Raw genomic sequence first — 72,089 nt, forward strand, 5'->3', positions numbered from 1 at the left:
AAGCAATGCACCGGCTTTTTCCAAAAGTACATGAATAACATCTTTTGAGATTTGTTATACAAGTACATAGTGGTGTATCTGGATGACATCCTGATCTTCTCTATGGGCATTGTGAGTCATCATTGGCACGTATGAAAAGTTCTGTCAAGACTTTGGGAGCACAAGCTTTTTTGGAAGTTAGAGTGATGTTTTTTTCGAACAAAAGGAGCTACCATTCCTGGGGTACATCTTCACAAGTTCTAATCTCCAAATGGATCTTTAGAAGCTTTCTGCCATTGTCAACTGGCCCTGTCCAGTGGGGTTAAAGGAGATACATCATTTTTTGGGACTCGCAGTTCATCAGGAATTATTGTAGTTCCCATCACTGCTCTCACCAAAAATGGTCAAGACACTTGTGTATGGCCTTCTGAGGCAGAGGAGGCATTTGACCATTTGAAGCAGTGTTTCTTCTTGGCTCACATTCTGAGGCAACCTGATTGTGACCAACCTTTCTTACTGGAGGTAGATGTTTCTTTGGTCAGGGAAGGAAAGTGGTACTGTTGTGGTTTCTATTCCTGCAATTTTTCAGCTCTGGAGAAAAACTACACCATCATGGATAAACAATTACTGGCCATCAAGCTAGCTCTGTAGAAATGGCAACATCTGCTGGAGTGTGTAAAATTTCTTGTGACGATTTATACAGACCACAAGAGTCTTACTTATCTCCAGACCACTCACTGCCTAAATTATCATTAATCCAGATGGTCACTGTTCTTTGACTGCTTCAATATAGTGATCACTTACTGGCCAGGCAGCAAACTCATCAAATGCGTTATCCTGAGCATTCAGTTCTGTGGAGGAGGATGATGTTTGAGATGATAAGTCCATTCTGAACCCAGTTTGCCTTGTATCAGTTACCACCATGGTCAAAATTTATCAAGGGAAGACATTTGTAGCACCTGAACTTAATGTGAAACTGCTGGGCACATGGTTCACACTTCACCAGTTATGCATGTGTGAAAAGAACCTAGGAGCTAATTATTATTGGGTATTGGTGGCCAACGGTCCGTCATGATCTTAAGGACTTTGTAGCAGCCTGTTCTACCTGCGCTCAACACAAGGTTCCACCTCACTTGCCCTAAGGTCCCTTGCATCCATTGCCAGTGCCTGACCATCCTTGGACCCATATTTCCATGGACTTTGTAACCAATTTGCCATCCTGTCAAGGTTTCAATACCATCTTGGTAGTGGTGGACAGAATTCCAAAGCTGCTAACTTCCTCCCATTAAAAGGCCTGCCTTTGGCTCCAAAGTTTGAAGAGGAATTCATAAGCGAGATCTTCAGGTTGTATGGGTTCCCTAAGGACATAATTTCAGACCAAGTGGTGCAATTTACCTCCAAGTTTTCAAAGGAAATATGTAAGTGTTTTGGGGTTAACCTGAGCTTTTCATCAGCCTATCACCCCCAGAGTAATGGTCAGATGAAGCAAGTGAATCAAGGTTTGAAGAAAATTATCCAAATGTATGTGTCGGCCAATCAAGATATTAAGTTTCCTTGCTGCCCTGGCCTGAATTTGCGCTTAACAATCTGTTCCATGAGACATCGGGTCACTCTCACTTCTTCATCCAGTATGGTTTCCAACCTGCGTTACCAGAATTACCAGCCATTCGGTCAATATCACTTCTAGCCATCCGTGGCTAGAGGTGAAAAAAAACCTGTGTAAGGCCCATCATGTTAAGTTGGTTCCCGAAAAAGAGGAAGAAGATTACTTTGCTGAACCTGGATAATAAAGTCAGGTTATCAAACAAACATCTACAATTAAAGGTCCACACAATGAAGTTTGCTCCCAGATGTATCGGTCCCTATCAGATTCTCCAGGTGATTAAATCCAGTGGTATTCCATCTGAAACTTATTGGTACACTGAAGATACCCAATGTATTTCATGTCTCCCTCCTAAAACCTCTGGTGCTTAGTCGATTCTCAGCACCTTGCAACCCTCCCTCTGCAATTCCTGTAGACCATCAGGAAGAATATGAAGTGAAGCAGATCTTGGACTTCAGGATTTCTAGAAGATCTGTTCAGTTCTTGGGGATTCAAAGGGGTATTGCTCTGAGGAATGCTGCTGGGTTAAGGCATCAGATATTTTTGTGCATCAACTTCTTCTGCTTATGTCTCTGCTCCCGGCACCTCTCTGACGCGGCTGGAAGAGCAGGCAGCCACGTCTCCCCTATGGGTGCGCATGCCGACCTACAGGGAATTCAAAGTGACAGGCTCACAAAACGTGAAGTCACATTTGGCACGAGATTTGAACTCCTACCTATAAGACAGAGTCTCTGGCACTATACAGGTTCCAGAGTATTGGCTTCAAAACCTTACTCCAGTGTTAATAGTGATTTATGCCTGTTCATTTCTGACTCAACTTGTTCATGACCTGATTCTGTCTTATCCCTGGTACTGCACTTGTCTTCTGGTTTTGACCTTTGACCTCCGTGACCTGTTTTCGCCTGCTCCTTGGTACCATCTTGTTTGTTTGGTTCAGACCTCATTTGTCAACTACCTATATGCCTGAATTGCAGCTGCAAAGTACAGCAAACAAAAATACAACACTGCGCACTGGACTCTTAACTAGTTATTCATGGTGAGCTGCTGATAGTAAGAAAGGGGGAGTGTCTTAAAGTATGTCACAAAAAGGGAGGATACAATCAGCGCTCAACCAATGATTGGTTGAGCGCTGATTGTATCCTCCCTTTTTATCCAAAGTACACCAGCATCTGTACAAGGGAACCAAGTCTGAGTGCCACGACCTGCATGAATACAGCTGGCACATTAGACTCCATGCCTCGGTGCTGGGTCTTGTCAATCTCTAAATATGGGTTAGCATGCATTATCGGTCCATGAGTTGCAACAATTATAATCATCATCTTCCTCATTGTCAGATACACAAATATCTCCATCATCCTGATGCAGATTAACAACATCTAAATTTCCATCCTTTATTCCTAAATCTTCTTCAATATTACTCATATTTACATTTCCAGATGATTTAAAAATTGAGGAAAGATGCTGCTCAGAACTTATCACAGTTTCAAAATATGATCTGTCTGACACACTTGCCACTTATAGATACCCTTGGTCTCTCCTCTGGATTCTTCTGTAAAAACTATTTTTATTCTTTGCCCCAGTGTTTTTATTTTCAGGTGAAACCAGTCACACTACTACACTTAGAGGTATATTAACTAAAGTGAGAGTTTTTAGAAGTGGAGATGTTATCCATAGCAATCAATCAGATTCTACTTAGCACTTAACTAGCACCTTCTAGAAGATAATAACTAGAATCTGATTGGTTTCTATGGGCAACATCTCCACTTCTAAAAACTCTAACCTTAGTAAATATACCCTTTAGAGTGAGAAGCCAGTGCTTGGAAAGTTGCAGGAGATGCCACTCAGTTTTGACCTGGACTTGTTTCTACATGTTGAGCAAAAAGTGCTATGGCATGGGCCAATCTTTGTCACATTATCTCGAGCTGATGTTTTATTTGATATTGAGCTAAATTTATGTGATTTGGAACAACATTGTTTAAACGTTATTCTTCCCACATAAACTTTGTTTACCCTAGTAGATGTTGAATTTCCAGTAGAAATGAGTAGTTTGGTTCTGCTGAAAACTGTACACATACATTCTTTGGAGTTTTGAGATGAACTGAGTTCTAGCTTGTGTGACTTTGGTGGTTTTGTTTAGAACCGATTGCCAGCTTGGGTCTTCCTGCAAGTCAGATCTCGGATCTAAAAACTGTATCTTGCATGTTTGTGATTACATACAAGTCCCTCCCTTGTGATGTCAGGTCAAAATTGACTGGAAATAACTAGAAATGAATGATACTGATGTTATTAAAACTTTAGCAGTTTTTATATATTTTTTTAAAGAAATCCAAAACCAAAAAATGAACCAAAATACTTGAGGGTGGTTTTACTCAAACCAAAACCAAAACACAATGATTATTTAGAACCAAAACTAAAACTTGGGGGTTACACACATCTCTAATTTTTAGTAATAGTGCCAGTGTTGCTGCTAGTACTAACCGGATCATCCTGACCCATACTGTAGACTGAACATCACTAAATACATTACTGTTTGATGATTTTCCAATTAATTTACAACAGGTAAACAGTACTTTATTAATGATTATACAATGAGATAAAGAATGGGGGACTGACACCTTGCAATTTACAAAAACAAAATACCAGTATACAGTAGTAGCCCAAGTTTTTGTAAATTACTTGGTAAGCTGTGATATACAGTAACTCAGCACACAAATTATAAGACTAAATACAAGATAACATATATTTTTTGTGTATTATTTAACATAATTGAAAACATAAACTTTGGGGGTGGGCAGAGCAGTACACTGACAAATACCAGCATAGAGGCCTAAACTTTTGCAGATTCCTTGATAAACTGTGATATACCTCAGCATACAACATAAAAGACTAAGTACAAGACACCTTTTTTGTTTTTTTGCTTTAAAACTGTTGGAAATGGTCTTTTTTGGGGGGGGGTATAGACAGGCACAATGACAAATGACAAATACATGTGTAGTAACAGCCCAAACTTTTGTGAGTTCTTTATATAATTATTGAGAATATAGTAAGCTGTAACTTAATACAGTATGTAGTAAAAATTGGAGAGTCCCACTTGGTAAGTCTTATCGTAGAATAGGTTTAATGTGGAAAGACTATTACATTTTTACCTTCCCTAATAAAATAAGTTAGTAATGCAGAGCAGCCAGACTTCTGGTCAGTGATTCTGTAACGCTGACAGTAAGCAATCCTTTCTCCTTTGCCTCAGGGCCGAAGGGAGGGTGGTGCGGCCAGTGCCTCCGCACAGGGCGGAATCCTCCAGTGGCACCGACTACACACTTCCCTGCACCAGAGGTCTGCAGGAAGAGACCTCCTGCAGTGGTGCGCGGTGCATGAAGAATGATGGCGCAGAATCCCGCCCTCTCTCCACCCTCTGGATGGAACGGTAAGTGCTCAGGGGGAGGAGGGAGCAGAGAGGGAGCGAGACAGGTGGCTATGCTGCACAGGTCGCAGTGCCATCCAGATACGGCACTGCTTTGCCTACATGCACTCATGTCAAAATAGCAGATGAGCATCTTTGCAGTACCCTTATATATGATCAGAAAACCACAAGCACAGAGACTTACGGGAAAAGGACGTTTAACCTGCTTCACCTCGGGATTTGATTATGCAATAGAAAATATAGAAGATCAGAGATTTGTGGGAATAAAACATTTGGCCTCATGACAAGATTTTGGCGAACAAATTCTGGTCATGACACGGTAATTTTCAGTACTCCTAAATCAGTTCTGATGGATATTTCAGAGTTCAAACCACTCATCCCTACTGTAAAACTGGATTTGTAAGATATATTGACATCAATTTGCTTATCCCTTTTGCAAATGTTACAGATGCACGGATGTGTTTTACATGTTCACATAAATGGCCAGAATGTTAAAACAATCTATTTAAAGGGTGTGACATGATTTGCTAAGTTAATAAAACACTTAATTAAACTAAGACTTCTTACTTTATTAGGCAAATACAAATATAAATTTAATTGATTACTTGTAAATTTCTTAAATATAACACATGCCTTAGGTTTCATAGTGACCACCTAATATAGCAGTTAGTAAATTATGGAAATGTGTATAACTGGCAGGGTTGCCACATTACAGGGACCTCTGTAAAAGCATGTCAAAATTAGTTGTGTAAGAACAACTTTTGCCATCATCTTAATGGATTTTTTTTTCTAAAATTAGTGCCCCCGGAGGTCAGGCTGACATCATAAATAAGGATTTATCAGCATCCTGCTGCTACAGAAAAGCTTTTTCAGTAGAGTCTCAATTGAACTTAATAGTTCACATACCAAAGTTTGATTTCTTTAAGTATTCACTTCATACATATGTTAAGTAATGTACTGTGGGATTCATGAATATTCAAACAAGGTGCATTTCATTCTTTAGGTACATTTGCACAAAATGTTCCAATGACTAAGTGCCTTACCACACTTTTATATTTTAATTTCAGAAAGGAGGAAGAAAAAAAAAGAAACAGAAGAAAGAATGAAGTAAAAAGGATAAAATACCTTTTCTTTGCTACAGACAGTGCCATGAGCTTGAGTGTTTTCACCTGCCACCTCATGTCCATCTTGGATGTTTTGTAGATTTCACAGACTGACCTAGAACCAATCATTGTCATCAACACAATGATTCTGCCAGTGACTAAATTATTATCTGTGTTGCATTTCTGTGTATCTGGTTCATTCCAGACCACATAACAGGAATGTCCCATATTGCTTTCAGATGAGTATTGAAGCAGTTCCAGGAAGCATTCCTGTTAAATCCTAAAAAGTGTATTAGTTTGCCATTGGATAAAAATCCCTAATGCCAATAAATCAAAACCTATAAAAATTTGCTGACTTTACACACTTAAAACAGTACATGCAACTGATGATACCCTTCACCATTATTACCATCTGGAGTGGGGTGACTTAGAAAAAAGATGACATTTCTGTCCAGGAGGATGATAGTGTTAGGGGTGAGTCTGGGTAATTATGAGGACACATGTGCTACAACAATATTAACCTGCAGTGTGTTTTTCAAGAAATTAATCTTTTTGTCTGAAAAGAAAACATTTCCATTCCATAGATGTACAGGTAATATGTAAGGTATCCCTCCTAATCTAAAACCTGGATGTCAGGAGTTAGTCATTTGGCTGAAATTATTTCAGAGACAAATTATCTCCCATGGCTGTTAGGTAATAATGTTGTCTGTCAGCAAATGTAGGCACATGGCCTTGACCAACTCATTCTTTAAACTCAGACAACACTAGAGTTGACACAATGCGTAATGCCTATGTAAAATTAGACAGCTATTTTAGACCGTGCATTGGTGTAGTTTAAAATATACAGTATACAAACCACTTTTAATAAATAGTTACATTTCCTACAAATACTATGTCTCTCTATATTTCATGAGAGTGCATACCCTCTATTTCTTTTGGCTCTTCACTCCTATTTTACATCTTGACACAGACCAAGAATATGCATACAATGCCTCAGATGCCCTAACCAAGTCAATCATTGAGCACTATTTTGGAATTTTAGAATGTAGTTGATTTGACCAGTCTAGTGGAGCATTCATGTATGCACCAAATCTAGTTTGTAATATTATCATCTCTATTTTATCATTCATATTATCACCATGTGGAGTGACTTAGGAAAAAGAGGATGAAGCTGCTGTCCAGCTGTTAAGGTCACAGCTAGGCAGTCACTTTATTCCCACTACTTAGGGGTACATGTAATATTTTAACTCATATTTTGTAAATTATACTAATCATGCTTAGTCTTCCATTTCCTCTGAGGAAATTTCCACATGTATATGGCCAAGAAATGAATCAGTCTATAGCAGTAGCATGGCACTAATATCCTGATCACATTTGGCAGATTGTCGGGCTGACTAGTCACAGGGCGGCACACATCAATGGGGATCCCACTTGACTGAGCATGGATGACAGCACTGCTCCAGCTCAGCAAGAGCACACATGGATACCCGTACTCATTAGTTCTTCTCTCCGGTCCTACACCACCAATACTAAGCAGGATGCTATCTATTTGCAGCAGGGACCGACTGTCCACACAGTGGAGTGAGATAGTGCCGGTATTATCCCTTTATGATCTACACTGGATCTGTTGTGTACATGGCAATGTCAAGGAATTCATAATGGGCAGCCAATTATACACCACAGCACTGTGAGTAACTGGGCTCTGAGACCCCCTTTTTCAAATTCAACAAAACAGTTCACTTATGAGGGCTTTTTATTTTAAAGACTATGACTGCCTTAATCAGTGCACCTAAAGAGTTAGCACTTTTTAACATTTGCTTTTCCCTATACTAAGGGAGAGTGCTCAGAAAAATTAGATTTTATACTGATGTGTGGAAATACACTATGTAGACAAAAGTGATTTTACACTGAATGCACCTAGATCAACAATATTTTATTATATATCAGTACTTTGTAGGTCCATGTGCTGCGATTACTGAGACACCCTTCTTGGCAAACTGTCCACAAGTTCCTGGATAACAGCAGGCGGTATGTTTTGCAATTCCACCTTAAGTACAGTGACCAAATTTGACACTGAAGAAGGTTGAGTTGGCCTAGAATAAACCCATTGCTCCAATTCGTCCCAGAGGTTCTCAATGGGGTTAAGATCTGGACTCTGAGCTGGCCAGTCCATCTGGTTTACTGAATTTTCTGTATACCAGTCCAGTGTCACCCTAGAAACATGACAGGTGGCATTGTCATCCTGATACAAACATTTGTTGTTTCCATAGAACTGCCACAATGTAGGGAGCACAGAGTCATTGAGAACATCTCTATACTTCTCAGAGTCACCATGCATTACAACTAGTAGACCTATGCCAAACCAGCTTAAACACAGGGGTGTACAAACTCTTTTGTCTACATAGTGTATCTATCAGCCTTTTTTTTATATAGATTTGTATATATACATTATGTTTTTTATTCTTTGTATGCAAAATTTGCTGATTATTTGTTCAGGGATACTAAAAATGGTCTATTTACCATTCATTTGTGCTCAACTCTTCTCAATGGTTCTTTTCTATTGTGCATTGTTTGGGTCTTAGCCACCAATATTTTGAGAGAATTGTACTTGGAGTAAATTAATCCTTGCAGAGGCCCCTGTATTTGTTGTTTTTGTGTTTTACAGTAAAAAACATGTTATGTGATAACTTTACAAAACGTAAAAAAAAAATCTGCTTAGAGCAAATAACAAAAATATAAATAAATATATAAATAGTTACAAGTCAAAATTATTACAGGCTTAAATACATTGGTGTCTGCTTTTTTTGTCATAAAAACAAGGAAGCTCCTCATTTAAAATAAAAAAAATGAATGTAAGGAAATATGCATACAAGTAGAAAGTAATGACAATAATAATGAATAAATGAATGCCAACTGTTTTATGATGGCTTTTGTACTTGAATAATAAGCATCAGTGGTAATCTCACATAAATATAACATTTGTGCCCACAAAGATATTTACAAAAATTAAACTGAAAACTTAATGCTCCAAAGCTTGCATGTTAAAATTACACTCAATAGCAAAACAACAATGAATAATCCCTAACAAACAATATGGCTGCTGTCCAAACCTTTTGTCAAAGAAAGTGAGTCATCAGTGGCAGCACTTCATACCAGTGATATGAAGCACAATGTCATGCCTGGGCAAAGACCAAAAAGCCACCTCTTACATGTGAAAACATTTGTACCCAAATCCTGAAAACATTTTTCAAGGCATCTGAACCATTTGGAGTGACAAAGTAAGTAGAGGTAGGCATGTTAACTATCTAGGCACCTCTTCCATGTTATGTCATTTGCAGCGAGTTCATTCATGTTATTTATCAAAATCTTGAAAATCACATATAATAACAAGCAGTCCCGCATCTTTTACCAGCATCATGGACAAATACCAATACATGCAGTCTCCTCTGCCAACACCTTCATCATCAACTTCCTAATTAACAATCAGAGGCAGTCCTTTATCCAATTTGAAAAGGCAAACTGACTCTTCCTAATTCAGTCCACTATTCCTAAGAAGAATCCTTACACACAAGGGTTGCTGCTGTTGGGAGGTGAATCTTCATTACAAGAGGTGTCAAACAACAATTGACTGTGAAACAATCATTTGCAAGAAGAACCAAGTATGACAGACACAACCTGTTGCAATTAGAAGTAATGATGGTTATGTTATCATTAGATCTGCATCCAATGAATCTGGTTTTAGCTGATTAGTTGAGGTTATATATCCACACTACCAAGTTCCAGCTGGAAGCTATTTTACCAGAACAGCAATTGTTTATGTGTACTGGGGCATTAAACAAAGGTTTTTCTATGCCTAGAAAATACCATTGACTATCCATTTAAGTACAGAAATGTGGACAAGCAATACTTATCAAACTAGAGATTACATGACTATGACAGCCCACTGGGTGGGTGTATTGCTTAAAGCAGCAACAGTATCTAACACACAACACCAGCTCATTCACAGGCATGCTACTCTCTGTATCACTGACTTTGCTAAACAGCTTACCAATGTCAATCTGTTTCTAAAAACTCAATGATGTGTTAAAAAAATGGCTTAACTCGCTAAGACTCTCCTCAGGATTTGTCATTTACGATAATACAAGTAACATTATATGAGCATTACAACTGGGTGAATTTCAACATGTACTGTACCATGTTTTGTACATACAATAAATGTAATAGTTAAGAATTTATTTAAAAAAAAAGACAGTTCTGTGCAGAGATCCTGGCTTTGGCCTGTACAATTCCTGTGCATTTTTTGCATTCATTAACCTCATGTAGAATATTGCAGTAGCTGCAAGAAAAGTTCAATTTGCTATGCCACCAGCTGGAGCAAGGGGTAGTAACCAGATGGAATACCACTGTTTGCATCCTTCCACAACGGAAGGAACAGCAACAAGCCATCATGATGTTAATTCATGAGATAAGGAGAAGGGGGACACGTTTCCACTTTAATGCACCACACTGGAGAAAACTCTTGGTTTTATGCAAGCTAATGAAACCAGTTGAAATAGTAACCTGTTAAGTGAGTTCAGGTCATACCCTTAATTAAAGTACTAGAAAAGAAGCTAGAGAAGCTGAAGGAGAAAATTAAACTAAGCAATCATGTTAAGTATGTTAGACTTGCAGAGCAAGTTGTTTATTAGCTTCACCGGAATCATTAACTTTGAATTAAATAAGTGATACCATGAAAACAAACAGAATCTTTCAAACTATTTTCACACTTTTTACTAAATATAGCCCTCAATCTGCTGCAGTGACATCAATAGAATGGTGGAGGATAGTTTTAATTCTAATATATAGTACAAATTAGCATCTCACAAAGTCCATTTGAATACTGGGAAGAAAGAAATGCAATTTAGAGCCCCTTGTACAATCTAGCTATGGTTTACTTAAGCTGCTCAGCCTCTAGTGTGTACTCAGAAATGTGATGTACTCAGAAAGAGTGTTTAGCAAGCCAGGAACAATGTGAGCAATCATCCTGGAAAGCTACTTCTTTAAAAAAGTTGATAACATACAAATTAACATCTCAAAATACTGAAAATAAATAATGATAATGTTAATGATATTAAGCACTTGCCTGGCATGGTAATATCAGATACGAAACATACCAGACTGGGCTTTAACTGACATGGTTGTATCTGATATGACCAGTCAGAAATTCCCACTGTGCGGCTGTGGGAAACTAATCTTCCCACAGCCGCCTACACCTGCTGGTCCCTCTGCACCCATAGCTACCCCTCCAATGTGTCCCAATCACTGCTGACCACAGTGATCGGGCATCCGGCGGCAACCACCTCCCAGCACGGCTCCATTGTAACCTGATCACTGTGGCCAGCAGTGATCGGGCAGCCTGTGTGATCCTCCTCCCTCGGTTAATTGTAAGCAGGAGCAGCCGGCACCGCATCATCTGCTCGGCTGCCTGCTGCTGTGTCCCTGCCATCTCCCAGAACTGCGGCTGCTTCATCGTCTCTGGGCTGGCCACATACTCTCTCCTCTTCCTGCTAGCATGGGGGTGGTGGCTTCTGTGTCTACTGGCATGGACACCTCCTCCTCCATGTGGCGATGATGATGGCAGAAGCATCTGTGTCCCCTGGACAGACACCTCCTCCATCCTCCTCCGAGCGGCGATGATGATTGTGGTGGCATCTGTGTCCTCTGGACGGACACCTCCTCCTCTGAGTGTCTATGGCGGCAGCATCTGTGTCCCCTGGCCGGACACCTCCTCCAGTTCGGCAACGATGACTGCTACTGTATTCCCAGGCCAGACACCTCTACCAAGTGTGTCAGATTTTGTTTCCCCTGGCAGGCCACCTCCTCCTGGCTTGGCTGTGTGAATAATTTCATCATGTACAGTATGTACCAGATCCCCATGTTCAAGCTCCACCTCTATCCTTCTCACTGCCGGGCACAGTGATCGGGCAGTGGATTGTGTACAGATATATATCTATACACACATATATATATATATATATATATATATATAGAGAGAGAGAGAGAGAGAGAAGATAATGGTGAGGAGGCACTCAGCAGGCCTAATTCCAATAATAAAACAATGTCCTTTATCTCATTCCAAAGGCATTTCAGGGTAACCCCCCCATCTTCAGAGACATGCAATATACAATGTTTTCTTTAATGATCTCTGGATAAGACTCTTTTTGGTGGTACCTTTATCATAGGTTTAAAGTGTTACGTTTTATAAGGAATATTGTATCCATCATGTACTCATCTGTACATCATCCTTCAGTGTTTATCTGATAGTGTGCCCCTGCAGACAATGTTATGTCGGCAAAACCACAAGGACTGTATGGGAACGCATGGCTCTGCACCGTTCAGCTATTAAAGTGGCATTGACCAAGCATACCTCAGATCAGCCAGTTGCCAGACACTTTTTCCAACACAAACACCCTCTAGCATCCCTAAAACATATGATCATCTATCATGTGCCAACCTCATTGCGAGGGGGGACAGAGGAGGATGTTTATTATGGTTAGAGACTATGTGGATACACAGACTTAATACCATGCATCCCCGCGGTCTAAACAAAAGATTACCTTTAAATGTATTCCTGTAATATATGTTTCAGGGTCCAGTTTTAGTGACATTAATTAAGATTCTGTTACTATTATTATGCACAATATATATCTCTATTTTTTGATGGAGTATCCCAGTATTTCAGCTATATTGTTTATATTTAATGAGTGTTATGATTGTCCACCTTCATTATGAGGTTTATGTTACATATGTAGTTAGCTTCCGATGTGCACTGCACTACGATCACCACGCATCATATCTTTGTTACAATGTTTTTGCTCGTTGACAGCTGGTTGTGGGCCGGGGAGATGAAGCGCCCGTCTTTATTGCTGGTTGCCTTGTAACTAGTAGGCTCAGGAGTGATGTCATCAGAGGGGGACTCCAGCTCCATGTGCACGGATCTGCAGCATCCCCTGACTGACCCGGCCTGCTCCAGCATTAAGGAAGGACGTTATTTAAGGTAATAAATCACTCACTTCTTTTTTTGCTATGTGATTTTGTCATATTGCTGTGCTAGCCTTGAGAAAAGGGTCCTGTGACCCTGGAACGTTGGCAACATTGGGCATGCAATAAAGACTTCAACTTGATTCAATACAAAGTCAAGGAGTGCAGCTGTCTCTTTCTGCAAGTACTATATATATATATATATATATATATATATATATACATACACACACACAGTATACACATATATATATATATATATATATACACATATATATATACATACACACACAGTCTCAAATAATCAATGGTTTTTAGCCATCGATGGTACAGTTGTCAATGCCCATCACTACAGTATACCATAAAAATTGCTATTTTTATCGTAGACGGTGTTTAAACACAAAAATTTTTTCAGAAAATTGCATTGGAAAAGTTTTTAAAATATGGTCTTGACCTAATTCAATCATAAAAAACCCGACAATTTTGGAGCGTTTTTTGGAAAAAAAATTGTCAGTGAAGTGGTTAATAGCAGAGTTGAAGGTGATGAAGAGGATGATGACATCTTGAACTTTGAATTATATTAACAGTGTTAGCCATAGGCCCATTTATATCTTGGTTTAACCATACCACCAAAATGTTTTCTTTTGTGGAGGCCCAAACATACCAATCACTTAAGCCACAAAACTACTTGGTTTGCTAAATGTCCTTTTTCATATACAACATAATTGTGGGTGGAAGGGCACTAAAATAATTTCACCATACACCACTTTCATGGGCCTTGCCAAGATTGTGTGTGTTTGAGAGGAAACATATATAACTGTACTTTTACTCAGTGTTTTGACAATAACTAAAATTTATGTTAATTCAAAGCAAAACTCTGACCACATGAAGACAAGTTTACAAGTCTCTACACGATTATTACTAATATTCTCCTGTACAATGAATGTAATAAGTGATGGTGACAGTATGAATACATGTAAACTATTATGGAGAATAATGAAGTCTGTGGATTATCTCAGCAAAACCAAATTTTTGGAAATACTAATAATTGCCCTCTTTTATATTCTCCCTAAGTAACTATGACAAGTACAGATCACCCAAGTTGCTCATTTTAGCATTTCTTCCTTCAGTAAATATTGGAGTATTAGCTCTAGCTTGTTAGTTCTCTTCTGGTGGTCACAGAGGTAACATACATCTCATTCTGCACAGCCACTTGTCACATGTGTTGGTGTTCTGTATCTTGCAGTTTCTCCACAGGCAGATACAGAGTATGTAACATTGATTACAGACTAAACTGTGATAGACGCATCAGAACCCACTAATAGCATTTAATGTTTGTGTAGCTTCTGGCTACCATTGCTCAGTTTGCATTTGAAATCTCACATTTCGAAGCTTGTTTTAATTTATTTTAATGTTCCCTATTTTTTATAGTTTATTAACAATTTAATGCTTTTAATCAACTACATAGTACTCAATCTCCAATCACCTGTACTGACCTGAGGCCTGTGATTTGCTCATTGGAGAAGTTTGTTATTAACTTTCTACAACTTTCTTACTTTAGTGATTAGTAAGGCTGCAAAGACGTAGGCTGCATTAAATTCAAAGTGTTCGATTATAAGTGTAATTATAATTTAAAAACTAAGACGCAGTTATGCTGGAGATCTTATTAGCCATATGCACACCATGCAAAGACTGATCTGACTTCTCCCTTTCTCTGGAATTCAGGTAATCTGCTACTACAGTCCTCATCAGATGCTGTTACATTGATTGCTATTGCACAGCTTTAAAGATTTTACTCTAGGTAATCTGCTACTACAGTCCTCATCAGATGCTGTTACCTTGATTGCTATTGCACAGCTTTAGAGATTTTAATCTAGTTAATCTACTACTACAGTCCTCATCAGATTCTGTTACCTTGATTGCTATTGCACAGCTTTAAAGATTTTACTCTAGGTAAATTATCACTACTGCTATATTAGGAGCAATTCTATAGAGGAAGTTAGGAATATTTTGTGAATCTGTGATGGTCTACTCCCTTCTCACAAACTGTTTATCTTAGATTTTATTGCATCCCAATTTAGTGTGTTGAGCTCTGGGGGTGGGGTCCCAATCAGTGAGCACACAGACACATGTTTGAAACTTTAGTTATTAGTGATTAGTAAGGCTGCAAAGACGTAGGCTGTATTAAATTCAAAGTGTTAGATTATAAGTGTAATTACAATTTAATAACTAAGACGCAGTTACGCTGGAGATCTTATTAGCCATATGCACACCATGCAAAGACTGATCAGACTTCTCCCTTTCTCTGGAATTCAGGTAATCTGCTACTACAGTCCTCATCAGATGCTGTTACCTTGATTGCTATTGCACAGCTTTAGAGATTTTACTCTAAGTAATCTGCTACTACAGTCCTCATCAGATGCTGTTACCTTGATTGCTATTGCACAGCTTTAAAGATTTTACTCTAGGTAATCTGCTACTACAGTCCTCATCAGATGCTGTTACCTTGATTGCTATTGCACAGCATTAAAGATTTTACTCTAGGTAATCTGCTACTACAGTCCTCATCAGATGCTGTTACCTTGATTGCTATTGCACAGCTTTAGAGATTTTACTCTAGGTAATCTGCTACTACAGTCCTCATCAGATGCTGTTACCTTGATTGCTATTGCACAGCTTTAAAGATTTTACTCTAGGTAAATTATCACTACTGCTATATTAGGAGCAATTTCTATAGAGGAAGTTAGGAATATTTTGTGAATCTGTGATGGTCTACTCCCTTCTCACAAACTGTTTATCTTAGATTTTATTGCATCCCAATTTAGTGTGTTGAGCTCTGGGGGTGGGCTCCCAATCAGTGAGCACACAGACACATGTTTGAAACTTTAGTTATTAGTGATTAGTAAGGCTGCAAAGATGTAGGCTGTATTAAATTCAAAGTGTTAGATTATAAGTGTAATTACAATTTAATAACTAAGACGCAGTTACGCTGGAGTTAAGCTGGAGGAAAACTGAGGGAAAACATCCTCAAAGCCAGAACACCTTCTGACCGACATCAAGCAACATATTTATGTGAGTTTCCAAATTCACCATCTGCCGTTGTATGAATACCTAGGACTCTCCTTGCTGCACTCACTGCTTGGACATTGCAAGTACCCCCCTATCTGCGTGCTGCTCCTATTGATTGATCTTTGTTGTTCATAAAATTTCTGACTGGATGGTCTCTGTACATTGTAATTTTTCCCCTCATACTACAAAAAATCTTGTTTGTATTGCCTTTTTCCTTTGCGTCACATATGTTCACCTTAATCATTCTTTTAATAACTAATTCCTGCACCCACTACTCACACACCTCTCTTTATATATCACTTTTGTAGCTGCACTAATACATTAGCAGCACTGTTCTTTTACCTGTATTTCTGAACATTTAACTCCAGTTTTCATCTCACTTATGACCTCGTCCACAGCATGAACACCCTTACTTCAAACACCCCCAATATTCAGTGCCCACATAATCCTCTGCTTTATCCATCTCTATCTTCCCCCTCTTGTCTCCTCCACTTGTTGTTCCACCTTTTTTCTCTCATCACTCTGCCTTCCAACCATCTGCTCCTTTCCCCCACCTTTCCTGTTACTCGACTCTCAGCCACCTCCCTCCCTCCATGGTCTTGTTACCCCACCACTATGCCCTATGCCCTCCTGGTTATGCCTGTCACCTCCAGGGCTGCAAAGAGAAATTCTGGGCCCAGGCACAACAACAACCTGTGGGACCACAACATGTTGGGCATGGCTGCACCCATTTGTGGGTGGGTCTAGCTTGTGAGATGCACCCACTGATAGGAGCATGGCATAGCACCCAGCAGCTGGTATTAAAGTAGTCACTACTGTATAAGGATTGCTGGACAGTCCCATAATATATGCATTTTTATCTGGATGTACTGTATTTAGATGTTACAATGTAACACTCAATAATTAACGTGCTACAACTTTATTTTGTACATCTCTCATGTAAATAACACATAAAAAAAATCTATTTGTTGACATAGAGATAGATGAATGATGGACTTAATTTTGACATAACATCAGGTCATCTTATACACACACATTCCGCAGCACACACATCCTAACCCACTGCTCCATGCTCCTTCCTCACTATCTACCCCATCTGTGTCACCCCTGTCTGTCTGCCCCTCCCCTTAAGAATGTAAGCTCTCATGAGCAGGGCTCTCGTCCCTCATGTGCTTCTCCTCCCCCTAAGTATAGTATAATTTATTCCCAACTCCCCACAACAGCACCTAACACTTGGTTGCTTATGTCCTGCTGCTTGTGTTATGCAGCTATGTCTATAAACCATGTCCTTGTCCTGCCTTGTATTGTACGGCTAATAACTGTTTTTCTTGTGTGCTCATTTATGTACTGTTTAAGGTGCTGCGGAACCTTTGTGGCACCATATAAATAAAGGATAATAATAACAATAATAATAATAATACAATTACTGTATCAATTTCTATTAGCCTCAGGCTTGTGATTTGCTGTTTTGAGAAGTGTGTTGGTAATATATTATATATTTTTTTCTACTAGGTTTTTACTTTAAGGTATTAGTTATTGATTAATGAAAACATCCTATAGGGTCATATATTTTATTAAACTGTCATGCTGCCTGCAACTGCTGTGCCCAATGTTTCATTCATAGACGTGCTATATTCTTTTAAACTGCCATGTGTTTGTGCCACTGCACTGTTGCTTAGTTTAGCTAGGCAGCTCACTATAGCATTTGGCTAATATTGGGAAAAACAATATTGTTAGCTGTGATGTGCTCAAAATTAATTAGAAAAAAATGAAATTAATGTTGCTGATGTTATTAATACTATATAAGCAAAAACTGTTCCATATTACATGATTTTATCTGTATTTATCATTTTTAAAATAATACCAGATCCAAAAACAAAGCACTTGGGGGTGGGTTTTTCAAAACCAAAACACGACAATTATTTAGAACCAAAACACAGGAGTCTTCACCCATCTCTTATATATATATATAGGCAGCATCAAATAAACAGCATTTGACCATTATCATATTTTGAGATGGGGCATGGTGTTTCAGAGTCTACACATCAAAAGTTAGTGGACATACTGAGCTGAAGTTTAACATACATAAAGAATGGTGTCTTTGTACTTCATGTCAAATTTCAGGGCAAAAAAAATAAAAATTAGATCTTTGGAATAATCTAAAGTTTGTCACTGTTTGTCCTCCACTTCCAGTTTGACAAAAGGGTACAGGATGATATAAGAAAAGAGGTTTGTTTTGTTAGAAAGCTCTTGTTTCAGTTTACAGCCTTTTGGGGTTAAGATATTTGAGAAAGTTAAATTTTTTATAAATTTGATAAAATATGCTAGGGATTTCCATAACTTTGTGCATGTCAAGTAGATACCTGCAGGGGGTGTAGTGTAAATGGCTTCACTTGTAAGTAGCAATATGGCTGACTTCTCCACGCTAACATATTTATTCTGTGAGCTGGAGGAGAATTATTTATATTTATGTCATACAGGGGGGGTGGATGTGTTTTTGGATTAGGTTGCACACTGTGTGATTATGAACCCTGGCATCATTCTATTTAAAGAGTATAATATGGTCTGTTCAATGCAATAGACAGCAGTTAAGGAATTACTATAGCCATTCCAACTTGGTGACTTCATTCATTTATGCATTGAAGAAGGTTGGTAAGGCTGCAAATTTGAAATTTTAAAGGATCCCATCTCCCAAGACTTCATCCAGCATGCCTGGACACACATTTGACTGGTATTAAAGACCTACAATACACAAAAGCTCAGCAGCTGCAGACCATGTACAAACTGCAGACAAAATTAAATACAGATGGTAAGGGATATATCATTCAGGGAAAACACTACATAAAGGTATAAGCTATCAGCACACCTTTGTGCATTTCCAATTTGATCAATAACCCTGAAACACATCAAATTCCAGAGATGTAACCAACCAGCCAACACCTAACATCCATGGCTGTAGAGAGCTTTGTCAGGCCCTGGTGCTGTCGGTGGCATAGCATAATGTAAGGAAGCATGGCCACACCTCCTTAAAAAAATATTTGCTGTACCGTGAAGGGGGTGCTGTGTACCACTCAGCCAAGGGCAATTCCAGGTGTGGGAGGACTGATCAGTGTGGTCACCCCCCCTGCACAGTCAGAGGAGTCTGCTGCTGTTCCAACCACAGCACACCACATGTTCTGGGCTGGGGAGACAGGATGCTGCTGCATACAGGTAAAATAGGGGAGGCAGATGGCAGACCTGGGTCCCTGTTGTGCCCCTCCAAGCCCATGCCTGGGTAATTAGTACCTGCTCCCCCTATTTGACATCCCTGTTCACATAGCCAGCAGCAGTCCCACTATGGTAAAGGGCAACAGGCAGATCTACAGTATGTTACACCTGCTGCTCCCAGTACTGCTGCATACAGATCCATCCTCAACAAGAGGTCGAGTCACAACACAGACAAGTGGTATGCCCGGTCAACACTCAACACTTCCAATTGCAGCACCAATAAGCACAGTATTCCTACTGCAGCTTCTGAATCTGCAGCTTTTGAGCACATCTATTATCTGCCTGTCACTTCAGCTACATTTGAAGAACCCAGGCAAGAGTTCCACTGCAAAAATAATGCTTGCTCGGACCATGTGTTCCATCTCCAGGCTTTCCTTCAGCACTTTTTGTTATTAACTACATTCACCTTGTTGCCACATCTGTCCCTTATGCTCTGAATCCTGTCCTCTCTGTTTTACCTGCTGTACAGCAGCCTCTCTTTGTCCTGGTTACATACTGACTTGATGGACCTAGACCAGGGGTGGCCAATAAGCGGCCCTCCAGTTGATGTTAAACTAAATTCCAGCATGCATTGCAACAGTTTTAGCATGGTCAAATAGCAAAATGATGGCAGGGCATGCTGGGATGTGTAGTTCTACAACAGCTGGGGGGCACTTATTGCCCACCCCTAACCTAGACAGTCTATACCAGAGGTTCCCAAACACAGTCCTCAAGGCTCCCCAACAGTTCAGGTTTTACAGAAATCCATGGTTGAACACAAATGACTTAATTAGTAACTCAGTTAATTTGATTTAACCACTTGTGCTCAACCATGGATATTTCTAAAACCTGAACTGTTGGGGAGCCTTGAGGACTGCAGTTGGGAAACTCCAGTCTATACTATGAGTGAAAGGACAGGTCAATGTGCACAACATATTTACTGGATGTCAGGGACCCATACCCAGTATCCCTGATGTGGGGGGTGCACCTCTGCTATAGACACAGCGCCGTAATTCAAATACCTTACTTACCAATCTTCCACCACCTATGGAAATGATTTAAAGAGGCCACCGGTCTTCTATTAATCCAATAATTGCACTGACTCGGCCATGCTACCTGATTTCCACACAGTTAATCTGTTGCTTCTAGCAATTATCACAGTTTTTGCATAACCTCTCCACAAGTGCTCAGACTCAGCATCCCAGATGACCACACAGTTTGCTGAGACCAACCCTCTGCTTCCATACTTAACAATAGGGGTAGCATCACTCTAGCGGACTAATAATCTCTTCAAAGACTAGGTTTCAAGGCATATAAGAAATAAACTTATAAAGAACACTTTATTTACAGAAAAAGGAGTACAATGCTTAAAAAGGATGTTGCAGAGAAAATAATGGTTACAAAGTTACATACATGTATAGCAATTTTAAATAAAAATGGTAGAGGTAGAAACTTACAGAAAACATGCAGCGTTCTGCCCAGAAGGAATGGTATGAAATGCACAGAATGCAGGTTAAACTTCAATGTGAAATTGATCACCCAGTTTGAACATAGAACACAGGACTTCAATCCCTTTTATCAGAAGAGCATCACACGTAGGGTGATGTCATACCCGTCCGCTCTGATTGGTGGATTAGATAATTGGAGGACAGGAACCTCCCAGCTAAGTTTACATCCCTTTCAACGTTGAACAGTATAAGCCTAATAACTTCCCCTGTGGATGTACTACAATATGGGGTGTTCATCGTACAGGTCCTTATTTTATCTCTTATAAAAGTGTAGATATGATGTGGTTGTCATGGTGCATTCTTGAGATATCTCATATCTTCAAAACTGTATGTCTCAGTGATCTGGGAATTGCACACAACCTGGATATGGAGTCCTGTTAAATGTATATAATTTTCCAAGCTTCCAGCTATCACTGATGCATCAATTTTGTCACATAAACCATCCAAACATGATTTCTCTTTGATCTGCTATATCTCATCACACTTGAATGTCAGCCTGGTTACTCTTTGTTGTACACCCTATGGTGCTGACTGTCTATAGATGCAAACACAAAGGGCTGAGCAATACACATGCCCTGGTGACAATTTTACTATAATTGAGTGGACACACAGATGGGCTCTGAGCTAGACAAATCTGTTTAGTATTTCCTTACTTCAGTAACAGGCTAGTGGGAACTTGGCCAGTCCCTGTTAATTTCATTATCTGGGCAAGACTCTAACCAAAAGGCTTCCCTGTCTTGTACACTTCAAAGAATAATTATCATGTGACAGTTACATTTAACAATCCTTAAAATTAGGCTGTGGCTCCAAAATGTGAAATTAGGCCCTTTCAGGAACATCCAGAGCTAGGGTCAATTTGCATGTCAAATGGTTAGCTTTCCATCTTTCCTGCCTTTCCTTAACATGTAACCAGACTCAAAGGATACGTGACCTAATAAGGACAGTCCACTCTTCTGCCCTCACATTTAGAAAACCAGTTATTCTACGGCTTTCAATTACCAATCTGTTAAGACCTTTAAACTATAATTCACACTATGTGCCATATCGCTATATTCCTCACACTGGACAAGACAGCAAATGTTACTATGCAACATATAACCTTTGAATCAAAGGAATACCTTACATTCTATGAAATAATAGGGATGGTTGAAAATACTGAGTCAAATGGGTGTGCCACATACAGTATCTGCTCAGATCTTCAGTTACATAGACTTTACGTCTGTATACCAGTGAGCACACAAATCTGTGAATTAGCAACTCCACCATTTTGTGAGTGACAGCAATCTCACCCCATGAGAGTGGTCAATCTGCAGCTATCCACAGGGTATGATGGCATATTATATCTGTATTGTAACATGCCTATTAAGGTGTTAGCCTTAATGGTCAAAATTTCACAGCTTTTTTGAGTTTGAGTGGAAGAGTTACAGCTGATTTTTGAAATTTTAATATAATTTAATACAATAATATTAATTCTACAATGCTGAGCATATCGATGTTCTAAAAAACATGTATGCAGTGTCTTTAGCTAATAATGCTTCCATATAAATGATTAATAATGATTAGTGTTAAAATATTCATAATAAAGTTTTTATCAAATAAACAGATGTGAAGTATTGGAAAGGTAATTGATGCATCCATGATAGTGAATAAAGATCATTAATTTAATAAACAATGCTGTTAAAACCTTTACAATGGAGTTTGAAAAAAATAAACAGGTGTCAATTGATAGAAAATGTGATAATTTATTAAAAAAGATGTATTAGTAGAGCATACAGTAAATCCCCAGTGTATTAAAAAGTGTGGTTTATTCTTTATTTGGTATAAAAGTGCTATTTAGAGAGTAATGAGCCTAAATAAGGCTATGGGCATGATTCAGAGGTGGATGCAGTGTCGATGCCATATGCATTTGGCCTATGTTGTAAGTTTGCACATGCATCTGAGTCACATTGCACATGCAACCCAATTATTGCTGCTTAGAGACACTCTACAGAAATGGACTCAGAAAATCTGGAGTCATTGGATTATAGTAGGCATTCCAAAAATGCATAGCCACTCACACAGGTTGCCAAACTCAGATGGAGAAACTTCATCTGCCATAGGGCTGGTTCAAGGTTCGTTGGTGCAACCGATGGTGCACCAAAGGTGTGTCTAAATGCAGATAGAAAAGCACAGTCTCAAGACACTACAAGTGGGTGTCTAAGTTTAGAAGAAATTGGCAGCTGCACTGCCATTCAGTACAGACACGGCTGCAACAAAACATGCAGATGCAGCTGCAGTAAAAGATGCAGCTGCTTCTGGGTCTGACCCAGAATAAGGCTACTTGGCATGTTTTCATTTAGACCTGGATGAGGTGTAAATATGGGGTTGTCCTGCAAATATGTGAATTTTCAATGTTTTTGCAAATGGTGTAAATGTATGACCTAAGCTGCCCAGTCTAACTGTGCTTTATTTTAGGCGTGATCCCCTGTGCACATACAGTAAGAGAAAATATGCCACTTTTGCATCCTAATTTTTGGCTGCAAGTTGCATCAATTTTCCTACAAACACTGCATCCTAATATGTTCACTAAACAATAAGTAGTATGTTGCTAACAATATTACACACTTGATCAAATTCTGAAGAGCATTTTGCCACAATCATGTCTACATTTATTAGTGTAAAGCAAAGTAAACATCTACATTATATCTATTTTTTAGTGCATTGCAATGTGAAATATGGCAACTAAGTAAGCTTAAAATTGTATTAGCTGCATTATGATTTGAAACATATAACATCAAATGTTCCTACCGTAAGTCAACCATGGACTTTGCCATGATAGTTAAGTCAAAACCACTGGAGTGAACAAGCAAGAGTAGGGAAGACTCAGTTTTTAATTTAGATATCTCAAGGTGACTGCCACTTTTATAAGTACCTTTTTCTGTGCTCTGCCCAGTAGGATAACAAGATTTAAGAGCTTACAATGAGAGAAAATAATGTATGTCAATATACTTTAGGCAAAGAAGGTAAATAACAGTAAAAATTGTTTAGTATTTAGAAGCCAAGGATGGGTAAAATGAGAATGCCTGTACACTACTGTATATAACCAGAAGTTATGTATGTACAGTATGTATGAGTGGTGAAGGAAAGTTTTAGCCTTTAAAGTAGTTTAGTTAAAATAAGAACAAGAGTTGATGTTGAATGTTGGCTGGATGTCTTGTGTGTGTGGCTGCCTCTGGGTGGCAGAACTTTGTTATACTGATCCTGCAATCTACCATCTGATCAGTAGGTGGAGACAAGCTTATGGTCTTCTGTATTTGACTAGCACACGATATTGTGTTTGTATAGTATATCATCTTCATTCATCTCTGTTTTCCATTCTGGGGGAACAGTACCTACACTGGCTTCAGAATATTCAGATTGTCTGACTTCACTATATCTTGTGTATCACACCTCAAAGGTCTATCTTCCATGCTGATGTAAAATATGGGAGTGTATGGAAGAGGTTCTCAATAAGTAAAGTATACAGTGTGAAAATGGAATGAGAAGGTGTCTAAGGAAAAACACAGAGATACAGGGTGTTCAATAGGGTTTTGGGCCTTAAAAGAAAGCAAAGGAGTTGAGGTGGTGAGGAAGTGTTAAGGTTGTAAATATTTTTAAAACTCTGAGTGCGGTAAATGGCAGGATGACTGTATGGCACTTATTAATTAAGGTGTGAGCTTGTGCTGCTGAAGGAATTCATGCGAGTGTTCCCATATTTTTAAAGTACTGGTTAATAGGTTGATAATCCTGTGCACTGGATTTTTGTTGATGGTTCTGGGGGTGCTGCAGTGAGATTCAGGTCGCCCTGGCCTGGAGATGTAGCTTTTTGAAAAAAGAAATTACTAACTGCACTCTCCACTTCATGGATCTGCAATGTTGGTGGAACTATAGACTAAAGTGCACATAACACTGCAGCCGCGGGTGAGAGCCGCGAGCATATTACTCTATTAGAGAACCGGCATAGACGGGACCCACGAGGATTCGCATCATACATAGAGCAGGAGCCGCGGGCGAGGAGACGCGAGTATACCACCCTGCCTATTAGATTTACCAACAAGCCGGGGTGAGTGTATAGAGAAGCGGTTCAGTCTCGGGTGAGAGCCGAGCTTTACACAACATCCACCGCTTGAGAGGCAACATCATCCTGTGTATATCAGGTACTATAGGATTTTCTCTATATCTCTACACTCACCGACAGAGGCAAAGCAGATTACATCATATGCGATTGGGTCCCCACAGGTCCGGTAAGATACCCCTTCGTTTTCTGTGCATAAATTTTATACTATTGAAGTGGAAGAGACTGTTGTTTTAGAAGATTTGTGATTTAAAGGATACAGTGTTTTGTTTTTATTTTTTCATCTTGACATTTTGTTACATTAAAGAATTCTTCTTGTTTTTTTATGGAGAATTGTCTGTTTGGATCTTTCTTCAAAGAGGACTAGATTTAATCAGTTTTTTTTGGCCAGTTGGAAAATTTTATTGGGACAGTGCATTTTTGCCTGTATGGGGCAGGTGAAGTGATTTGGAACATTTTGAAGCCAACTATACACCATTTCTGACTTTGTCAAATTGTGAATAGAATACTTTTTTTACCTAAAGCCATATAGAAGTCATTTTTATCTTTATTTTTGAACAATATAAACACAGCGCTGATATATATATATATATATATATATATATATGACACAGGTGTGCATACACCATTTATATTTTTGATTTGGAACACCGGGCTGTAAGGTATAGGTGTCAGGTGCAGCAGCAGTGTGGAGCGCTCTACTAGAGACTTTATTTATAAAGTATTCATTATATCTTATATTTGGTCCATTCCACTGCCGCTTTCTTTTTTAATATAAGAATAGGAACTTATTTTTGTGTACTTATGTTTATCAATAAATAGCAATACTAATATAATTTCAACGTCTGCACTGGAATTTACAGTTAGCCTCTCCACCCAAATTTTTAAAGTACATACTGTACTTACAACATTGAGTTTTAAAAGGTGGACACTAGACCCCTTACTGTTTTTGGATTTGCAGGATACTGTATCATTTGAAATGTCTGTATAATAAATTGTCACCAAAACATCATAATGAGTGCATTGTATGCCTATTTGTTTTTATCCAAAGAAGTGCAGTATGCATTAGCAGTTTACTGGCAGAAAGTAATATATACAATACTGGGTTCTCTGTCACATGAAACAGTTATTGCTGTGTGCAGCTTTTCCATAGCATATAACTTTTGTAAAACATGAATACTGTACTTAACAATTTCTATAGGATGGTATAGCTTGGATATGTGCACTGACCCCCATGTTTTAGTTTTGGATCTGTATTAATATTTGTGTTTTGGTTCTGGTTTTGTAAAAACACCCTCATGTTTTTTTTTGTTTTGGATCTGTATTTTTTTTTTAATAAATATATCTAAAAATAGCTAAAATCATGCAATTTGGGCCTGTTTTTGTTCCTACAGTATTATTAATCTCAAAAACATTAATTTCCAGTCATATCTAGACAATTTTGACCACTTCACAATGCTGAAAGAAAAAAGGAGAAATAAGTGGGCGCTTCCACCTATACAATATGTGATTCTAAAAGCCACTCACCAAGAAAGGGGTGGCTAACCTCTATACAGCCTATGGAAATTGCAAAACTAACTGGGAGTGCTAAATATCACAAAAATGTTTAATAAACACTGTATCATAATGTTAAATAACAATATATAAAACGACACTGTGGCCACAGGAAAATAAATAAAACAAATGAAATATAGAACAAGCATAAAAATACAAAAATAAAAAAGGGGAGGTAGTCAGTAATAAATAATATGGTATAAAAATGCCTGTTTGGTTTATCCAAATGGTTAATAGAGCCTCAGAAAAACTACTTATTCACTCCATCTGTAAATAGCATAATGCAGGAGCAATGTCTATAATTAAGACAACTTTGAAGCTTTGTAGCAGATTGGAAAAACAGTTCAGTATTCTTAAAAAAGTATATACTCAAAATCACCAGTCCGCATTAGGACATAGACTCCATGCTGAAGGAATGGTAAGTACCGTGATGCTGATATCAGCGTGGACCTCCGGTGTGGCCTTCCTCCTGTGTCCTTGGGCAGAGGGATCCCTATGTCAGCCGTGAATCCAATCGGAGGGAGTCAAGTTGACGTGATGCGGCGTGGACAAACCGCCGGCTGTAGCAGCACAATGAGCATTTGTATAAGCAGATGGACAGTCCCATCCTGCTGCAAAATATCACCGGCTGTTTCCTCAGAGGTATACCCCCTCTCTCTCATCCAGGACTTAAATAGTAGATGTTAATTAGGTATTCAAAACAGTTGTAGCCCACTGGGTGCACACGTGGGACTCTGCTAATGAGGGATTTTGTAAATATAAATGTGCATTGGGGAATTGGACAAACCAAACTTAATATAACCATGATTGGTAAAATAGTTTAAAAAACGGACACACAATTACAGATTGTTATTGGCTTAATGATTAAAAATTCAGCCGTCAAAATCACATTATAAGGTAATTAATGAAGGGGGACATAGATAAGTGACATTCTAACCAATCACATCAGTGGCATTTAAGATTGCTGCAATATCAAGACCCACTTGGCAATATTTAGAAAATAACAATCCAATACACATAACAACCACTGTAATCCAATATACTAGACGTACTTCTATGAAATACAGTATTATACATTAACATCCAGTTGTTCCTATAGTTATTATCAAGTCAACATGCCCTCCATAGAGGAAGCCCTCCCACATGTCATCATGTAGGTTGGGAAAAATCCCACATGTCATTTGGTGGTGTTACAGTCACACATAAAAACTGGGACTGCATATTCCTTTACACATAAAACTTTCAACATTATAATTTTGTGTTTGTTTTTCAGCCTTAGCATTTTTTTCTGTACTGATTTACCTGGTTTAATTAGGACCCCTCTTCTAGACTCTGAGTGAGAAGGTGTTGCATTGTCATACAGGGTGAAAGAAGAAGATACCTGACTGACAGGAGATGCAGAACCACTACTCACAAATAAAGGCCAAGGCCTGAGCCTTTCCTTGCCACTACATGTGGTGTATGTCATGTTGGCAATTTTATATTTTTTTGGTCAGGAAATTTTCCCTTGTTAGAGGTGATGTAATTTTCTTTAACATTGTGAAATATTGTTTTGAGTTTAGATGCCCTGTCTTAAACCCTCTATGTCTTTGAACACTTGCTTTAGTAGTTGAAGGACTAGTATCATCATGACTGGCAGCAGTTGCAGTGATAGTACTTTGTTGCTGCTCCTGCTCTTCTATCGATTGATTGTGACCCATATCGACTTACATTGCTTATAATATTAATGCAGTGGCATGGCACCTACTGAGCAATATTGTTTAACACAGTACCACCACATGGCATGCTTGCACACACAAAAGCATTATAAAAATATAAATACCTTTTTTTTTTGAAAAAAAAGACAACTTCACACTGCGACTGACATTGCTGATATTAACGACAATTTCACACTAATCTTCCTTATTCCCTAATGGTGTTAGTTTAATAACTGAATGACAGATACAGTGCACCTGCCTTTGCTGGTTTTAGGTAAACACACACTGTGTGCACTGTGGCTACTGCTGCTAAGTAACCACTAACCACACTTTTTTATTTTTTACTATCGTTTTTTTACAAAATTTAAGAGAGCCATGTCTGCCCACACACTCTCTGTCGGATCTCTTTGATCAAATGGCACCTAAACATGAGTGGGGGGACTTTTACATGCAATCCAAAAGATTCGATGCCGGGAAGATGACATTTTGCCTTATTTTGGGATACGACCCTGATGGAGATAACCAAGTCAGGACTCGGATCCCATTGGATAGCTGAAATTCTGGTGGGTTTGGTTTCACTCATCTCTATTATAGATCATATAAATTCTGCTTTTCTTTGCTTTAAACACACAGAGCTCTGTCTAACATCAACATTACTAAACTTACTCTTTCTCATGATGTAGAATATGTATTGTTTATACCCTGTCCCAACTTATTTATGAAGGTTAAAGGAAACCCTGATTTAAATGATGAAGCTGTCACTACAATACAAAGTCAGAATCTATGAACAAGTCTGAACATTTCATTAGGAATACATTCACGGTTTGAATTTTCTCTGCCAGGAGCTATTTGTGAATTGCTGTGTTCAATTTATTTGCTATATCATTAATTATTCACTTGTCAATATCCAAAATTCATTCTGGAAGTCACTTTTCACAAATTGCATTTATAAATGTATTCTCTCTACATTATACCAGTTTCCAATTTTGTTTGAAAACTTAAAAATATGGCTACAACTGTAAAAATTGATACACTGTCTGTCAAACTCATAAATCACTGGAAGTTACTGCAGACAGAATTGTATACTTTGTAGCAATCTACATGTCTAAATACAAACAAAGTGCAAGGGGGTGATGCCAAATGAGTACTCTACTGTTTGTCATTATTTATTTATTTATTATTTATTACCAGTTATTTATATAGTACACACATATTCCACAGTGTGTTACAGAGAATGTTTGTTCATACACATTTTTGTTCTACCAGTTATTTATATACCACACACATATTCCAAAGTGCTTTACAGAGAATCCTTGGCCTTTCACATCAGTGAATAGGACCACTCTCTTCTCATGCAAACACTACAATCTCTAGGTCTTCAGGACACAGCCCTATCCTAGTTCTCATCCTATTTATATAATCACTCTTTCAATGTTCTTTTCTCTGAATCCACCTCCTCCTCGATACCTCTATCAGTTGGAGTACCGCAAGGCTCAGTCTTAGGTCCTCTTCTTTTCTCAATCTATACCACATCTCTTGACAAATGCTCCCATATTTCAGTTTCATCTGCATGTAGATGATAATCAAATATACATATCCTCCCCAGATTTGTCACAATCTGTATTGATCCATGTCACTGAATATCTCTCTGCCATTTCATCTTGGATGTTATCTTACTACGTCAACTTAATATTTCTAAAACAGAATTAATATTTCCACAGGCGAATTGTATTTACAACCTGATATCTCAACCACCGTTGATAACTCAACAATCAAACCACCCCCAAGCCCACTGCCAAGATGTTATCCTTGACTCTGAACTGTCCTTTGTTCCCCACATTGAATATATTTCTAATCATGTTATATACCACTAAAAAATATATTTGCATTCCAACCATATCTTACACAAGAAACTATAAAAAAACTATTATTCATGCACTCCCACCACTACAATCCATTTTGAATGCAGCTGCAAGGCTAATCTTCCTTACAAAACAGTTGTCTGCTGTTTTGCTCTGCCAGTCACCCCATTAGTTTTCTGTTTTCTACCATATTCAATATTCTGAAAAATACTTTTACATAGACATAAGGCTATTAACCAAACTACACCAACATACATCTCCTTACTTACAGTATCTCAAAATATATCCTAACCCATCCTCTCCACTCTGCATAAGATCTACATCTCTCATCCGGAATGGGATTGAAATACCGGCAGCTGTTTAGCCACTGGTATTTAAAATCTCGGCATCAGATGCCCAACAGGATTAATTTGAAGGATGAAGAGCAGGTAAATCCCTTAACCCTTCCCTGCTCCCCCCTCACACTAAACCTTGGCTTGTTGTGGCCTGTGGGCCATAGGACAAGATACAGCCTTTGGGCCATGTAGCAGCCTTGGAAGGCTGTTGCCTGTGGGCCGTAGAACAAGATGCGGCTTTTGGGCCATGCAGCAGCCTTGGCAGGCTGTAGCCTGTGGGCTGTATAAAATGATGCAGCCTTTGGGGTATGTAGCAGCCTTGGCAGACTGTGGCCTGTGAGCTGTAGGACAATATGTGGCCATTGGGCCATGTAGCATCTTTGGCAGGCTGTGGCCTGTGGGCCATAGAACAAGATGTGGCATAGCAGCCTTGGCAGGCTGTGGCCTGTGGGCTGTAGAACAAGATGCGGTCTTTGGCTGTTTAGCAGAATTGGCAGGCTGTGACCTGTGCGCCGTAGAACAAGATGCAGCCTTTGGGCCATGAAGCAACCTTGGCAGACTGTGGCCTGTGGGCCATAGAACAAGATGCAGGCTGTCGCCTGTGGGCCATAGAACAAGATGCAGCCTTTAGGCCACGTAGCAGCCTTGGCAGGCTGTGGTGGTCTGAAGATGGACCTGTGGAACCAGGATGAAAGGTGATGACAAAGTTAAAGCGGGTGAAGAACAGGGTCCATTGTGCTTGTCTAGGGTTCAGACTCTTGGCAGTTTCAATATATGCCATTTTTTTATGATCCATCAGAACTGAGACAGCATGGTTATCCCCATCTAACCAGTGTCTCCAATCTTCAAACACCCACTTAATGGCTAGAAGCTCTCAGTTGTCCACATCATAGTTTCTCTCCGCTGCATCAAATTTCCAAGAGAAAAATGCCCATGGGTGTTATTTGTCATCTTCCAAATCTCTCTGAGAAATATGGCTCCAACTCTGATCTCAGAAGCATTCACTTCAACCACAAAAGGAAGATCTGGGTTGGGATGTCGGAGGACAGGAGCCTAAACAAAAGCTGTCTCGAGGGAGTTGAAAGCATGAATGGTGCTGGAGGACCAGTTAGCAACATCAGTCCCTTTCTTTGTCAAGTCCACGATGGGAGAGACAATAGAGGATAAGGATTTAACAAACCTGCGATAATAATTTGCAAATCCCAGGAACCGCTGAATGGCCTTTAGTGATGTGGGTTGTTCCCAATCCAGGATAGCCTTCACCTTAGTTTGTTTTTCATTTGGGAGGGTGATGACATTTCAGTTTCATGGTTTATTAATTATTTAAATACCAACACATATGGACTCACTTTTACACACACTCACCACCCCTGTCATATTTATTTGACATTTCTTTGGATATTGTAAATGATTGTAAATCTGTTTCCAATTACAGGAAATCTGTTGACGTCTGTAGTTTTATACCATACCCTAGTAATCATAAAAGAAAATGGCTGAATAATGTGCCGAAAAGCCAATTATTACGTAATCGCAGAAATTGTACAACTGTCAATAAATTTAAGGAACAAGCCATGGTGTTAATTAATGATTTTTCTGATAAGGATTATCCTTCACATATCTTGGGTGAGGCACTCCATACATCCACAACATTGGATAGGGCTACACTTTTAGACACTAATAATTTTGGATGTACTATAAAACCAAGAAGATCAAAAGGTCGTAAAGATGGGGAACCACATTTCATCTCTAGGTACAATTTATTTGCAATCTCAGGAATTATGAGAAATAACTATAAACTGTTACTTACTGATTCTGTTTTGAAAACTCACTTAGGTCCACAACCACAGCTAGTTTTTAGGAGGGCAAAAAATCTTAGGAACATTTTGGCACCCAGTCTTTTTAAATCGGACATGAGAGACGCTAGCCTCTCCTCCCAGAGGACCCTCAATGGCTCTAAGATCATAGGTTGCTTTAGATGTAATCATAATAGGTGCACAACTTGTGCACATATTTTGAATAAAACTTTATCGGTATTTTCACATATAGGCCAAAAAAGGTTTACCATTAATTCCTTCATTAATTGTACATCACAATATATTATATACCTGTTACTGGGTCCCTGCAATCTACACTACATCGGCCGTATGATACGTCCACTAAAACAATGGTTTTTGGAACATAGACGTAATATTGTGAATAAATCCACTAAACATAGTGTCTCCAGACACTTTGTGAAATATCACAACAGCGATCCTAGTGGTATAAAAGTGGTCAGTGTAGAGCAGATTCCACATATGACCAAAGGAGTTAATAGATTCAGGCTGCTGTTTAAACAAGAAGCAGCCTGGATTTTGAAAATGCCGACCTTAAACCCTCAGGGTCTTAATGAAAACATTGACCTTGAATTTATTTAGTGTAGTTCTTGTGTTTCTTTTGTATCCTCTTGTACAAACATTAATATCTTGTTGTTTGACTGATTTGGCATCTAGGAGTCCTATATCCGTTATACATATAGGTGCTTGACACAATATAATATCCTTTCTCCTTCCCCATGTCCCATTGATATATATATATATATATATTTTGTCTCTTATCACCTAAAGTGTTCAATATATGTGCCTTTGTCATATGGTGTGTGTCTTGTTGTCTGTTTTTTATAATTTGTTATGTTTATGTGTATTATTAATACATATTGGTCGGGACCATGACACTGGTTTACGACCAATTAGCCTTATAATGTTGTGTTTAATAATAATAATATATATATAATCTTCATTATTTTTATTATTAGTATTATTATTATTATTATTATATATTTTTCATTTTTATATTGTGTTTTGGATCTCTATATTTTGATTTAATTATAGAAGATCTAGAAATAATTATATGTTTGTATGGGAATTTGTATATTTATATTTTATATATATGTTTAAATTTATCTACAGGTATTAGTATTAGTAACACGCCAAATAATAGTATCTCTGTAGCAATTTAATTGATATGGATTGAATGTACTAGATTGTTTTATTCAGTAGGATATTATTAATATATACATATTAATCGGGAAAATAGATTTTTTTCTGTTCAGCTTATACCATCTAGGATTTGGATTGAGATCAGTAAAATATCAAAACTCCAACATGCACCAATTAGCTATTGATGACTGACAGGTGCACACCTACAGGTGATCCACTAATGAGCAAAGGTTTAAAAAGCCATTCACTGCACATTCTTCTATTCTGCCTTCTTGAAGAAGCTACTATATGTAGTGAAACGCGTTAAGGATTACAGAAAAAGATTACTATTTTTTTGTGCACTAGCGAGCTGACCTAACATTCAGTATCCAGTATCTGTCATGCTTATTTTGTTTGCCAGCCGAGGCTCGTCAGAGCGGAGTACACATACATGGCTGCAGCATTCCATCTCTCTGGAGAGAGCGACTCCATTGCTGGATATCTCACTGCCTCACCGATTGCAGTCCTCACAGCATTTGTCATGCTGATTTTGTTTGCCAGCCGAGTCTCAGCAGAGCGGAGAACACATATGTGGCTGCAGCATTTCATCTCTCTTGAGAGAACGACTCTATTGCTGGTCATCCCACTGCCTCACCGATTGCAGTCCTCACAGCAGCCAGTCCTCCTTGGCACATACGTGTGCATTCACTTCGTACACTCCTCGGCACTCTCCAGCTGCGTACCGGCCTCACACCAACAGGCTGGCATCGCATCCATTTCTGTAGCAACATACCATCATTGCCTTGAGCCCAGACATGTGAGTCATTTAACATAGGATAATCCATATGCTATCTGGATCAATTTGCTATATTGACTGACTTTTATATATTTATTGCAATTTATTATTATTTTTTACCACTAACCGTATAAGGATCCATATTATTTTCTGATCTATTCTAACCAGATCATCCTTTTGGAGCTGCACTTTTTCCAGCCATTTGGAAATAGATACTTTATACATTCTTTCCTCAATTTTTTTATCAATTTACAGCCATGTGATACAAGAGTTGTTATATTATATCGATTTGCTACAAGCATATTCTGGTGCAGACTGTTATTATAAAAATTTATTTTATTTTTACATGTTGGTATTAATGTTTTGATAGACATTCAGTACTGTATTAAATATATTTGTAATGAACATTTTATGCAATTACATTTATAATTATGTTATATATGTGATACTAGCGCCATCCCACCTTTCTCCATTCCTTACATTTTTGGGCACTTTGTGCTTATTGGGAGTGTTGGCATACTCCCAGGTGGCAGGCAGCTGTGTCTATTTATATCTATTCATTTCAATTTTCCATTTTATAGTAAATTGTTAGACACTGCCTCTTGGCGCTTGGTTATTTTTCTATATCTTGGTCCTAGCCTTCACCTTATTAGGATCCATGGAGAATCCATGAGAGGAGATGATGTAACCAAAGAAGGAGACCTCTTCCACCTTGAACTCACATTTCTCCAACTTGGCATACAAACTATTATAAAGGAGTCTCTGCAGCACCAGTCTCATGTGCTGTCGATGCTGTTTCATGGATTTGGAGTAGATGAGGATGTCAACAGCAAAGAATACCAGGAAATCTCTTAAGACCTTATTGATAAAGTCCTGGAAGATGGCTGTGGCATTGGAGAGACCAAACAGCATGACAAGATATTCAAAATGCCCTGAGTGGGTGTTGAATGCCATCTTCCACTCATCTCCTTTCTGGATGTGGATAAGGTTGTATGCTCCCCACAAGTCAATATTCAAAAAAATAGAAACTTCCCTCAGTTGATCGAAGAGGACTGAGATGAATGGCAAGGGATATGCATTCTTGATAGTTATCTTATTTAATACTCTAAAATCAATACAAGGTCAGAGTGATCCATCTTTTTTCTGAACAAAAAAAGAAACCAACTCCTACCAGAGACTTGGATGGCTGAATAAATCCTTTTTCCAGAGCCTCCTGGATATACTCCTGCATAGCTTTAGCCTCAGGAACAGACAAAGCATGTACACTGCTTTTGGGGAGTCTGGAACCAGGTAAAAGATCGATGGCACAATTGAAGGACCGAAGAGGTGGTAGAACATTGGCCTTCTTCTTAGAGAACACTTCACCCAGGTCACGATAGGGAGCGGGGACTGACTGAGACTCAGATGGAATGGTCGCTGCTAGACAAATAGGACAAGACAGACAATGGTCAAAAGAAGAGTATTTCACCAGTTTGCCACTGGAACACTGGGTTATGCTTCTTAAGCCATGGTAATCCTAGAACCATGGGAGCCAGCGGACATTAAAGAAGGAGAAACAAAGTTCTTCCAGATGAAGAGCTCCAACAGTTAACTGTAACGGTGGAGTCTGGAAAGTAACCGAAACTTTGGTGAGATTTCTGCCATCCAGATCAATGACTGTGACAGGACTACACAAATGTTCAGGAGTATCTCCTAATGTCTCAGAGAACCTCAGATCCATGAAGTTATCTGTGGCTCCACTATCAACAAAGGTAGAAACAAAAACTTGAGCATATGGTGACTTGAGTATGGTGGGAAAGAGGACAGAATTTTCAGGAGAAATGGATGCAAAGCCTAGATGCAACTCTCCACTACCATCTAGACCTTGACTTTTACCGACTTGATGGGACAAAGTTGAGCCATATGTCCTTTACCTCCACAATACATACAAAGACCCAGTATGCGTCTCCTCCATTTCTCTTCCACAGGAAGACAGAAAGCCCCCAATTTCATTGGCTCTTCCTTTTCAGTTGGAGACATCCAAAGAGGAGATCAAGGAGCCATAGATGGCAAATTATATTCCAACCTGCATTCCCAGAGATGTTGGGCGATGCGGATGATCAGACTCATCAGATCATAGAGGGTAATTGCAGTAGGATGTTGGACTAAGATGTCCTTTATCTGATCCGAAAGTCCCCACTTGAACTGACTCCGGAGAGCTGACAATAGTCCTCTGCTGCCCTGTTCTCCTGTTTTAAGGATCAGAGGCTTGCCCCAGCTATGTGATACAAGTATAAAATACTTACAGTATGTTCCTATCCATGCAATTGAAGGAATGATGTTTATATGGAGAACTGGTTGCACCCACGTACGTTTGTTGTTGCACTGTCAGTCCTGCAGACACTGGCAGTTACCCTGGATGCAGGTTGGTGAGGAGGTAAGTTTGGGCTAGCGCTGTTAATAGCTGCAAGCAAGCAGTGTGTGAGACGATCCCTGTGGTTGGGGCTAGGAGGGGTATATCTGTATGCTGAATGGAGTGTTCGAGTGCTGAGGCAGCAGGTGCGCCGCTGGCTCTCAGCCTTCTGTCACGTCCCCAGCGCCAGTGTGCTTCCCTGCTAGATCCCACCACCTGTCTTACCTTCACTTGCGGCTGGGACTTTGTTGTGATTGTCCTATGTGGTCTGCCTACCGTCTCACTCCGGGCTGGGTGATACTGGTGTTCTCCAAGTGTTGTTTGTGTGGTAAACTGTATTAGACCAACGTGAATCTGCTGTCCTTGGCACCCTTTATCAAGGATCAATGGAGATGGTCAGACTCATCAGATCATAGAGGGTAATTGCAGTAAGATGTTGGATTAAGATGTCCTTTATCTAATCTGAAAATCCCCACTGGAACTGACTCCGGAGAGCTGAGCATTTCCACCTAGAGTCAATGGCCCACATAAAGAATTCCAAACAGTAGTCCTCTGCTGCCCTGTTCTCCTGTTTTAAGGACCAGAGGCTAGCCTCAGCTATGGCTGCTTTGTCCATCATAGAGTAATCCCAGGGCAGTGAAAAAGGAAATCACAGTCTGAAGTGCAGTTGAGGTGGAGTGAAGGGTGAAGGCCCAGGTTTGGGGGTCTCCCTGTAAAAGAGAAATCCCAGTCCTGACTGGTTGGACCTCGGAACCTGAGGATAGGGGTCTGAGCTTAAAATAAAGTTTACAACTTTCTTTAAAGTTTAAGAAATCCTTGGGTTCCCTGAAAACCAGTCTGGCATATTCAATTTCAGCTTGATTAAAGTAGGATGGGCAGGATCTGTTCAAGTCTCCTCCACTCGGAGGGAAAGTTCCTGCACTTTCTGGGTCAGAACCTGAATCTGGCCTGCAAGAATTTGCGTGGGATTTTGACCCCATGACTAAAGAGGAAGACAGATTAATACCTCAATGGAACAAAAAGTTCTCAGAGCAACTATTTTTTTATGGCCGTTGATAATGTTAGAAATTTGAGGTGTTAGTCCCGCAAAAGCCTTGAGGGCTGGTATGCTTGGCTAGCTGCAGCCGAGGAGCAGCTGTGAGGGCTGGTAAGTCTCTGACTAGTCAGGGCCTTTGGTTTGTGAGGTAAGATGAGGCCTTCAGTCCATTCAGCAACCTTGAGGGCTGTTAAGCCTTGGCTTGTTGTGGCCTGTAGGCCATAGGACAAGATACAGCCTTTGGGCCATGTAGCAGTCTTGGAAGGCTGTGGCAAGTAGAACAAGATGTGGCCTTTGGGCCGTGTAGCAGCCTTGGCAGGCTGTAGCCTGTAGGCCATAGAACAAGATGTGGCCTTTGGTCAAGTAGAAGCCTTGACAGGTTGTGGCCTGTGGGCCATAGAAAATGATGCAGCCTTTTGGCCATGTAGCAGCCCTGGCAGACTGTGGCCTGTGGACTGTAGAGCAAGATGCGGCCTTCAGGCTATGTAGCAGCCTTGGTAGGCTGTGATGGTCTGAAGATGGACATGTGCCGCTGGGTTGACACAAGCAGTGGTATGCTTTTTAGCATAATTTGGACACTGGATTGCGACCCATGCCACCGGGTTGACACAAGCGATGGTATGCTGGATTGTAGCATGTGCCGCCGGGTTGACACAAGCGGTGGTACACTGGATTGCATACTTTTGACACTGGATTGCAGCCTGTGCCACCAGATTGACACAAGCAGCTGGACACTGAAGTGCAGCCTGTGCCGCCAGTTTGACACAACAGCTGGATGCATAACTGCAAACTCTGGGCACTGAGTGCAGTCTGTGCCACCTGGATGACACAAACGGCAGAGCATGGATATGCAGACCGTGCTGCCTAGATGACACAAGTGGCAGGTGGTAGATGTGAGGACCATGCCGCCTGTATGACACAAACATCAAGTAACAGAAGCAGACAGGAGGACTGGGTACTTCACTGGATTACAGGAGACAACACCAAAACCAGAAACATGTGAAACGCTATCACTGGCACCGGAGCAGCATTCGCACCAGAAGGAAATAGATGCAGGAGCCAATCCAGAATAATCCCAGAATGAAGGACAGGAGGTAGGAGGAGTTTCAACGAATGCTTGCCCGGTGTTCATCTCATGCTGCATTCTCAGTGCAGCAGCCTGTGACACTTAGCTTGACTTCCCTTCAATAGGAACAAATTTTTATTAGAGATGTGCGTAGACCCCTTTGTTTTGGTTTTAGTTCTAATTAATCATCCTGTTTTAGTTTTGGCAAAACCACCCTAGGTTTCGGCTTTGGTTCAGTTTTGGATTCCTTAAAAATCAATAAAATTTAATAAAACAGCTAAAATCATGTAATTTTACATGTTTACATGCAATCCAAAACCTGTGTTGGATTTTTAAATTTGAGTTCTGACCTGACTACACAACTGAACAGGGACCCAAAGTGATTCTGAACTAGAACTCAATTTGACTCAGAACCAAGTTCAGGCTTGTATTCAGGAAACCTGAACCACACATCTCTAATTTTTATAAGTAAGAATTTTATGGACGGATTTAAGGTTCCTGTCTTATCCTGTACTACCAGCATCTAAAACCATTTAATACTGCAGGCTGTTCCATTGAACTCCGTGGTACCACATATTCTAAAAAATATCTTTGTCTCTTGAAAAGAAAGTCAACCAGACTTTACTTTTACTTCTGCCTTACCCTTGTGCCTCAACCCAATGCATACCTGCAGTAGCTCTGTTATGTTTTCTTTCCTCAAATGTTGTTCAAAGGTTGTCTTTATGACCAAATTCAACATGTAAATAAGATATTTATTTTCCCCTTGTTACCAATGGTGCAAATTACTGCAGCAGTGAGTGGGTTAAATGTCTAAATCTGGAGAAGACATCAGCATAATTTTTTCAAAAGTGCTTCTGTCACCTATACACTGAAATAGTTAAATCAAACATTGAGGCTAATTCTGAGTTTGATACAAGGGAGATCATGCCTGGAATCTTCAATTATTTTCCCTTCTGCGCATGTGTCTTTGTCCGAGAAATTGCTTTGCACATGCATCAAATTAGCAACATTTATCTTCATTCATGTGCTTTCAAGATCGCTAACAAGTTAGCATGAATGGGCATCAACTAGGGAGTACTAAGTCACTTGATAAAGCTCATTCCATTAGAAGTGGTACTTGCAGTTACACAACAGTATGAGAGCCACAGGTTGGCCAGGCCTGGCTTAGTGCATTTGGTAGCACAGACTACAGGCACTCAAAATACCAAGATGGAGCCGCATGGAAAATGAATCGCAGGTGCATCTGTTTAAGAATCAGCCCCAATATGTGGACTGCAGCCATTACAATTTTTTTTTTAGCAGAATGTACATCAGCGATGCCATTGACTCCAAATGATATATATCCAGTCACACATAAAAAATCACGTGAAATTTATCCCCATCAAACTAAAAATAAAAAAATTCCCATATATGTGTTTGTGTTTGATAGTCAATAGATTAGTTCTAAAATGTATACCATGAAGTCACTCCACAATGTGTACTTTAAACAAGCTGCACACTACAGTTATCATTTTTACATTAAGGCTTAATGGTTTTTACAATCACCAATTAAACTGTAAACTGGAATGAGTGTCCTGGACGCCAAAGATTTTGCAGCACTTTAACAGAGTTAATTAAAAACAACAAAATCTAATTAAAGTAAATAGCTGAAGAAAATTAGAAAACTGATTTGATTTATTTTTCCAGTATGTAATTTGTAAAATAAAGCAGGTAATAAAGTTAATGCAGTGCTATTACATACATCAAAGTGTTTTATAGCACTAACCATGTGTCTGGAAGATATGTTATCCATAAAATTATATCTGGCCATGAAGTATTAAAACTAATGCTTTGTTAGTATACATTCCACATTCCAACATGTTATACAGCTTTTCATACAGTGCAGCTACAGTATGACCTTCCAATGTTCTTACACTGTCAGGTAGCCATGGAAGCCATATATACTACTTTATGCTTATCCAAGAATCTGTTTATCTTATGAGGGGCTTCATGTGTCTGCAAGTAGAAAGCTATACTAAGATTTAAAAGCACGATGTATTGGGGATACAGTATTTCCTGCTTTTCAATGGCAGACATCACAGGAACTGTCTCCATAGTTTTCTACGATACAAAAATGGGGGCACCATTGTCTAAAAGAGGGTATTCCCATCTTTAACAATATGTGCTCTCATAGAAATATATGTCTGGTGATCAGTGTTACCATAAGGCGATAATCCCTGCACTACAGAGTCAAGGAATGGGGAAAGATTTCTCCCCAACCTGGCATCCATAACATCAGAGGCACCCACATGATCACTGTACAATGTTACCCTGGGATGCAGATAACATACATATTTCATATATGGGGATGGGCACTACATGGCATGCCCACTCACCTTCATAATGAAACCAACAATTGTGTGGGCACCAATATTTGAAAGAGGGGAGTTTTGTGATCACCAGAAAATATCAAACAGTGCTAAGAAAATAAATAATTTTCCATAGATTGTGGAGAGGCACATTGTACCATATCTACCCCATACTGGCCCACATGCAAGGGCACCCTGTCTTAAAAATATAGGAGTCTCCTCTTTCAAATGATGTCCCTTCTTAGTAGTTATAGTCTGATGATCATCAGACAATAACAAGAACAGTAAAGTAAAACAACAATTTCCACAGGTGGGGAGGGGTATCTATGTCCAAGTCTTCCCCACTTTATGTCAAATAAGAAAATGTGGCACATCATTTTGTGCAATAGGTTGTATGTTTTTTAAAATGGTAGGATTTGGGAATCAGTATGCAATACCGCCGGCCGCATGCTTCAAACCCTGACAGCAGAAGCCCGGCAGTGGTAAAGATCCCGACAACTGATTTTTGTAAGTACACCTAACCCTACTCCCTACCCTAACCCTCCCTTAGGGGTGCTGGACCCTAACCTCTCCCCCTAGTGCCTAACCCTAACCCCCCCCTTCCCCACAGCCTAAACCTAAGTCTTCTGGGGAAGTGCCTAACCCTAATCCCCCCTTCTCCTAGCCTAAACCTAACCCTCCCAGGGGGGTTCCTAACCCTAGGTCCCCCGGGGAGCCCTAAAAAACCCTACCCCTCCACAGCTGTCTGCGCCTGGTGGCCGGCTTACCTTCATTCAGTATGCCGAGTGTCGGGCTCCCGATGTAGGTATAATGACAGGCACTGGGATTTGACAGTTAGGAAGCTGGTGGTCGGCATTTTGACTGTCGGCTTCCTGACTGCATCCCAGGATTTGTTGGGTTACCCAATTCTCCCTGAACTTAGCATTTAAATTGAGACAATGAAAATTTTAAAAATAAATGCATTTTAATTTCAAGTGCAAATTTTTTGTGAAAACCTGCACATAGAATCCTGCTTTTTACTATTTGGGAAAGGTGAAAACCTGGCAAAATAAGAACCACAAAGTATTTCTTTTCTTTTCTTGAAATTTCAATAAAAGACAATTTTTTGGGCCATTTGGAACAAAAATATTTTCACGCATTAGAATCAGTAAAAAGACTAATGGTATTTTCGGAAAATATAAAGACTTCTGAAAAATACAAGGTATATTTTGTGTGGGTACTGCATAAAAGAATTATAGCCACTGATGGTGGAATTTGACAAGTTCAAATGTAAAGAAAATTACTTCAGGGTGAAAAACACCAAGCAGCGAAGGGGTTTATGACTCAAAGTATGTACAGTGCACCTGATTCAGAGATGGACGGAACTGCAGAGCCACAGACAAGCCGCTGTGCAATTCTGTCCAAATCAAATGCAAATGCAGGAGTGTCTGTAGGAAAAAGACACCTCCTTGCTGCATGTGCAATCCCAGCCTGGTATGATCATCGCTACCAATTATCACAATTGTTGCTCCTTTGGCCAGGCTGCAGTAGCAGAATCTCACTGCAGCCTGGCCAGGTCCTGCCAGCTGCAAGGTTAGGAAATCTGCATCCACCAACACAGACCCTAGCCTCGTCCCTCCTTTAAAATGGGAATGACATGTCCCCTTTTCTGGGAACAGTGGCCAGGCATGCCCCCCCAAACGGCACAGCATATCAATCATGTTGCAGCTTTTGGGGGGGGTCTGTGAGCGGGATCAAATAAAATGTTCTGCATATGTGCAGACCCTAAACCATCGGAGATGTGCGCTAACCATCGGGTTACCTTACATCTCTGTTTAGGCCCATTGTATCAATGTGCCTCAATTTCATTAGACTCTGTGTGGGTCTGACCACTACTACACAATAAGGGCAGCTGTCTAATTATCTGACAAATCAGAGTGATGCCACTTTGTATTGATATATTTGTTAAAGTCTAAAATAAAAATTCTGAACATTTCACCTGTATCAGTTATTGATGTGTAGACCCTTCTATTCATTCTTCAAAAGCATATTTAATGGTTAGCAATGTGGCATTATCCTAGATTTTTATTATGACCAGCTGAGAACCATCAAAGAAATAATATGCAGTACGCAGGAGAACTTTAGGCCGACTCTTTGCAAAAATTTGTCAGCGTTCACCACATCCAATGCAACAATTTTTATAATATGAAAAAACATTGTGATCAAATTACAGCGACCATGGGGCTATAATTAGGTATATTTTTCCATTTTTGAAAAGCTAAAAGCTAAATTTTTAAAGGCTAGCAATGACAGGAGAAGCTACAGATACAATTTTCTGTAGAAATTGACAAAGTAAAATGAGACTTAAATAATTTTTTAAAATAAACACAGTAACCAGACTAGACTGCATTTCACATTGTGCAAACTCCTTTCTTTTAAAGCCAGTTATCTTACTCAGCTCTCATGTACAATTTAAATATTAGTATTATAAATTTAGTATTAAAAATAAGCAAAAGTACAATAGGCATGTTACTCTGAAGATGAAATTAGACTGATATGGGTCCCAGTGGCAGAGGGCCCAATATTGAAACCTTAAATTGTTGGAATCAGAGCCAGTAAGTGTTATGGTGCATACACAGATTGTTCCTTCAGATCTGAACGATAACTATTTAAAAATCGTTCAGTCGTTCATATCTGAAGGAAAATCTGACATCTGACAGATCTGTCAGATCTGTCAGATGAACGATTTGAACGATGCGCATTCCCGATGGTCAGATAACGATATCTGACATCTGATGTGTTTGCAGTCAGACTTGGACGATTTCCATTCATTTTTAATGCAGTCAAAAATTGTTCAATCGTTCAAATCGTTCAAATCTTTGGTAAAAATCGTTCAAATCATTCATCTGACAGATCTGACAAATCTGACAAATCTGACCGTGTGTATGCACCATAATGGAGCATACACACGGTCAGATTTGTCAGACTTGTCAGATTTGTCAGATGAACGATTGAATGATTTGAATGATTTGAACGATTTTACCAAAGTTTTGAACGATTTGAACGATTTGAACGATTGAACGATTTTTGACTGCATTAAAATGAATGGAATTGTCCAAGTCTGACTGCAAACACATCAGATGTCAGATATCGTTATCTGACAAACGGGAACGCGCATCGTTGATCATCCATCGTTCAGGCATGTCAGATATGTCAGATTTTCCTTCAGATATGAACGACTGAACGATTTTTAAATCGTTATCATTCATATCTGAAGGAAAAATCTGACCGTGTGTATGCACCATTAGCTGAGCTGGAACTGACTGCTTGTTAGATACCTGCATAAATAGCCTAGTAATTATAGGGAACTTTTCTCTGATGTAAGACAACTGAAAACTGCACTAATCTTGCTTGCAGCCAGACAAATTCTCATGCATTCCCAGATATTGACACTGCAGGCCACTGGACCGAGAAAAAAAATAACATGGCTGCAAGATCCATAATAAGAAATCTGGTCTTATAATATCCTTTTTATGGAGGCTGAACAAGTGTGCTCGCTCATAGTGGAGTCCTGCACTGGGTGAAATTGGCATTTTCAGACATGCAAATATGCAATATAAGAATGACCGAGTTCTTGAAGCTCGGCTGGGAATGAGCTGTCTGGGTCTCATTCAGACCCGGTTGCAAGCGCTGAGCACTTGCAACCGGGTCGATGTTAAGGCCATGCGCACACGCAGCGGCCGCACTGCGCGTGCGCAAGCCCCGGAGCGAGAGAGAATTTCTCTCGCTCCGGAGCTCACTACAAAAGGGGTGGCTGTCGATGTTGATCGACAGCTCGCCCCATTTTGTAGGCGGGGCATGGGGGTGGCTACACAAATGCCTGCCGTTTTGTTGGCGGCCACACTGACATCAGCAGTTATGTCAGTGTGGAGCTTCCTGCTCAATCAGAGCAGGAAGCTCCCTGGGGCTTGCGGTTGCCGAGACCCAACCTTAGGGTCTCGTTGCAAGCCCCGATGGTCGCGATGGTCTTGACCATTGTGACTATCAACCTGGTCTGTCACTAAAGCTGTGGGTATTAACCCACAGCTTAGCTAGCGACCAGGAGGCCGCACTTGAAAAGTGAAGCAGCCGCCCTCATTCAGAGACAGCGCTCACTTCTAGCGACCGCCTCTGAATGAGGGCCACTGTCTTGAAGAACCTGGACTAACCTCTTGAAATGGACATTTGCTATTGTGGATTTATTTATTTTGTCATAAATTACTTTGTCCTACAGCCTGCCAATAAACCTAACTTGGAATGTATCCACCTATGTCGACCTTGGTATCAACATATCAACACCCAATAATAGTTACTGGATTTATGCAGTGCATTAATCTTTTACATGTATAACATTGTCATGCACCACAACTATACTGTATGAATGTATGACCTTGAAGTGATTTTTATCTCAGTCATTTAAACTTGTCATTATTGATTACTCACTATGAATATCCTTTAAAGAGACGGATATGGAAATGTTCTTTCAAGTCGTCAGTGTTCATCAAGAAAAGGGAATGAAATGTCAATTTCCTCCTTTCATAATGCATGAGTTATATTAGGTCACAGAAGGTCTGAAACCAACCCTTTATTAACGGGTCTGTTTTACCATTAGTGATAAGAATAGAGGATGATATTAAATGGACATTGTTTCATTATGAAGGCCCAGTATCTGTTGCATAACACAAACAATATTACCAGCCCTAACCAGCAATAATGAGCTTCCTAAGATTAACTGGTCAAATCTGCAGTATATAACAAATGAATCCAGGTGATGAGTAACAGGAGGGAGGATGTCAAATCGGTGTCTGGTGGACTTATCGACATCCAGAAGGTTGATAGTCAAAATGTCAACAGAATATCAAAATGGTCATTAGGTCTACAGTCAATATGTAGACATGCATTTAGGTCGACATTGTTAAAATGTTGACACATTCAGAATGTCGATATTTAACATGTCACTAAAATGTTAATAAATAGTTTTTTATTATTTTTTAGGGTTAGGGTTAGTTTTAGGGTTAGGTTTAGGATTAGGGTTACTTAGGTTTAGGGTTAGGGTCAAGGTTTGGGGTTAGAGTTAGGTTTGAGCTAAAATAACAAAACAAATATGTTGACATTTTGGTGTTGACATGTTAAATGTGTACTTTGTGAATGTGTCAACATTTTAACCATATTGACCTTAATGCATGTCTGCATATTGATTGTCTACCTAATGACCATGTTGACCTTCTGATTGTCGACATTCAAAACCTATCAACATTCTAAATGTTAACAAGACATATTAATCGTTTGACTGATGTAACATTCAACACTGCCAATTATGTTTTTTTTTTTCTACACAGACAATGTTTCATAATATGTGCCAAGGCTAAAATAAACTTAAAATAGAACTAGCAAAAGGTTGTCGCACAAGCATTAAATCCATAGGATTGATATGTGGTAACATCTGTGTGTATTTATCTAACATATATATATATATATATATATATATATATACATAAATAAATAAATAATGTGACAAGGTCACTGGCATCATAGTGGAAAGGCAGGTATATTTGCCCTAGATTCCTGACCTATGTCTTTTGAAACCTCGGGCCTCGGGAAGGTGTTTGTGCTAGGAGTTTTTTGGGTTATTAGCTTCACAGGAGGCTAATTAGGGTTTTCAGCTGTGTGGCTGTTTTTTAGTGCTGTGAGGCTGATCATTACAGGGAGACACTGCCTAGGGAGAGGGCAGTCTTTTGTGTCTCTGTTAGAGAATCAGGTTGCTAAAAAGCAGGTAAATTAAACTTGGAAAAACCTACTTATACTTTGTTTATTAGTGAGCTAGGATCACTTCTGTATAGCTAGTGCCAGATGACAAGGTGTTTATTTCTGTTTATTTTTTTTTTATATTGCCTAATAAAACTGGTGGAGGCCAGTTACACCAGACCCGTGGTCTAGTGTTATTTCTCAGCTGCTGCGCAGTGCCATCTAACCCCATGCAAAACTTTGCTGGCACTCCACAGGTTTAAACCAATACTTGCCCAGGTGCCTTCCGATGTAAGGAAATACTTTAAGTATTTGGCTGGGGAAGCCTTGGCTGGGTGCAGCTTTTTTTCTAAGTGCAGTTTTTTAAGTGCATAACTAGCGTTAGACCTGCGTTATTTTTATTAGTTAATTCTTCTGCTGATCCTGAATGAATTGACACCGCCTCTCTCCCAATCTACAGGTAACTGAAGTTGACTGTGACTGCAAAGTGTTTCACCTCCTGTGCCTCCTTTATTAATTATAATCATAGGTAACTGAAGTTGACTGTGACTGCAAAATGTTTCACCTCCTGTGCCTCCTTTATTAATTATAATCATAGGTAACTGAAGTTGACTGTGACTGCAAAGTGTTTCACCTCCTGTGCCTCCTTTATTAATTATAATCATAGGTAACTAGCTTATTCTTTACTGAATCCTTATGCTTTTGTTTCTAATGCCTTATGATTTGTAATAGTTACATTGTTTTAAGGATTCTCTCAGTTTATTGACTAAAGTGAATGCTTGATTTATTTGTAGCCTTAGATGTATGGTATGTGGTCATTGTTGACTTAAGCCATTTTTATTGCTAGCTTTCTCTGGCTGGCCAATTGGGGGTTTTCATTAATTAGTGTCCACACTTGCCTGCTTCCCTGTATAAGTGTCAGTAGTTTGGCTGGGGAAGCCTTGGCTGGGTGCAGCTTTTTTTCTAAGTGCAGTTTTTTAAGTGCATAACTAGCGTTAGACCTGCGTTATACCGAGGAAAAACAGAAGGAGAAAAAGGTCCATCACGCAACAAACCCCAACAATCTAAAGACTCAGACTACAACTGGACTCCCTGTACAATCACGGCAAGAACACTTCTAATGCTATTAATAATGCTGGCCTTCTGATTCTAGCATACAATTCAATGCTTATCGTACTTTTCCCCATGTCAGTTTACATCTATCAACTTTGAAACACTGTCCTTTATCTCAGCTCTCTTGCCTAGCCTCACATCCTCTGTCTGCTTACAATCTGCGTTATTTTTCACATTCTGCACACATTAGAACCCCACTTTTATTTCTCCCTATAACAATCTTGTTAATCTGCATACATATTGATACACTGTTCTTTGATACGTCACTGTTTTCTTACTTGCATTCCTACAAATCTCTTGCACTCATATCTCATTTAAATTTCCAAATTTCTTTCCTCTTGTTTACTTATAAACACCATGACAAGGTTTTCGTCAACTCCCTCCTTCCCTCTCTCTCTACCTAATCCTCTGTTCTGCCCCCTGCTTCCACCTTTATCCTTTCCCCCTTATCTCTTCCACCTCCTCCTCCCCTTCTCCCCCCTCCTCTGTCTGCCTACTCTTCACTCCTCACCCATTACTCAACTTTCTTCATGTTCTACCCCCCCTCTGTCCTACTACCCCACCACCAAACCCTCCTCCTACACTCCTCTCCCTGTCACTTCACCCCACTGCCATCCACATCTCCCTCCCTGCCCACCTCCTATTGATTCCCTTTCCAGCTCAGGTGCCCGCACCATCACTAAACTCTATTCATATCAGTCCCCCAAATTAATCTCACCTCCACGTTACAGCAACCCGGACAATCTCATTCACATCTCCCCCACAAATGCTATCTCTCTATCCTGTGCCCTCTGGAATGCCAGGTCAGTCTGTAATAAACTGGTCCCCACCCATGACCTTTTTATCTCCAACTCTCTGAATCTCCTAGCCATCACTGAAACTTGGATCTCACCCTCTGACACCACTTCTCCTGCTGCTCTATCCTCTGGGGGCTTTGCCTTCTCCCACACCCCCCGGCCTGGGAGTCGCCATGGTGGTGGAGTTGGGGTCCTTCTATCCACCAGTTACTCATACCAGCTAATACCCTCTGAACCATCCCTTACATTCCCCACATTTGAGGTTCATGCTATACGACTCTTCCAACCAGTAAACCTCAGAGTAGCTGTCATTTACCGTCCCCCTGGCTCTCCCACCAAATTCCTTGACAACTTCGCTTCCTGGCTCCCTCACTTTCTCTCCTCAGATCTTCCCTCCATTATCCTAGGTGATTTTAATATTCCTATTGACATTCCCACAGAATCCTCTGCAGCTAAACTCCTTACCCTCACCTCTTCATTTGGTCTCGCCCAATGGACCTCCTCACCCTCCCATGTGAGTGGGCACTCACTTGACCTGGTCCTTACGCACCGTTGTGATATTTCTGATTACTCCAATTGCCCATTCCCCCTCTCTGACCATCACCTTCTCTCTTTTAACCTATCCCTCTCTCCTTGCCCTCCTCTAACTCCTAAGGCTACCATTACTAAGCGTAATATTGAGGCTATTGACACTGTTGCTTTTTCCTCCCTGCTGGACTCTCTTCTCTCCCCTATCATTTCTCTCTCCTGTCCTGAACAAGCTACTTCCCTGTATAATTCCTCCCTTGCTTCTGCTCTTGATTCTGTTGCTCCAGCAATAACCACTCACCCTCGCAGATCCACACCACAACCCTGGCATTCCAAATGCACCAGATACTTACAAAAGTGTTCAAGAATTGCGGAGCGTCAGTGGAGAAAGTCACGCTCTAAGGCTGACTTCCTCCATTTCAAATTTATTCTCTCCTCCTACAGTGCTTCCCTGTCTCTCTCCAAACAAACATATTTCAAGAACCTCATCTCCTCCCAGTCCTCAAACCCCCGGCGTCTCTTTGCCACTTTCAACTCCCTACTCTGCCCTTCCCCTCCTCGCCTTCCCTCCTCGCTCTCTGCCCTCGACTTTGCCACCTACTTTACATCTAAAATTGACTCCATACGTGAGGACATCATATCCCATCAGACCCTTAGCACTCCTCTCCCTCCTTGCCCTTACCACCCCTCCCCTTCTGTCTCACCAACTCTGACAGCCTTCTCCCCTGCTTCTGGAGAGGAAGTCTTGGCCCTCATCCGGTCCTCCCCTCCTTCCACCTCCTCTCTTGACCCTATCCCTTCCCGTCTCCTCTCCCACTTGTCTACTTCTGCCTGTTCCCATCTGGCTCACCTCCTTAATCTTTCCCTATCATCTGGCACTGTCCCTTCTGCATTCAAACATGCTCTTGTCTCCCCCATTCTTAAAAAACCTACCCTTGATCCTAACATACTTTCAAACTATCGACCCATCTCTCTTCTCCCTTTTGCTTCCAAACTCCTTGAGCGTATTGTCTACAACCGCCTTACCACCTTTCTTTCCTCCCACTCCCTCCTTGACTCATTTCAATCTGGCTTCCGATCTCTCCACTCCACGGAAATTGCCCTCACGAAAGTCAGCAACGACCTCCTTGCTGCCAAATACAAGGGCCACTACTCTCTGCTCATTCTCCTTGACCTCTCTGCTGCATTTGACACTGTAGACCACCCTCTCCTCCTGCAAATCCTTTACTCTCTCGGTTTACATGAAACTGCCCTCTCTTGGCTTTCCTCCTACCTCTCTGATCGTTCCTTCGCTGTGTCCTCTCATGACTCCTCTTCCCCTCCACTTCCACTAAAGGTAGGAGTTCCCCAAGGTTCTGTTCTTGGACCTCTCCTTTTCTCCCTATATACATCCTCTTTAGGTGAACTCATTAACTCCTTTGACCTCCAATATCATCTCTATGCAGATGATACTCAAAATTACCTTTCCACCCCTGAGCTCACCCCTGAGCTCCTTACCCGTATCTCCAACTGTCTCTCTGCTGTCTCTTTGTGGATGTCCCAGCGCTTTCTTAAACTTAACATGTCTAAGACTGAGCTGATCATCTTCCCACCCTCTTCCACTACATCACTTTCCACAATTTCATTATCTATTGATGGCACAACTATCTCCTCTAGCCCCAAAGTGCGCTGTCTTGGAGTTATCCTAGACTCCTCCCTCTCCTTTAAACCGCACATTCAGCACATCTCGCAGTCCTGCCGTTTTCACCTAAAAAATATCTCCAGGATTAGACCCTTCCTCACCCAGGATGCCACTAAAACCCTCATCTACTCACTGGTCATATCCAGATTGGACTACTGTAACCTTCTCCTAGCTGGCCTCCCAGTCTCTCACCTCTCTCCACTACAATCTGTTCTCAATGCTGCTGCTCGGCTCATCTTCCTCTCCAGACGTTCTATATCTGCTTCCCCTCTCCTTCAAGCCCTACACTGGCTCCCCTTCCCCTTCAGATGCCAATTCAAGGTTCTTACATTCACCTACAAAGCCCTCACCAAATCCTCTCCCGCATACATTTCTGACCTTCTCTCCCTTCACACTCCCACCTGCCCACTTCGCTCAACTAATGCATGCCGCCTCTCTTGCCAACTGATTACTTCCTCCCACTCCCGCATCCGAGATTTTGCCCGTGCTGCTCCCTACCTTTGGAATGCTCTCCCTCTCCCTATCAGACTCTCCACCTCTCTACAAATCTTCAAACGGGCTCTCAAGACCCACTACTTCATCAAGGCCTTCCAGCACTCCTCCTAACCCACCTCATGCTCTTTCCTTCCTATCTTCCCCTTCTGTGTCACGCCTGTCTGTCTGCCCCTCCCCTTAGAATGTAAGCTCTCATGAGCAGGGACCTCTTCCCTCATGTGCTTCTCTTTACATTTTCTTCTACTCTCTACTCCCCATTAGGGCACCTAACACGGGACCGCCAACTCCCGGCAGCTTATTGTGAGTGCTTTAATCACTATTTCAGCAATGTATATAAGTTGTGTCCTTGTCCTGCACTGTAATGTACTGTAAGTTACTTGTTTCTTGTTCACTTATTAGTTCTATGTACTATGTAAGGCGCTGCGGAACACTTGTGGTGCCATATAAATAAAGGATAATAATAATAATAATAATAAGTACAGGAAGGAAAACAGCGGGACACTCACGGGACTTAGAACAAAAATGAGTAGACTTCACAACAGTGTTGTGAAGTCTATTCTTTTCTATTCTAAGTCCCATGAGTGCCGCTGTTATCCTTTATATATTAAAAAATCCACTGCACTCGCCACTCCCAGATTTGGGGTGTAAACCTGCACTTACCATTTCCAGGCCTGGGGTGCAAAGTGGCCTGTGACCACATTGCTTAAATAAATAAAAACAGAAAACTCTGCACTCACCATTTTTAAATCACTCAATACATCACAATAATACATAAATAATGGGGGTTTGGTTCATGGATAGATCAATGCATTTAAGCCTGCAGCCCACATCACGGGACCCCATTTCTCAGCAGATCCTACACTATCCGTCATCCTTATGGAAACCTGGTATATGTTATCACAGAGTTTAAACTGAAAACATGTTAACTGGTTTAAAGCTCACCTGCTAACTACCTTGTGGCTTTTCAAGGCAAGGCAGTCACCAAATAGCTTCTATCATACTACCAAAAAGGCAGCTGACACAAGTTAATACAATTGAGCTTGCACAGGGGTGCATGAGAAAGCTATGATCACAAAAGAGTTAATTAAAAATTAACCAAATAAACAAAGTCAAAAATCCACTGTACTCACCACTCCCAGATTTGGGATGCAAACCTGCACTCGCCATTTCCAGGCCTGGGGTGCAAAGTGGCCTGTGACCACATTGCTTAAATAAATAAAAACAGAAAACTCAGCACTCACTGTTTTTAAATCACTTACAATAATACATAAATAAAGGGGTTTGGTCATGGATTGATCAATGCATTTAAGCCTGCAGCCCACATCACAAGACCCCATTTCTCTTCAGGTCCTACACTATCCATTATACTTATGGAAACCTGGTAGCTGCTATCACAGTCTAAACTGAAACTATGTTAACTGGTTTACAGCTCACCTGCCAACTAACTTTAGGGACAAAAGCAGATTTCCCAACGTAACCGACTGCGAATGGTCAGTCAAGAAATCCAACAACCAATTACAAATAGACACGTCAAAACCAATTGCCTGGAGTTTAGCAATAAGTAAGGATGGTACAACAGTATTAAAGGCAGAGCTGTAGTCCACAAACAGCAGTCTAGCATATGAGTCCCTATTCTCTAAATTACATAACACCTTATGGAGAACCATAAGGCCAGCATCTTCAGTAGATCTATTAAATCTATATGCAAATTGACAACTATCAAAACCATCTGGGATGCTACCCTTAAGGTGTACCAAGACCAATAGCTCAAAGCACTTCATAATCAGTGATGTTATGGCAATGGTACGAAAGTCATTAAGACCAGAAATAGACATATTTTTAGGAACAGGGATATTCATAGTGGTTTAATACATCTAGGGACAATACCTTGAGTAAGTGATAAATTCAAAATCATCATGAGGATACCAGATAATTGATCAACACACTCACGCAATACCCTCCATGGTATGCAGTCAGGACCGGCAGCCTTACTAGCATTTGTTTTCCGCAAACAAGACCTAACGTAAGACTCAGTTAAGTTCCAGGTACTAACTGATGAGGTATCAGTAATTGTGACTACAGGAGTATAATCATCAACCTCAAACCTAGAAATGATGTAAGCAACTACAGTACAAACATATGTAAGGAGAACTCCAGCAGCCCTGAAGAGGTGCTGCAGCTTATGGGGCACTGCGTGTGATGACACAAGACCTGTTCTGCAGGAACGGGGCCTGTGCGTGCAGCCCTCCCACCATTGCAGTTGTACAAAAGATCGGGTTTACATAAAACTATGAATCAGGCTCTATATGGGCTAATGTGGAATGGTAATTTTGTGGTGCCATCAGAATTATTGCTATATAAATATATAGACCCCTGAATCTGCATACCATATTTACAGTAACATATTTCATAAGAAGAGAAGCAGCCAACTGTTACATTTCATACACTGCTTCCTGAAAAAGATTAGTTATTTTGCAAAAAAAAATTCAATGATTGTATCATCAGAATATATCATTTCATTGCTGCGGGTGACAAACAATTGTGCCTTTGAAAACACAATCACTACAGAAGCAGGAACAGTTTAAAAACTATGAAAATATAATTCATTCCTAATTAAATATCATTGCCGGATTTCTGAACAGTTTATCAGGTTTAAACACTGAATTGACAACCAGTTGACCTTTACAGCTAACAGCCTGTCAGAAAATGTAGGTGTGTGTTTCTATAGATAAAGGATAAGTCTTTGGCCAGGACAGGCTGAGTATAAAGGGCAAATATGTTTAATTTCTTGCAATTATCTTCAGCAGTGCATGCCTGGTGGGAAAATGTCATTTGTGTATAAAAAATATGAAAAGTCAAGGAAAAAAGTTAGTATTACTTAAGCTTCACTTTTTAATTCACTGTTTGCATTTTGCATACATGTGTTGCCAAGGCAGTTTTCAGGCTATGAAATTCCTTAGGTGAATATTTATCCTGCACCAAGGAAATCACTTCTGAAGAGAGATGTGTTTGCATTCCATGGATTGCACATTAATACTCTTTCCATAACTTCCATTTAACATAATTTGTTGGTTATAATAGAGCAGGGATATTAATGGACAGGATGTAGTTAGGTTCTCAGCAGTCAGAATCCCGACAAGCACAATGCCGGGTTCGGAATCCCAACGGTCATCACACTACCGGCTCCGGAATCCCAACAGTCACAATCCCGATTGTGAGTAATAGGTTTAGGGTTAGATTATGGGTTAGATTAAGGCACTAGGGGGAGGGTTAGGCTTTGGTAGGGGATGGTTAGGGATAGGCTACAGAGGGGATGGTTAGATTAAGGCTGCCAGAGGAGATGGTTAGGGTTAAAATGCAGGAGGGGTAGATTAGGATTAAGGATGGGGTTAGGGTTTGCATACTCACCAACATGCATCAAGATTTTGACAATTGGGATTCCAGAGGCGGCATTTATTGAATCACTGGTTATATGTGTAAAGATCGGACTAGCACAGTAATATCAGCAACTGAAATTCAAATAATTGATCCTGATTTGGTGTGCCAGAATTTATACAGTATTACTACTAAGAAATTTGATTGAGTCTGGGGACTCCAGTTTATTTGATCATGGGTTGACCTACATGGCTACAGTTGGTCTTTACTTCTTCATTTATTACACACACAAGAATGAGATCAGTATTTCCATGAAGGAATTAAGCAGCCAGAATAAATGCTGCATGATTTACTATTGCTTATGATGTCATTAGAACCCATTCAGCAGCTTGGGATTCTCAATCACATAGACATTCAAAGCTTTGTGTTCCTCAACAAACTGCAGAAGCATAATATAAATGATCTTCCATTTGGTGGAAACCTCCATCTTCAACTTGTGAAATACAAATTTCTTCCTTACTAGATGTGTATGTTTAAATGATTCATGCTGTCTATTTAATATACTGTACCATCTTACCTACTTTCTTACCCTACTTTGCTAATATTAATAAGGATGTTTTTGGTATATATAAAATCTCTTTGTAAAGCATGAATGCAACATGAGTGTTGTTGATTTGATTGCCACATTTGAATGGTCCTAAACAAATCCAGGTCCTATAATTATGTATACTATAAAGGACTTCTGCTGGAAGGCTTCTTATCTACCTTCTATTGTCCACAACCCAAATGATGCTCTTATTACTTTATTCTGTGTTTGTAATAGTAGAATAAGTGCCAAATGTGAGTTGTACATATATTTAACTTTATTGCTCTTATAACTGTTGTTCCCAGTGCAGAATGTACATACTGTATATTGCAGGTTGAGTGTCCCATATAGAAAATGCTTGGGACCAGGGGCATTTTGGATATCAGAATAATCCTTATTTTGGAGTATTTGCATACCATAATGAAATATCTTTGGAATGGGACCCAAATCTAAACACAGAATGCATTTATGTTTTATATACACCTTATACACACAGCCTGCAGGTTTTATTGTATACAATATTTTCAATAATTTTGTGGATCAAACAAAGTTTGTGTACATGAATGAAATTAATTTATGTTTCATATACACTTTATACACACAGCCTGAGGGTAATTTTATACTTTAATTTTGTGCCTTAAACAAAGTTTGTTTACATTGAACCATCAAAAAGCAAAGGTTTTCCTATCTTAGTCATGCTAAAAAAATATTCTGTATTTCTGAATATTCAATTTTTCAGGATATTTGGATATGAGAGATTCAACCTTTACATGCATTTAATTATAATGTGTCATTATATATACTCAGAGTAAAATACAGAATGCCTATTACTTAAAGATGTGCATATTGGAGCTTTCTTAGCTGTGGATACTAAAAAAGGGCTTTAGAGAGATTCCACTACCCATACATATCAGCAACTGGCTGTGGTAACTGACCAGTGCCTACTGCCCAGACCGAGCTGTTTCCATGGCTGACACTCGCTGTTACCGTTTGAAGCCTAACACAGTTGCTGAGACTGTGGCCTAAATGACTGGCTGGAAGGATCGGGGCAACACTCGGACCTACAGAGACACTGCTCCTCTGCAGCTTCAAGTCAGAGGGTTGTGAGTAAGAAAGTGTCATTTCTGACTGTTGTTAGTGATGCCTGCCATTTTTGGATCCAAACCCTGATACACAGATTTATAGAGGTGTCTTGTCTGGGTACACATCTAGATCCAGAGCTGTTTCCACCCTGCTTACCCCCCATAACCAACGTTTAAGATAACAGCAATTGCAGAACATTTATTTTAGTGACACTGCTGGTCAGGTCATATTATTTTTCTGTTTATTTCTCATATTACCTGATTGTTCTATTATCCATGTGGTATTAAGATTTCACTCCACAATCTGAATCCAGCTTTGATGTAGTAATTATCTTTTACACAGAACTTCATTGCTATCCTGCAGCTTTATTTTATATAAAGCTTTCACTGTTGTTGCTCTTATATGACACCACAGCATACTCATTTTCTATGGAAAAATACTTCCCTTCCTCAGCCAAGCTAAAGCCACAACAGCAAAGACAAGAGATACATCGAGCTGAAACGACTATGTCTTTAGGTGCTAATTCAGATCCTGCAACACCTGCAGCTAAGAAAGCAATATTACCTCAAGATCCACTAACATCTCAGCAGGGACATAGTGTGTCTGATGCTCCTATCACTTACAATGATGTTGTGGAAGCCATAAAAACAACAATGGGTCCACTCCTATCTCAAGCTGTTTCTGATATTACCTCACAGTTAAAGGACCTAACTCATAGAGTTACTGAGACAGAACAGAAAATGGGTGAAGTTTTCCAAGATGTCTCCCAACTAAAACACACAGTAAATAAGTTAGAGCAATTATCATTTATGGAATAAACTTGATGACTTAGAAAATATGTCTCTTCGAAATAACATTAGACTAGTTGGTCTTCCAGGTTCAATCAAAGGCTCAGCTTTGACCCACTTTGTTCGTAATACATTACCAACCTTACTTGACATTGAAGTATGCCATGATTTGGTAGCGGACAGAGTCCATAGACTAGGCCAAAATTCCAGTACATCAAATACACATCCAAGAGTTGTTCTTTTTCAATGTCTCAACTACTTACATAAACATGCATTTTGTGCAGCTACAAAGGAGAAAACAACACCTATAGTCTGGGAGAGCAAGATACTTTTTCTCTTTCAGGATTATTCGGTGGAATTGTCTAGAGCTCAGAAAGCCTTCTCTCCTGTTTGCTCTCAACTGGTTGTGGACAAACGTAAATTTGCTCTCATCTACCCTGCCAGGCTTAGATTGTTTGAAGGATCCACTTTAAAAGATTTTACCAATTCCTCTGATGCTGTGGCCTATATATACGGGAGTAACGAGAAGCTTCTTCTCAGGATACATTGGACATTCCTACTTAGTCACGATTACTTTATTTCAAAATGTACCTGGACTTTCTTGGAGTGATCTTGTACCTGACTAGTTTCATATAAATCAGTTTACTGGATACTGAAGACCTAGAAGACTTACTGCATACTTACTTAAGTCAATAGCTGAGTATACTTTTTGATTGTTGAAGGCTCTCTATTTCTTTGTTATTTAACTAGAATGTTTGTTTTATACTTTGCTATTGTAATATTTAATCTAACCATTTTCTTGTTATGATAATATTAATATCAGCTCTCAAGTTTTCTATATTTTAGAGGATTATAGCACGGGGCTCTGTTAAGCTTTATTGAGCATTATTAGTTATGATTCTTAATTTGTTACTACTAACGTTGTCTAGACTTATATTTTTTGGGCTAGTAACTTTTAGTTCATTACCAAGTTGGAGTATAGTATGCCTTGTCAATCCCTTGTCTTTGTCTGTTTGGCCTTTTTTCCTTGTGTTCTTTCCTTCCCCATTACCTTATATTACACTTGAAGGTATGATAGATTATGGCTTCTTATATATAAGATCTATGAGATGTTATGGTGTTTAAAATTGGTACTTGGAATGTAGGAGGAATTAATTCCCCTATGAAGAGATGTACCTTTCTAAACAGCAAATAGATATTGATGGTCTTCAAGAGACTCATTTAACAGCAGAAGAGACAACTTAAATTCAAATTCTTAATTGGACACTGGTGGCAGCTGCTACTTTTAATTCTAAATCACTAGGGCTTGTTATCCTCATCAAATGCTCTTTTTCCTTGTCGGTAGTTTCTGTAGATGCACGATGATTGCTATGTCATAGCTGAGATATGCATTAATAAAACTAAATATATTCTATGTAATATATAAGCTCCGAAGATATATAAGAAGTCCTTTTTTTGGATACTCTTAACTAAACTATTAGTGTATAACTTGTACTCCATGATAGTCTGTTGTGATTTTAACCAATTTTCATCCCCAATTCTAGACTGTTCGCAGACTGCATCTTTTCCAATATCCCTACCTAAATTAGGAATCCCTACTCTAGCTTCTAGATTCCAACTAGTAGATGTTTGGCAGACAATTAATCCCACAGAAAGAGATTACACCTGCCTTTCTGTGGCCCACCATACTCTTCGAGAATAGACTATATCTTGTTATCCCGCTCTCTTTTCCCACAAGTTTTAAAAACAAATATAGATCTCTTATTTCCGCAGGTAACAAAAGATTTAGCTGATACTGTAGTGGAACTTATAACACTTGTGGAGGTTACTAGGATTGAACTGCAGCTGAAACCTTCCAAAGCTCCTGGACCAGATGGACTATCGAATGAGTTCTATAAAATCCATTTACCATGAATTGGTGACACATTAGTCTCTTTTTATAATCATGTTATCAACACTAAATCTATCCCACTTTATTTTAATTCCGCAATAATCAAAGTTCTACCAAAACCTGATAAGAATATGTCGCTCCTGGGATCTTATAGACTAATATCTTTGCTTTACGTAGACTATAAGATATTAACAAAAATCTTTGCTTAGCTATTAAAACATATTCTCCTGCAAATCATACATATGGATCAGTCTGGATTTATTATGGGATGATATTCCATAGTAAATGTGAGGAGAGTATTGGCTGCAGTGCAACATCTTAGATCTTCCCAAAACACTAATCCTAGCATGATAGCTTATTTTGTTGCAGAAAAGGCATTTGACCTTGTAATTTGGAATCACCTTTACTCAACATTAATTAAGTTTGGTCTTCCTCCATCTTCCTTTGACAATTTGAAAACATTATACACAAATCCAATCACACAGGTCTCTTGTAATGGATATATAGTGCATCCGGAAAGTATTCACAACACTACACTTTTTCCACATTTTGTTATGTTACAGCCTTATTCCAAAATGGAATAAATTCATGTTTGACCACAAAATGCTACCCACAATACCCCATAATGACAAAGAAAATTAGTTTTTTTACAATTTTTGCAAATTTAATTAAAAACAAATTAAGACTTCACATGTACATAAGTATTCACAACCTTTGCTCAATACTTTGTTGATGGACATTTGGCAGCAATTACAGCCTCAAGTCTTTCTGATTATGATGCCACAAGCTTGGCACACCTATCTTTGGGCAGTTTTGCCCATTTCTCTTTGCAGCACCTCTCAAGCTCCATCAGGTTGGATGGGAAGCATTGGTGCACAGCCATTTTCAAATCTCTCCAGAGATGTTCAATTGGATTCAAGTCTGGGCTCTGGCTGGGTCACTCAAGGACATTCACAGAGTTGTCCTGAAGCCACTTCTTTGATATCTTGGCTGTGTGCTTAGGGTCGGTGTCCTGCTGAAAGATGAACCATCACTCCACTCTGAGGTCAAGAGCACTCTGGAGCAGGTTTTCATCCAGGATGTCTCTGTATATTGCTGAATTCATCATTCTCTCTATCCTGACTAGTCTCCCAGTTCTTGCTGCTGAATAACATCCCAACAGTATTATGCTGCCACCACCATGCTTCACTGTGGGGATGGTATTGGCCTGGTGATGAGCAGTGCCTGGTTTCCTCCAAACATAATGCCTGGCATTCACACCAAAAAGTTCAATCTTTGTCACACACGGTCTGAGAGTCCTTCAGGTGCATTTTGGCAAACTCCAGGTGGGCACCATGTGCTTTTTACTAAGGAGTGTCTTCCGTCTGGCCTCTCTACCATACAGGCCTTATTGGTGGATTGCAGCAAAGATGGTTGTCCTTCTGAAAGGTTCTCCTCTCTCCACAGAGGAATGCTGTATTTCTTGGTCACCTCCCTGACTAGGACCCTTCTCCCCAGATTGCTCATTTTAGATGGCTGGCCAACTCTAGGAAGAGTCCTGGTGGTTCCTAACTTATTCCATTTACAGATGATGGAGGCCACTGTGCTCACTGGTACCTTCAAAGCAGCAGATATTTTTCTGTACCCTTCCCCAGATTTATGCCTTGAGACAATCCTGTATTGAGGTCTACAGACAATTCCTTGGACTTCATGCTTGGTTTGTGCTCTGACATGCACTGTCAAGTGTGGGACCTTATATAGACAGGTGTATGCCTTTCAAAATCATGTCCAATCAACTGAACTGGATGATCAGTGGAAACAGGATGTACCTGAGCTCAATTTTGAGCTTCATGGCAAAGGCTGTGAATACTTATGTACATGTGATTTTAGTGTTTTTTAATTAAATTTGCAAACATCTCAAAAAAAACTTTTTACACGTCATTATGAGGTATTGTGTGTAGAATTTTGAGAACAAAAAATAATTAATTCCATTTTGAAATAAGGCTGTAACATAACAAAATGTGGAAAAAGTGAAGCGTTGTGAATACTTTCCGGATGCACTATATATCCTCACAATTTGAGCTACATCGAGGAACAAGACAAGGCTGTCCCCTTTCACCACTCCTATTTGCCATAGCATTTGAACCTTTGGCTATAGCAATAAGAGCATCCCCACTAGTACAGAATATTGATTGGTAATGTATATTTGAAAATTTCACTTTTTGCGGATGATATGTTGCTTTTCATTTCAAATCAGTTTAAGATGGATATAATGTCTTCCTTTGGTTTAATCTAAAGATATAAAGTTAATTTAGATAAGTCTGAGGTATTGCCTATTTGCGGATCAAAAGCTTACTTTGATTCTTTGTTAATTATGCACTCTTTTCGTGGTGTTTCAAATACCCTTATATATTTAGGTGTCCATATTACATTGGATTTATCGTGACTCTATGCTGTTAACTTTACACCTACTGTATGAAAACTAAAATCAAATCTTTACTAGACAATTGGAAATATTTACCCCTTTCATTATTAGGCAGGTTAGCAGTAATAAAATCTCTAATTTTCCCAAAAAATTTTATTTTATGCAAATGTTAGCAGTTGGTTTTTCCCTAAAAGATATCACAATTTTACTAATAGTTTCTCGTATATTATATGGCAGGGTAAATGCCCTTGAATAGCACTGGCCAGAGTGATAACTCCTTGACTAAAGGCAGATTTGGTCTCCCTGATCTTAAGAGTTACTCTCAACATTTTTTCGGTATTTTGCTGACTGGTTACTGGATAAAGGTAGTTACACAGATAAATGATTGGATTTAGCATTATTATCTCCTTACTCCCCTAGTGCGTTATTACATTCTAAAATTGAGGACATCCTTCCTTTCATATTGGATAATATCTTTTCAAAGATACTTATTATTCATGGATTACCGTTAACAAGAAATTGCAAAGTAATTATCTTTAATCTCTATATATATCCCTTTATGGGGTAACCCAGCCTTCCCACCTTCTCTGACTAATAGTAATTATCTCCAATGGAGAGAGAAGGGCCTGTTGAACATCACTAAAGTCTTTGATCCTGGTGCCTCCCTATTATTCTTCACCAATTTACAGCAAAAATATAATTTCCCAAGACAACATTTTTATATGTATCTACAAACTAGGCATTACTTATCGTCTTTTCATTTAGTTTCAGTTGAAGAAATTAATTCTACCTCTCTTCAATTGCTTTTAAAGTTATTACATAATGTCCCTTACATAATTAATATGTTATATGCACATTTGGTTAATAATTTATCTGCTGTTCAATGGGTATCATTACACAATACATGGAAGAAAGATTCAATTACAATATCTTCCCTTTCTGATTTAACTACACATTTGGATTCTACACTAAGAAAATTACAATCATCATATTTGCAAGAAGTACATCTATGTACGAATCATAGGGCATATATCTCCCCAGCACAGTGTATATACATGGCTGAGTCAGAATCTGATGTTTGCCCTAAATGTCACATGGTAGATGCTACTTGTATTCACTGTATGTGGGAATGTGGCAAAATATGGAGATTTTGGAACAAGGTAGTTCAAATGATTAATAACTTGTTTGCACTTACCTTATTTCCTAATCCATTAGCTAGTTTACGTGCTAATTTTAAACTCTGGGATTTAGGATTGCATACAATTTCAAAACGCCCTTTGATCGTTAGTCTGGTCACAGTATCAAAAAAAGTGATCCTAATACATTGGACCAACAGATCATCTCCCTCACTTACGGAAGGCAAACAAAAATATTACAATTATTATATTATGACAAAAGGTCGACTATGCTGGATATAAATAAAGGAGTAGAGAGATTTTATAACAAATGGGAACCCTATATTAATATACTTGATAAATCTGTTCAGGATCATATTATTAAACTATTTAAGAACACAAATTGGTTTTTACTCAGACGTATACAGTATCTTCATCTTAATAGACACAGTAGGTATTCCATTATGCTTTTTTCTCCTACTTATTGCACTGACTTCACTATGATATTTTCCCCACCCCCTCCCTTCTTTCCTTATGTGTTACCCTTTCTTTGTCTATCTTTGTAGCTAATTACTGAAATTTAGTTCACATTCTATTTTTTCTATTTTAGATAATAATAATGTTTATTTGACCACAGATTTTTATCAAGTCATTCTGTACTTAAGGTCAGGATAATGGTCAACTATGTTTTCTTTTTCATCTTTATTGTGATTATGTATATCACTTATTCTGTTGTCTATAATATATTTGAAATTATAATTGTATTTTTATATTCCATGTACATTTCATGGATATTATTTTGGAAAAAGTAAATAAAAAGTACTTAAAAAAAATGAAACAACATTCTTACGCAATAAGAATAATATTATATTTAAAATTATGTAATTATTATGATTAATTTAGATGTGCTTTTTTAGTAAATGTTACTATTATTTATCATAAGAAGATGACTAATACATAACAATCTGTGCAGGCTGATTTACTGTTCGTGAAAATGGCTTCTGATCTAACCAAAAGTCTAAGAATTATTTTGCTCTTGAAAACAATTATGTGTTCCTGTTGTGACAGATAATAGTGCATCATTTATTTTTTAGGGAATTTTTATCTTTGTATGGACAAAGCAATATTGTAGACCAGTATCAGTGTAAAACAAAGTGAGATCAGTTTGATTATTAACCCAGTGGTAATTGGAGGGAGCATTATAATACCTGTTACAGTATGCTCAGCAGTACATTTAACACAGAGCAAGAACAATAATCTCCAGTCTCTAGTATCAGACCATAAATTGCAATGTCCTGCATTGAGACAATTTGCTGAGACGAACAATACATCATCTAGCGCTTGGCAGGACTCTGCAACAGTAGATCATTGTTTTATTTTTTGTTCCAAGCTGTAATGAAATCTAGTGGGCACTGTTAAACCAGTGTTAATAATATATATTTTATAAATAACTAGCTGACCATTTTAAACTCACATGTAACACCTTCTGCATTTAGGAATAAAAAAACAGATTAAAAAACATATTTAAAATAATAAATATGAGAACAGTCGGGTGGTCCAATGTTCTAAAGTATTTTAAAGTAGAGATATGCGGTTCAGTTTCCCTTATATGCAAACACATATGAACTTAGTAATTCCGAGTCAAATCGAGTCCCAGTTCGGAATCACTTAGGGGTTCCAAATGTAACCGAGTTCCAGCTCAGTTCTGCTGTCAGTTCAGAACTCGGATTTAAAAACTGAACTCGGGTTTTGGATTGCATGTAAACAGGTCCAAATTAAATGATTTTAGCTATTTTTAAAAATTTGATAAAAAAATTTAAAACCAAAACCGAACCTGAACCAAAACACTTGAGAATAGTTTTGCCAAAACCAAAACCATAATATTTGATGGTGGTTTTGCAAAAGCCAAAACCAAAACATGAGGTCTTTACACATCTCTAGTTTTATGTGCAAATTGTAAACCATGTCATTTACTAAAAGCAAAAATGGAATCTACCATCCCGATTTGTAGACATGGAAATAATTAAAAAATACAAATAGCGCAATGTAACAAGCTGTGTTTTGCAAAACAATTTGAAAGTGTGCTAGCAGTACCATTCTCAGTTAAAGTAGACACAAAAGGTAGGCCTACTATCAAATCATGGAAAATTGGGAAACAGCAGCAATTTAATTTGGATTAAGTTCCTGAGGTTAAGCTTTGTAACGCTATAAATCATTTATACTAAATATTTATATATTGTCTCCAGGGATTTTGTATACAATGTTGACCATTAATTGAATGGGTCTGGTATCTGAACCTTTTATAAGTGGGCATTAATTTGCCCCATTTGCTGATTTTGGATGCATTAGAAATCATTCATAGTATCTGTCATATCAATAACTAGTTTTGTGGTGGAGAAGTAATGGATGAGGATTATCTTCATGTGAGCCTGATGAGTTGGCTCACTTTCAGCAGCAGCAGGTGGTGCAAAATCCAAGTTGAACATTGCAGAGGGTACTTTATCATGCTTCATTAATATTTGAAATATCAGGAAAAAAATACATACAATGCATACTGTTATGGGTAAAACCATTGCCTGATCTGCTTGAGACCTTTTGTTGTAATGGACTTTGACTTGTTCCTGATGCTTAACTGGCAGTAAACTTTTAAGGTCTTACTCATATGACTTGCATTCTACAATCAGGGAGGCAATCAATGGTCCTTGCAGCAGTTTTTTTGTCTCCCAGACAGTGTATACTGTATATCAATCCACAAATTACATTTGCAACTCAGTGATATATTTGCTAGCTAAATCCCAAAGTGATCATAACATTAAAAAACAATGTTGATGAGATTTTGGGCCCCATTTAACAATGAGACATAACTACTTTAGCACTCGCTAAAAGGGTCATGTCCTCCTTAAAATGTATCAAACACCTGTAAACTAAGATTATCGCTGTTTGTCATTGTATCGCTTATGCCACCTATTGATGATAAGAGCGATATGGTCCCTATTGCCAGCAATGGGGACCCAGCAACAGCCAGCCCTTCAGGCTTCAGCAAAGTGATCCAGGCATTGCTGAATCCCCACCAGGTGAAAGTGTCATATGCAGACTGGTTGTTGCACATGTGCATGACACAGCAGCCCATCGCTGGTAGTTGTAGGTTGCCAGAGGATGCCACGGAGGAGAGGGGCATCGCTAGACCTTGCCGGAGAGGTAAGTAATGTTAAGAACCAGTGGCATTATTTGTATCAGTGAGATACTAAACAAAAAATCCCGTTGGTAGTAAGATTAGTTATTAAATGGCACTCTTTGTTTTGGTCACCTGGCAGTTATCATCACTCTCTGTCTCTTTTGTATCCCCCAGCACCTCTTATGCAACTTACTGGCCTACTTCACTCTCTGCCTCCTCCACGTGCCAGAATTCCCATTATATCCTCTGTCCAGAGCCGCCCCCAAACACAAAGTACAGAATCCACTCCTCCACAATACTAACTACGATACTAGTCATACTAAACTCACGTACTAATAATACAGATTGTACTTCAGGTAAAAAATACAGTAAACAGTAACAATAACAAATCAGTAATAGAAAAAGATAAAGAACACTCAACTATTTAGTACCTCTCTATATATACAGTATATCACAGCGGCAGCGGCAATTAACAACAGATATGGCTAGCTTCTTTATAGAAAACTAAAAACAGTAAACAAAGAAGTGTGAGGCTCTACTGTTGCTATAAAAAAATACATGAACCCAATTTCCAATTAAAAAAAAGAATACAATAAAAAGACCCATTATGACTCCATATTATGAATAATCACTTTTGATCATATATTTATATATAACAGAGAATTATTCAATAGTCATATCCAAAGAGCCATTTAGAAATCACTCAAAAATTCACAGGCTGTCTCTGGATCAGAAATAGAGAAAAAATTACGGACAAATTGTAAGGTTTCTCTGCAGTACAATTTGTAACTATAAGGGATATATTTACTTAAGTGCTGTTTTTTAGAAGTGGAGTTGTTGCCCATAGCAACCAATCAGATTCTATTTCTCATTTATTTAGTACTTTTCTAGAAGATAATAGCTAGAATCTGATTGGTTGCTATGGGCAGGAATGCCACTTCTAAAAACCCACGCTTTAATAAATATACCCCTAATTGTGTAAATATGTAGAACACCAGGGTATGTGGCACTCACCCATTAATCTCCAGTGCTCTGGTAAATATAGAATATTTCAAATGTTATTGCTTATGCCAAGATCGTTGATAATATGAACAGAAACAATTAACCACCAACAGCTACAGTGTGCTAGCACAAGCTTGTATTAAAGGTCCTGAGTAGCTCTGTACAGACACAATCATCAGAGAGACAATCACAGATCTCAAGGGACCATCTATTACATTTTTCAAAACTATACTTGAACTATTTGACCTTTCCTCAGAGAGATGGCATCATCCATGAAGAAAGAATTCAGAACTATGTATATGTTAATAATTGATGTGTTGAAACATATACTTACAAACATAATTTAACTGTGTCTGGTGCAACTATATCAGAGCAGATAGTTTGGGATTTACCTCAACATAGTGTCAACCAGCCCTAGGCCTGACAGCATGTGGTTATGTTCCCTCGGGGGATTTCCCTCAACCTCTACAGAAAAACAACCCCATGATGTTAGCCCTAGGGATCTTTCCACACCAGGATAGTGATAGGTGTGTGGTAATATTCATTGCAAATAATAGATTAAATATGTTTATTTACCAGCACACTACAGATCCCGCGACAGCTTGTCATGCCAAATTTTGGCAACTTGGAGAACATCTAGTGCCAGAATGCCTTGGCATCCAGGACCCACTGCCACTTGCAGTGCACCTGTAAACGACATACAATAAAGACAATACAGGTTGAGTCTCCCATATCCAAAATGTTTGGGACCAGGGATATTTTGGATATCAGAATATTCCGTATTTTGGAATATTTGCTTACCATAATGAAATATTTGAGAATGTGACCCATATCTAAATGTAGAATGCATTTATGTTTCATATACACCTTATACACACAGCCTGCAGGTAATATTATACAATATTTTCAATAATTTTGTTGCTCAAACAAAGTTCCTGTACATACATGAAATTCATTTATGTATCATATACATTTTATACAAAAAGCCTGAAGGTAATTTTATACAATATCTTTAATAATTTTGTGCCTTAAACAAAGTTTGTGTACATTGATCCATCAAAAAGCAAAGGTTTTACTATCTCAGTCTTGCTAAAATTAGTCTGTATTTCGGAATATTCTGTATACTGAATATTGTATAATTCATTTGAAAAAAGACACCTCCTCTATTGCTCATTTTTACTTACAAACATTCAAAAGGAACATTTTTTTTGTCCACGTTGTATTCACATCCTGGCTAGGGAAAATAACAACCTCATTATCTTATCTTAACTTATTTATAAAGGACCCCATAGCAAATGACTGGCTTAGAGCTGGTGATTCCAAAGGAAATTAATGGATATAACTGGATTTCCAGCAGCTTGGTCACTCAGCCTTCAAATCGCCTACATCCAGTTTAGACCAATATTGTCTAAAAATTGCAGTGGTTTGTGGCAACTTAAAATGTGCCACAAATTAATAACCTGTTACATTATGGCCATGTTTCATTATCTGCTGCAAATTCCTTTAGATATTATACTAGAAGCTGAGAGCTATAAATTAAACTATATCATCCCAAAATAAAATTGAACATTTTTTGAGCTCCAAAATATGTGTGTAAATATAAAATTTCTCTCTCTAACCTACCACCTGGTGATTAATTGTCACAATCATATTAGTCTGTAATGCTTACGATGTAGTGGCTGAGTTATTTAAATAGGCATCAGTGAAGGTACTGTACGTCTCCAGAAAAGTGTCCCCCAATTGTCAGTAATAGAGTTTTACTTTATTATTAATTATTATTTGCCTAAACAGGATAGAAAATATCAAAGCCAATTGATAGTCTATTTAGAATAGTATTTTAGATCCCTGATAAAGTTGAAGTTCAATGAAATGTATTGGATGGTTCCTGTTTCCATTGCTGTTTGGAGAATATTCTTGGAGAGGATGCAGAACAGAGGTCCATTTGATCCATTAACACAGTGGTGGGTGAAATTTTGTTTCTGTTATCTCTTTGTCACAATCATATCTGTCTGCAATGAAAAAATCAAAAGTCACTCAGTGGTCTATTTAGTATTTTTGTTTGCAGAAACCACCCATTCCATATTACTCTGATTCAGAATGTATATTCAGGGGTATTTGATATTGCAGACATGCCGAGACATGCAGAAAGGGGGGCTTCCAAATCCTTGGATTTCAAACAATGAAAAAACATCTAGCCATATCTAAAAAGATAGATAGATAGATAGATAGATAGATAGATAGATAGATAGATAGATAGATAGAAACAGCTTACACAGGATTTAGGACCACTACAGTAAAATATACCACTCAGCCTATGATGGGGTACACACACACTGACTGACACAGACATATACAGACAGACACACCTATATCACTAAGAAACATGAATGCAGCCTGCAAATAAATACAGCCAGCATGATTTATTAAAGACCATCATTCCCCCAGTAGTGGTTCCCCCTCTGCAGTGCCCCCTGTAGTGGTCCCCCTTATGCAGTGGCTCCAGTAGTACCTCTTATATAGTGTCTCCAGTAGTAGTCCCCCCTAGGCAGTACCCCCAGTAGTAGTCCCCCTTGTGCAGTGCCCCCAGTAGTAGTCCCCCTTATGCAGTGGCCTTAGTAGTACCCCTTATATAGAGCTTGCAGTAGTAGTCCCCACTTTGCAGTGCCCCCAGTAGTAGTCCCCCCAGAAGTCCCCCTTTTGTAGTGCCCCAGTAGTAGTCCCCCCAGTAGTAGTCCCCCCAGTAGTGCCCCCAGTAGTAGTCCCCCCATCCAGTGCCCCCAGAATGGGCCACCCCCCTATTCAGTGCCCCCAGTAGCGGCCACCCCTATACAGAGCCCCTAGTAGTGGTTACCCCCTTTACACAGTACCCCCAGTAGCACCCCACCCTATACAGTGCCCCTAGTAGAGGCCACCCCCCTATACAGTGCCCCTGGTAGTGGCCACCCCCCTATACAGTGCCCCCAGTAGTGCCCCACATGCAGTGCCAGTGTCAGTTCCTTTGCCACTTACACACACAAAAAAAAAAAAACCCACACAATTTACCTGAATCCCTGCTCCTGCCATGACAGCCGCTGTCCGCTCCTCCTGGCCCACTCTGCACTATGGGAGAGACATCATGACATCTCTCCAATCACCTGCTGCAGGGGGAGCCAGAAGACGGGGCTCATGACGGAGCTCCAGCCAGCTCCCTCTGTGGATGCAGCAGCCAATGAGAGTCTGTCTGACTCTCATTTGCTGCCATAACAAACACACAGCCACAGTGTAGTACAAGCATACTAATTGGTGTGTTTGTTAGTGTGTAGTGTGGACCACACTCACTGCGGTCTGCACTACACTTAGTGATTGGTGGGCAGGGGGGTTTCTGGGTACTCAGAACCCCCCCACTCCATGCAAGCCTGACATGGGCTCCTTGGTGAAATGTAAAAAGTAAAGTGTTGATTTGCACAATCATTTTACTTCCAAGTTTGGACTTGGATGAACTTCTAAGCATGTGTAGCCATTCTTTTTCATATGTGCTAGCAATAATCACTGGAGAGGGATCCAACGTATCCCTCTCAAATACAATTGCAAAAATGATTTATTAACAGTGTATTTTGGACACAGTAGAATTGCTGGTAGTGGAAGTAGAGCACTGTTAAGGTTTTCTGCCATAACTAGAAAAGCAGTGTGCGATGGACACTTACAGTGGGCTCAAAGCAATAATTTAAGCATTAGCAATAAGATGTGTGCAGCGGATACATATTATTGCATGCAGAAATTTCATAGCATTATATAAGTGCAACCAATAAGATCTACTATCAGTAATAAATAGCCGACAGTGTTCTACAAGCACATAGCATGTGTGACTTATATTGAGATAGAATTTAGAAATAGACTGTTGTCTAATTATAAACAAGACTGCCAGGAATTAATAAATCTGAGGTCCCAGGAATGTGTAGTAAAGGTATTCTATATATAGTAGAGATAATATACTACAGTAGCTCTCCTATCATAATATATCAATTTCTGAATACAGATAATATTTGGTTATAATGGCTTACTATTTCTCTATATTTATATACATATTGAAAATATATTTAGGAGAATCTTGAGAATATAGTAAATATATCCATCTGTTAATTTTGTCACCACATTCATACAAAAATGATATAACTTATATACAATCAGCTATTATTGAGGTATGTATATAGTTGTAAAGAATTTGATGGTCAAAATTAATTTAGTCAACTTTCAAAACATTTATTTATGTCTAGTTTTAAGATGTCTATAATAATAATTGCATAAAGGCCATGAAAATTATTATTCCTCATCACTACAAATCCCTGCAGAGGCAAACGCAGGAATTTTAAAGGGGGGTTTCCAAACGGTTGATTTTTTTTTTTTTTTTTAAAAGCAAATATATATGCTGTATATATTGTATCCCCAGCAGCACATAATCAGACATAGTGGCTAACTCTGACTCCAAGCAAAAGGCTTTTACAGCACATAAACAACAAATCAATAATATTCCCCATTAATTCTTTCCTCTGTCACATACAGCAGCAGCAAACACTGTGTCACACACGGCAGCAGCACACACCCTGTCACACACAGCAACAGCACACACACTGTGTCACACATGGCAGCACTACACACACTATGTCACACATAGCAGCAGCACACACACTGTGTCACACATGGCAGCACCACACACACCCTGTCACACACAGCCACGCACACAGAAGCACACACACAGCCACACACACAGAAGCACACACACCCTGTCACACACAGCCACACACACAGAAGCACACACACCCTGTCACACACAGCCACACACACAGAAGCACACACACCCTGTCACACACACCTCTCTGTACAAGTAACTTACTTCCTGCATCCAAGGAGTTAATCGTCAGGAGTCAGCTTGTCGGCTGATCGGTACCCTGGAGCACTGAGCAGTGCAGGGGTGAGGAATGCAGGATGCGTGTGTTACTGAGTCAGTCACAGGAACACATACAGTACTGCACTTTTGAAGTTGCCGCGTGTAGCTGCCCCAGCTGTAAATTCTCTGGCACCGGGGCTTTTAATCTGCCAGTGTGCCCCCTCAAGCCCCAGTACCTTTCTGTTGATACTTAGCTGCTATCACACCAGTCCTTTCCGACTATATACACTCTGCCATGGTGCCATTTTAGAGCACCCCCTTGATGATGCTCTGGTGCAGGCAATCATTAA

Source organism: Taudactylus pleione, unplaced genomic scaffold, assembly GCF_031769625.1.
Source record: "Taudactylus pleione unplaced genomic scaffold, aTauple2 ptg000042l, whole genome shotgun sequence".
NCBI lineage: Eukaryota > Metazoa > Chordata > Amphibia > Anura > Myobatrachidae > Taudactylus > Taudactylus pleione.